At 36.3% G+C, this 72089-nt stretch overlaps 1 protein-coding gene and 1 non-coding gene across 2 annotated transcripts; both read right to left on the reverse strand.

Annotated features, from left to right (window-relative positions):
• Positions 1–24180: 24180 nt before the first annotated feature.
• Positions 24181–48731, reverse strand: LOC140145337 (GLIPR1-like protein 1). Its single transcript, XM_072167090.1, has 11 exons — positions 48450–48731; positions 46347–46395; positions 45885–46021; positions 44206–44418; positions 34364–34485; positions 31233–31321; positions 30001–30030; positions 28878–28970; positions 26590–26700; positions 25108–25144; positions 24181–24726 (listed from the first exon to the last, which is right to left on the reverse strand). Coding segments are annotated over exons 1-11 (963 nt in total). The 5' UTR covers positions 48531–48731; the 3' UTR covers positions 24181–24725.
• Positions 48732–51433: 2702 nt separating this feature from the next.
• Positions 51434–51508, reverse strand: Trnaa-cgc (transfer RNA alanine (anticodon CGC)). Its single transcript has one exon. It is a non-coding gene; the product is annotated as a tRNA-Ala (tRNA).
• Between the last annotated feature and the right edge of the window lie 20581 nt (positions 51509–72089).

Below are 72089 nucleotides of genomic sequence, written 5' to 3' on the forward strand. Positions count from 1 at the left end.
TAGATAAAAGTAAAAAAAAAATATAGACATATTCCATTTTGATTAATTTTCTTTAAGTGAAAGAGGTCCGAAACCAAAAGTGATGCATAAAAAGTCTATAGAAAAGTTTATAATTTTATAAATGGCTGTATTTCTCAGTGAAGATAATAAAAAGATACAACAAAACCCCGTTCACTTGTCAACTTGAGAATTGATCAAGTCGTTTTTGGATTATACCAAAATGTATTAGGGGGGCTTACTTTTTGGAACCGTTTATTATAGATACATAGTAACAGTAACAATATTCCAGTATGCCCAGAATGTCCATAAAGTAATTTTACCCATACTTTTGGTTATGACGCTAGTAAATATTTTTGGATTTCATAAATTTTCTGAGCTATGTAGATTAAATTTTATTACGTGGTACAACATTTTTTATTGAACATTGAATACAAGGTGCCCCAACAAAACGCAACACAACTTTTACCCCTTTTTCATGAGTTTATTTATAATCAATGGTCACATTTTGTACAATTCTTCAAAGGTATTGTCTCTGAGAATGTTTGCCTCAAAAATGGTGTAGTTGGCATTTTGCGTCTTTGGGATGTGACAATTTAAGTAAAATGAGTCAAAATCAAACTTGCCCACAACATTGACATCCTGCCCTCGAGTATGCATGCAATACATTGTTTTAATGATTGAATCATTTTGTTCTGCACACGAGAAGTCACCATAAGTCACCAAAAGTGTAGAAACAATCAGAAAGCTACAAGAAAAATTATCTTTCCGCAACACGGTATTTTCAAGAAACCAGTATTATTGGGTTTGTTTTTACTGTGCTAGTCAACAAAATTGACCAAATTATGCCCGCGTAAAATTAACAAAAGACGGCGTCAGTCACGCTATACGCCAAGTGCAGTTCGCATCCAGCTATATGTATGCTATTTCTTGTGGGACCTGAGGACACATCAGATACACCAAATTTTACATACGAGGCCGGGATAGGAGGAATGTCCTTCAGGGCTGCGTTTCATAAAACTTTAGATTTAAACTTAAGTTAATTCTTTATGAAACGCCGCCCTGATATCAAATAATTTTGATTTCTTGAAATTTACGATATAATACAAATTTATTTTAACATTGTTGACATTTAACGGTCCTCGAAGTAAATTCTATAAACGTAATGATATATACTGAAAGTGTACGTAGCAGGGATGACAAGTGAAATGAAAATGAAAATTTTGACATTTCGTATTTAAGATATACATGTATAATCTTCAATATGAAAGGTCAAATTTTCAATTTTTAAAAATTTGCCATAACATTTCGCAAATTAAAAAAAAAGCAACCAGGAGGACATTCCTCGTATTCAGAATGCAATTTCATGTGTCAGATGTGCTCCCAGGTGCCGAAAATTCTGTGCAAAGTAAATAAACAGAATATTTAGTTTGTGCAGATAAACAAATATAATAGAAATAATTTGACACCCAATATCAAGACCTGAGTGCAAGAAGACCGTAAGTCACTTTGCCCCTCAACATGTATACACTAAGTTCCGTATAGTTTCTTAGGGCGAATTTCTCGATAGGAGTCTTAGTAAGCCTTAGGCTTAAGGATGCCTTGAGGTTACTAAGCCTAGCCCGCTCTCGAAGCCCGAGTCTTAACTGTAGCCGGATTTTATGATGTTTAATACATGTCCAGGGTGAAACATCATGAAAGGTTGTGAAAGATTTGTTTTGGCCCCTGAACATGTATATAACATTACCAAACTATACGAAACTATACGCAACTTTAGTGTATACGTGTTGAGGGGCTAAGTAGACTTACGGTCTTCTTGCGCTTAGGTCTTCATATGTAATAATTTGCCACAACGAAGTGAAATTAGTGAGACTACTAATCTGCTATTCAGCAACATGCATAAAGAACAAAATATTAAATATTTGTGTAAAAAAAAAAAAGGGAAGCATATTGCAAACAACAGATTCGCCAGATTTTCCTAACATTTTGTATTCAATAAATTAAACATAATTCAGCTTTAAAGTAATGAATACAATTGAATAATCCATCACTTTTTACGCGAATTATGACAAATGAAACGGGTAAATAACTTTTTAGACACTCTCTCTATCTTTGTTTTCTCTCTTTTTTTTAATTTGCAGGAGTTTGAACAGAAGTGGGATGTCAAAAGTATAGTACCAGATGTATTAGGTATGTTACTAGTAATTCTAATATATAAACAATAGAGGCATAATAAAGGAGCAACTTAGCTAATAAAACCACTGAAACATCTCCCCTCTCTCTCTCTCTCTCTCTCCTCTCTCTCTCTCTCGCCCCTCTAACGAGCGCGATAAACATTTCATGACATTCGCCGAGCTAAAAAGTGAGTCGGCATTTTCCCCATAGCGTTACGGTCTTTTCTGAGAAGAGCGTTTTTGCGACAAAATATGACAAAGGCATATTTTGCACACTTTTGAATGAAAAATTGAAAAGAGAGTGACAGAATGGCCTTAGAGAGTATCATTTTGTTTAAAAACATAATTCGAAAATTTGTATCACTCCTGTGGTTTGCTCTCGCTGAAAATATAATGGGGTGTACCTTCTTAGGAACTATGCACGTATATTCAACGTATTCAACCCTAAAAAATGTCCGAATTTGATTGTACTGATAATCAAAGAAAAACTCATTTCAAAGCTTCTTTTTTATTCTATCTGATAGAAAATCTTATTCTAAGGTTATCTACCGACTTTTAGTAAAATTTATTGCAAAATATTGAATTTAGAGCGATTTTCTGGAAGATTTGATTTTGCTTCAATTTGGCCGTGGGAACGACATTATATGACGTTTCCGGGGTTTCAAATTCAATATTTTTACATTCAAACTTCTCTAACCATGCCCTTATTTTTTTTACAGGATATTAGGCACTTTATTGAGATAATAATGAAACTTTCGCCGAAATTTTTAATTTGGAAGGGGTCCAATTAATTTTTTTATGTGTTGAATTTACTCAAATTGCGTCTTGTAATGTCAAAAAGCGCTCTCAGCCAATCTTTGAACAACGTTTCAAGTACTTTTCTATTGTCAACAAAGGTTCGGAAAGGCATATTTGACATCTTTTAAGACTGCAGAATCTGATTATGGAAGTTTTTATTGAAAATAATGAATAAATCATAGTTTCGCTGAGAATGAAAAAGATGGAAGAGCATATGTGAAGCGCCCTCAGTCGATCCTCGAACTCCGTAACGAAAATAACAAGTTGAAAATTGAATATCTTTCCTTATGCGGCATAACATGATCTGTTAGATGGGATTTATATTTATAAAATTTTTGTACATTTTATCAACTGCATTTGAAACTATTTATTTGATTTCAAGAATCTGGTTTTCTTTCGCTGAGCTGAGGAGAGCACGATTTGACATTTTAAGACGCGCATGTCAGCGGTTTGTAGCCATATTTTTCAAACTTTAAAAGCTAAAAAACAAAACATTGGAGTAGTTCTGTCACTTTTCCTTCTGAGAATATACTCGTTACGTCACTCTCAGAAATAATTTAAAATTGCAATAGTTAAAAACTCTAACATAATGATTAGATTTGCATTTAAAAAACACGATATTTGATGATTTTCTTCCACTTTTGAATGCGACATTGGTTTGGAAAATGTTTTTTTTTTTCATTCACTGATTTTGGATTGCAAACAAAATGCTCCTATATCTTTAAAACTAGGGATGGGCACACAAGGACTTTTTTCTGCAAAATTACACAGGAACCAGTTTTTCTATGGCCAAATTGCATCAGGAAAAAGAATCTGTCAAAAAAAAATTTCACCAGATGAAGTCTTATATCGGGTTTTGATGAAAATTCAAAATGGCCGCCAAAATAGGTGTTTTTTAGGGATTTTACCACTATTAGTATAGTTTTAGGCCAAAAGCACCAAGTAATATGTCTTTCTATATGTTTTTGAGGCTGCTGATTCCATATCTGCCATTAATATAATGGCCATATGAATATCTAGATGGCTAAAATTCAAAATGGCCTCCAAAATAGGTGTTTTTTCAAGATTATGCCACTTTCTGTATAGTTTTAGGTCAAATGCACCAAGTAATGTGTCTTTATATATGTTTTTGAGGCCGCTGATTCCAAATCTGCCATTAATATAATGGCAATATGTATATATATCTAGATGGCTAAAATTCAAAATGGCCCCCAAAATAGGTGTTGTTTTTCAAGTTTATGCTACTTTTTGTATAGTTTTAGGCCAAAAGCACCAAGTAATATGTCTTTCCATATGTTTTTGACGCCGCTGATTCCATATAATTTATATAATGGTCATATGAATATCTAGATCAAATATGGCACAAATTTTAAATGGCCGCCAAAAAGATCACCTTTTTTAAGAATTTGCTGACAGGGACCCATTTATATTGAGTGATAAAAATATGTCTTTTTGGGTGTTTTCATGTCGCAGACTATGAATCTCTACTTGATAATAATCACATTTGATTAATGATTGTGGCAATATCTGATAATATATTCATAATGGTACAAGAGGCACCATTATGGCAAATGTACTGCACCAAGGTTTTTAGTACGCACAACTGTATGTCAATTGTGTAATTTCAGGTTCACCATAGCAGCTCAAAAACAAACATGAAGCCACAATATCGCTATTTAAGTCTTGCTGGGTTAGCGGGTAGATCAGCCCTACAATGAGGAATGCAAGTTCAAGTGTATCGCTAATTTAAGAAATGGATGCTTGAATTGTGATCGGTAGAGTGATATTTCAGTGTCAAAGAGACAGTAGCCAATATTCGCAAATAATCAATGTCAGCCAAATTGTGACAAGTGAACTAACAGAGGACTGATTCAAGAACAAAGTGTTGCTAAGAGCCTGCAGATGCAGGATGCCTTGAATCCAATAAACAAGTTGGTATACCCTGACTTCAATATTTTGTCAGAGTTGAGCACTTTGAATGCCTATACACTAGCAATTAGACTACAAGAAGCATGCCATTAAGTACTCCGAGCTCTGTTAAGCTTTGGTCAATCAAATCCAGATAGATGGTCATGCCTACCAGACTATGAAGTCAGTCTGGATGATCTAGCACTAGCATCATATTTCACACATAATTGTCTTTGGTAAGGAGGAACAAGAAAATGTTGATTTTCCAAGTGACACTTTATTGACAGTGATGATGCAGAGCCTGAGCCAAACAGAGCTGATATTGCTTCCACTTGCAAACAATGGAGGTCAAATGGAGACCTAACACATATGTATTTTCAAGTCGCTGAGCCATGAACCGCTACTTGGATGACATTATCTCAATCTCCAACACTCGCTCGATAGAGCAGACAATGTTGTCACCGCAGAACTTAACGATACACAAAAGCTGCTGGTCACAAGCTCAATGCCATGATAGGTAAGTGACCACATGGTCGATGGGTCTAGGCGTAGCGTAGCAAGAAATACAATGACCACTGGCTAATGGCTATGTCGAAAATTCAAGGCTTACATCTGCAGTCTCTTAGCAACACCTTCCTCTCTCTCTCGCTCTCTTTCTGATTCTCGCATTTTTCTCTAGCCCTTCAGCCGATTCGGTTTTGGATGCTCCTTGTTTATTCTTTCGGATCCATGAGTTAGAAACAGTAGCATTGAAAGTAGCTTTGTAAAAAGTGTTCCCCGATGCAATTGTCCATGTAAATTTCGTCCTTTATAGTAATTTTTGAGTCTTCTGTTTCTTTTAGAATGTATCTGTTTTTGCACGTATGTCAGTGTATGTCCTAAATATTTTCGTTCATATCCCAATTGAATTGCCCGACTTTATCAAACCAATCTTCAGATTTTTGAGTAGAGATTTGAATTGGTCATAGTCAGCGAGGATTCTTTTGCCCAGAGATTATGCTGTCATCAGACACTCTTCTTGATCCAGTCCTCTGTCATTTCACTTGCCTCAATTTGGCTGGCACCATATTGTTCCCCTTAGCCCTTGGACACTGAAATATTATTCTACCGATCCCAAAGGATCCATTTCTTAGATTAGCGAAAGCCTTAACCATGCATTCCTCGCTGTAGAGCTGAACTACCCGGTGATCCAGCAACACTTTAGCGATATTATGGCTTCATATTTGCTTTTCCGCTGTTATATGGTGAGCTGTTATGAAGCTGAAATGACACAATTGACACCATATACAGTCGTGCCTACCAATAATATAAAAAAAAATGCCTTGGTGCGGTACATTTAACATAATGGTGCCTCATGTACCATTATAAAATGTATTATCTGAGGTGATTATTGCCACTATTAATCATATCGCTTAATAAAGTAGAGATTCATAGGCTGCGAAATGAAAACACCTAAAAAGACACATTAGTCAATATATCAATATAAATGGCTAACTGTCCGCAGAAAGTCTTTTTTTTAAAGGTGATTTTGGCGGCCATTTTGAATTTGTACTATTATCTAACCTAAATATTCATTTGGCCATTATAGAAATGGTAGATTTGGAATTAGCAGCCTTGAAAACATATAGGAATACATATTACTTGGTGCTTCTGGCCTAAACCTATACAAAAGTGGCAAAATCTTGAAAAAACACCTATTTTGGCGGCCATTTTGAATTTTAGCCATCTAGATATTCATATGGCCATTATATTAATGGCAGATATGGAATCAGCAGCCTCAAAACATATAGAAAGACATATTACTTGGTGCTTTTGGCCTAAAACTATACTAATAGTGGTAAAATCCCTAAAAAACACCTATTTTGGCGGCCATTTTGAATTTTCGTCAAAACCCGATATAAGACTTCATCTGGTGAATTTTTTTTTGACAGATTCTTTTTCCTGATGAAATTTGGCCATAGAAAAACTGCTTCCTGAAAAATTTTTGGGTCAGTGCCCACCCCTAATAATATTTATATAAGGTATTTTAATGCTGTGTAATGTTTATGTAAGCTCAATTTCTTATGGTTTTTAATAATGTATATTATACGTGTATTTAATGCTTTTACATGTATATGTTTGTCTCAGGGCCCTATTGAAAATCAACATTGTAATATTTGTTGAGTACCGTAGGTTACCCTGCTTAAATATGGTTAATAAATAAATAAATAAATAAACAATAGGAGGATATAATTCGATTATCAATAATATATATTGTTTGGTTCATATCTACTGATATAAGAGCTTTTAACTATAGAGTATCATGATTTGAAGTGGTCGGAAACCAGGAAATTTGATCAAGTTGACCAAGGTAATCAGCTCATATGCAAATGCCGCACTCTATGCATAAACAATAGCAACAATAGCGGGGGTATAATTCTATTATCAATAATATTCAATAATATTGTTTGGTTCATATCTACTGAAATAAAAACTTATGACTAAATAATAGAGGATAATTATTTGAAGTGGTCGGAATCCAGGAAGTATGATCAACTTGACCAATGTGATCGGCTCATATGCAAATATCCTATTGCCCTATTGTACACGCAAACAATGGGAACAATTGGGGGATATAATTCGATGAAGATAATTAGGCCTATATGATATGATAATATGCAAAATATAGGATAGGATTTTACGACATCTAATTATTAAAATATGCACTGCATACATTAATAGAAAATAATGATTTACAATATCTTGGTGTAGATTATTCATCTAGCAGTTCAAAACATTATTTTATAATTATATTCAATCTAGGCCTAGGCCTATATAGTAGTAATACTGGAACTAAAATTTGCAACTCGCTTTGCTACGTTGCTTCCGATCAGATGCCTGATGAAATCCGAAGTTTTCGGACGCAACACGAGCAAAGTGAGTTGCAAATTTTATAGTTCCAGTATGGCAGTATTAGATTGAATTGATGAAATAATGATTTACAATCTTATAAAGATTATAAGATGTGTATCTTTAATGAACGAAGGAGTGAATGAATGAATTGTTGAATGAATGAATCTGAGACGAATATATAAATGAATGTATTGTTGAACGAGCGGATGGATGAATGAATGAATGAACTTATATATGAATGATAGACTATCACCACACCACCACCCCAAAAACCCAAACACCTCCCCCCACACACACCACCACCAAACACTAACAACATTATAAACAGCAATGATAAAATATAATGTATAATTATCGTCGCACAAAACAGTAGTTTCGAGGATTCGAATAGTGCAACCAGCATTACGATTTTCAACAAGCGTTTCAAAGCGACTGGATTGATAGACTACCGTGGCTACTTTTACAAAAATAGGGAAGTCACCATGTCTACTTTTACCAAAATGACAAAGTCGCCATGGGTGTAAAATAATGTAAAGTGAGCTCAAACTCTATTTTTCTGAATTCTGCGCTCAAAATCAAAAGCTATAAATTAGGCCCTATACATTGAAGATATAGTTGATGAACGTGGGGTCTGCAGGTATACATGTGTGGGGTGTGTGGGTTTTGTTGTTAGTGTGAATATACGCTTTACATGCTTACTCCAAAAAGTTGAGACCATTGTATACCGTACCACCAGAAACCCTCATCAGTGTATCTACTGTAGATAGCAAACTACACAATCTTACATGTGCTATCTCAGTAGAGATGGTATTAATTATGTATCATGCTGTGTTCCATATATATAGAAAATTATAATATATACGAGTGTGTATAATTATGCCCTTATAGTCCCAGTATCTACAGCATGCAGTTCAATTGCGGTACCTCTTCAGGTTCGTATATAATTTATAGGTCTTTTGGTGCCAAGTTGATCGCTAATCTTAAGGGCACTTCGTATAATCAACATCATCATCCCCATCATCATCTTGCTCCAAGGCCATAAGATGGTATATAGCCAGTTTTAATTATGTATGACATGGTATGTACTATCATGCTTTTTAATATAGAAAATTAGGCTATAATATGCGAGTGTATAGGCCCTAGACCCAGCAGTGTTCACGTCACAGCATGCATTTTAAGTGTTCAATTGCGGTATAGGCCTACCACTCTAGTCTAAGTTCACTAAATGATTTATAGGTCTTTTGGTGTCAAGTTAATAGCCAATCTTAAAGGGGCACTTCGTAATCACTGGCATCATCCCCACCCGTCTTGCTCCACAAAACTATAATATTATACCATCAGAAATCTAGGAGTCATAGTTTTGTGCATGGGCTCGTTTAGCATAGTCATGACAGTACTTTGAGTACAACTTTGTAAACAAGCGATCTGCTAGACACTAGGCATACAGTCATGATAATACGGTGCTATCAACTGCATGCGGTATGATAATATTAATCATTAGGCCTACAAAGCGGTTTAATAGCCATATTTGGCGTTCTCAGCCGGGCGCGATTACCTGGCTGATGGTGACTGTAATTTGACCTCAGAGACCCCTGGTGACCCCAAAATGACCTTCCAGAAATTTGGCTCTAAATGTTGACTGTAGCCTATAGGGCCTACCCACCAAGTTCCATGCCCATACAACAGTTTTTATTAATTTGACCTCAGATGACCCTGGGTGACCTTCCAAAAAATGGGCTTTAAATGTTGACTGTACCTACCAAGTTTCATATCCACACGACACTTTTAGTAATTTGACCTGAGATGACCACTGGGAGGTGGCCCGGGGTCAGATGACTTAGTGAACATAAACTTCTTCTTGCCAGTACAGAACTACGACTTAACGAACATAAACTTCTTCTTGCCAGGACAGAACTACACCCACCCAAAAAATCTAAATGATTTGATCATAAGGATATTCTTCGTATGCAGAATGCAATTTGGTGTGTCTGATGGCCCCACAAAAACACCATACAAACGTTCCAATTAGCTCCAATTCCTTAAGCCTATTTCAATATTATATAGGCCATATGGCCCTACTTTATACTGAGTCGGTTTATACTTTTTTTATATATAGTCTTGTCATGCTATATATCACGCATCTTAGGTAGGCCTATAATATTAGGCGTATTATAGCACTAACCAATTCGTCACGAAGACAAATCATGAGGATAATTATAATTAAGTATAGGCCTATCATTTATATTGTGTGCAATGTAAACGACAGGAGGATAAAATTCGATTGTAAATATAATATATATTGTTCGCTTCATATCTACTCAAATAAGAGTAGGCCTATATCCCCCGCTATATCCCTTTCAAGTTGAAAAATGTTGCCAATATTAACACAAGTCCCTTCAGTTTATACATGAATTAACTTAACAATTTTTGTCAATTATGTGTTACTATTTATCTTCAGGCCCGGCTTATCTACGGCCTTGCTTCAGACAATTTTTTTAATAACACATTATTTATTTGAATGTTGAAGACTATAATGAGCAACCAGTATTAATACGATTTTAATACGTTTTAAGCGACTGGGTCAATAGACTACCGTGTCTACTTTTACAAAAATGACAAAGTCACCACGGCGTAAAATAAAATGGACTTGTTATACCGCCCTCATACACGTGATCACTCTCGTGGCGACTTAGCTATTTCTGTAGGAGTTTCCATGGCGTCTTTGCCATTTCTGTTCTATATTCCGTGGAAGCTTTTATGGAGACTATGTCATTTTAGTTAAATTTACTACCTGCAACATTGGTTGAGGGGGAATGGGGATGGAAGGGAAAGGGAAGGTTTGTACTTCTCATCAAACAGAGTTATACTAATTTCACTGAAATGATTATTTACTACCATTTTACATTGACTTTCCAGAATATTTTATGTATAAACCAATGGAGTAAAATATTGGAACAAGTGAAAATCAATGTCTTATGTCAAAATGCACAACTTTTAATAAATATCAAGGATTATTTAACGTCGCTTTCATGCCCGTGGGAATTTCTGTTTTGTCAAGTCGTTTTCTACATTGGTTTCTGTTGGGGGAGTCTGAGGGCCCCGTGGCTCGGTGGTTACGGCCTTGGACTCATAATCTGAGAGCTTGCTTTACGTGCGTAGGTTAGAGTCCCCGTCCTGCCACCGTGTTGCGCCCTTGGGCAAGGCGCTTTGTCTCGCTTGCTTCACCCCACCCAGGTGTAATGGGAAGCTGTTAGGGGTAGTCACAGTCGTTGTACTGATGAACTCTGCGCCATTTGTAGGCAGCAAACGTGGTTCCGACATATTCTAATAACGGCGGAATAAATGTAAAGCGCTTTGAGGCTGTTTACGGCATAAAGCGCTATATAAATATCTACATTTATTTTTTTACTTATTTTATTTTACCACAGGCCCAAAACTTGCGAATCCTGGGCACGTATCTATTTTAACCACTACCAAGCTTTTGTTTAAAATTATATTACGTATATTGTCAGTGCCAAGACTTATCCTGGGCATAGGCTACATTTACATGCAAACGGTGGACATGGTGGGCTCGAGAGATACATATGACATGTAGCTCTCTAGTTGCGTGAAAGATATATTCATCTAGATCATGTAGATCTACACCGAAATAGAACTTCACTATATTTGAACAGGTTTTGAGAGATAACACAATGGGCACCGTCATAAAAATTCTAGTAATTTTACACAAAAATGTGTAAAGATGAGATCGAATTTGCGAACACTAATAAAGATGATTAACTCTGTCACGCAAGGACACATGTGCATATGGCGTGGACACTGGTGCATGTCGCTAGATATTAAAGTATAAATAGAATAGTCGCGTTTGTTAATGATATTTTGTGCCCGTTTGTTTCATTGCAGTCCCAGCTGGTGGCGATGGTAAGTTAACGTGATATCACGAATGTGGACAATTTTTATTTGCGGAGGGGGCTAAGGCAATAACCTGCAATTGTGCATGCTTTCATACAATCGAAGTAAAAAAGGCAAACTATCTAAATATTCATAATCATGAGCACTGTGATTTTGAGTCCTACATTATGCTTCGACTATATTTATAAATACGTATTTATAAAATACGCACGTGACCCATGGGCAAAATGCGGAAACTAGTGTTCTTTTTTGACTTATTTTCATTCATAATTTACTAATAGAGAGCTTGCGAAATGGAGTTACTTTAACTTTAACTTTAACGTCTAGAGGATTATAGAGGATTATGTATTCAAAACCACTCTGCCATTAAAGCCGCTTGAAGTTAAAGTTAACGCCAGAATCTATAGTGTGCCGTAAATTATGATGAAAATACGTCATAATTGAAACAATGGTTTGCATATTTCCTCATAGACTACATAATTACCACTTATGTATTGTCTAGTTAATAGACCAATTATTGGAAATCTAATTTGGTTTGGGTAAAAAACATGCCACATGATGCTAAAATTACTGATTGAATTAGATCAAAATAAATTTTGTTCCAAACGTCACACTTGATATATACATTTGTGTGTGCTCATGACGTACACCAAATCAGCTTGCGGAACCAAGTTTTTGGCTTGACTTCAACGCCAAGGGGATTAAGTTCCAGTAAAATGGACTGATTTTACGGGACCCAGCAGTGTAGTGAACTTCTGCGAATTGCAGCTACTGTGAACATTTTTTTACAACGTTGCGTGTCTTATAATTACACCTCTATATAACCAAATATGTTTGTACTGTTCAGGTATTTTATTTTATTATTATTTTATTCATTTAGGCCTACATTATGTACCCCAATTCAGCAGAAAGCTGGTCTAACATGTGCCACGCTATTATACGCATATTATAGGCCTATGGGTATTGTATGTCAACCAAATTATTCATTATTAAAAGAGGAGGCATATTTGTTACAAAAATAAGAATGTCAGAAAAGGAGCATCCAGAAATATGTTGGTTGAAATTCAAAATTCTGGGAGTTTTAAAGAACAAAATGAGGATCATTCGGGGAGATATATTTAATTCGATCAGAATGCAAAGAGGAGTCCTTGCCCTCCTAAAAGAAAACTCCTGGCAACGCCACTGGGGAGTGGGAAAGTGAGGATAGATGAATAGATGGAGGGAGGGGATGATATGGAGAGGTGGTGATGGTGGTGGGGGGGCTAGGGAGAGCAAACAGATAAAATGGGCTTGTGTCCTGATGGAAATATAAAATTGACAAAGCTGACGTTTACTGGAATAATAATTGAGCTTTTATTATAATAATCCGGGACAATAATATAGGCATATCACAAGAATATTTAATTGAAACATGCTTAGAAGTATAATACTAGCGTATAGCTCATAACATAGGCCTAATTCCCATTGCATTGGTCATCGCCAAGAGATGTAATCCATGTTTATTCAAACTAAGCGCCTATTGTAATAAGTGTTACCAACAAACCACTTCAGCAAACAAAAGGAGAAATTTGATGCAGTCGCTTTTACATACCCTTCTTTTGATCACCCATTGATACACTTCCCTAGTTTAAACAACAAGACGCTGTTGGTACAGAAACCAATCTGACGTTCGCGTTGAAGTGAAGTTGAGCAAGAAATCGAATCGATATTTTTGAAGTTGCCGTTAAAGTTCCAGTAACTTCATTCCGCAAGCTCTCTAATATCTATATCAGTACATTGTACTTCCAATCATATGCAATAGAAAATTGGTCCAAACTTAACAATCAATAAGATATGTCTGTCACAATAATAAGTGCTTGCAATTTGTTTCAAATGTTTGTTTTAAAGAATAATAAGAATCGGGTTTTTTTTGCAGGGGAATGCACGGATGAAATCGGCTATCCATATTGTGACCCAATTTTCAAAGAGATCTGCGATTTAATTGCTAAATATTGTCCAGCTATGTGTGGTGATTGCGGTAAGAAAATGTATTACTTCCATCTGTTTTTTGTAATGTAGGTTTATATAATGATATGGTCTGTCATCTCAGTACCCGTATATTAACCATGAAAGCCAAAATCAAACGTATAGAAGTTGTAAGCATGTTAACACAATCTTAAGGATTGTTTTTTTTTTCCTAAATACCGTGAGTTGCACAGCAGAGCCAATTGATATCCTTTTCGACTTAGCTCTCGTATAGAGCCTCTGCCACTACCCATAATACACGAGCAAATATTACAAGGTGTACACATCATATCCACAATCGCAATAATGCATTGATGATCACAATCACTATGATGAACGTATCACTGACTAGACCCCCGAGGCGGGTTCTCCCTGGTTGAAGGTATACGGGGCTGTGCCATGGTTTTTGTGGGTACCTTTTCAGCAATTTTTGGTATATCAATAGGTGGGCTTTCAGTTGAGACCGATGCGCCTACTTGGGAGCATTTGGGCAAAGTGCCTCTAAAAGCGACAAATTAGGGTAGGGCAAATTTGGGTGCTTTTTGGGTGTTTTTGGTAGAAAATTGGTATACTGATGGGTGGCAAAATTAGCCAAAAGTAGGTATAGAGAAAGTCAGCATCCGAAAGTCTGCGTGGCACATCTCCGTAATTGTTGTCGAAGAACCCCTCCCCCCGGGGACTAGACTAAACGCTAAATTGCACAACGTTTCTAAACAAGTTCAATACCTAAATACCAGGTTCAAATTCCATAGCTTGATGTGTTTAATTCCTTAACGCAGGTCATCGAATTCCTGAAATGGTTTATCATTTAAACATATTTAAAACATCTTGTGTATAGGCTAATTTTCTTATTATTTTATGTTAATGTTATTAACCAGTTATCGAATAGAATATAAAATGGGTTTTGCTAAAAAATAGAGTGTATAGACTAGCTGAAATTAGACTTTATCCAGTCTTCAGATTTGATTGTGGTATGTTTTTCATTTCTTATACAGAATGACATTATGATCTATACCAAGGCCACGAAGACTACCAGATACCAAGTTTATGATTAAATATAGTGTAATATTAAGGTTATATATAGTACAATCATTATGTTACATGTCCCGTTATATTCAAACTAATTCTATTTTGACAGCTGTAGTTCTCAAATGAAATATTTATTAGTTCCTGGGATGACCAATTTACTACAATACTTGTTAAAACCTGTTGGGACACAATATGTCAAAATTATACTGTGCTTTGTTTTCGCTAGTTAACCACTTATTTAAGCCTAAATCGTTCCCTTAGCTCCCTAACCTCCCCTTCCCGGCCAATCAATGTTGGGTGTTGCTAGGCGCGCATGAGCAACATTACATGATTCAACGTTGTGGTAGTGGGGAAAAGATTATTCTATTCAAAGTGCCCCAACACTTTTGACAAGCATTGTAGTTTATCACACTAGTCCACTTAAAACAATATTTCATTTTGAATAACTGCAATATAATTTATTTTACCACAATGCATTTCGATGAGGTCCCCATAACATCATACTAAAATCCATTAAAAACAAGAACTAAATTATGCCCATATCACAGACCCAACAAACTTTAATTACATTTTTAATAACTGATTAATTTACAAATAATAGTAGATCACCCGTGTTTCGCGGTGTGTACATGAATCTTTTTGACCATTGGAAGATTAAGTTGCTGAAGGCATCAGTGGAGTATGCCCGCTCCCGTAGAGAATAAAAGTACCGTATAACAGTGACTAAAAATACTACTATTAACTCCATCTGCTCCCCGTATACAGCAAAATAATTCACGATAGGATTATACTGACTGTAGGACTACTTTTACCCACCCCACTCTTGTAGAACTACACAATGAAAAAGAAGCCACTCATGAGATGTCAATATCATTTTCATCATTATGTAAAAATAACGAAGGTCAACCTATTTTTCCCAGCCAGTGGGATCAGGCAAAGGCTGATTTCAACCATCATAGCTGTCGCTAAGAACTAAGTCGCTCCTGTGAAGAATATGAAGGCAAATTTACTACATATCTCTGTGGGGCTTTAATTTGGTGGTGTGAGATCTGGAATTACAACCAACTTTGTTATAATAATGATGTTGATGTTACACTGAAATACACCTTATTCATGAGGATATACATTTACTAAATTTAATTACAAACTTTGGAGAATATATATCACATTTGAAGCGTTCTAATGGATTTCTGCTTTTGCGGAGTAGTGTATGATGGTTGAATGAATTATTACTCCTCTTTCAGCTAAAAACATTGGTAAAATAAGTCAAATTGTGTAAGGGATTTGTAACGTAATGCTTTGTTTTATTTTGATGATCGCGATCTTCAAAGGTGATGGTGTATATTAATAAAATCAGCAAGATAAATAACTGGTGCATATTGTTCTAATCGGTTTTGTGTGTGATTTTCATTTGTTAATATTATGATGTCATCAAGCAACATAAATCTGTGGTCACTAAAGCGCGCTTCAGACTCCGTATTGTACGTACAATATTGTATGTACAATACTTTTCGTGACGTCAAAAAGTATTACACGTGCAATAAATAGTATGTACCGGGAAAATATATATTTTGCTACAATCATTGGTTGCTTAATTGATACGGAGTTGCCAAATTTCTAAGAGTTCTAAATTTAGTGAGTGCACGGAATGATGAACATCTTGTATTCAACCATGGTAGGTATCATAATACCTACCATGATTCAACTGTACTTGAATTATTATATAATCAATGGGCACCTTTTTAAAGTTAATAATACGTCGTATTAATACTAATATTAATAATATTAAAATTGTAATAATAATATAAATGGCACATTCAGATCTTATTTATTTATTTATTTATAGATTTATCTATTTAGGCCTATTTATTTATTTATTGATTGATTGATTGATTGATTGATTGATTGATTGATTGATTGATTGATAACTGATTGATTAATTGATTTAGAGATTCATTTATACTGATATTTAGTCATATATTGATTTAGAAAGTTTAAAAGTATTATTTTTAGGCCTTTGTACTTATTCTGGTTCTGATTTTATTGATACTGATATTTTTGTTAATTTTTAAAGTTTTGGCATAGCATTCGTTACATTATAACACGCTGTGTTATGAATTTGCAACACCTTTTTACATATTGATATCGTTGAGGCATGTTATGATAGGCCTACTTATGATCATCACAATACATCCATAAACGTGTTAATGCAGTAACCGTAGCGTTAGGGGCACGAAAGCCCCCCCCCCCCATTGATCTGAAATATTAGAAAACCCCATAGGAAACTGCCGAAAACGGCTTGTGCCCCCCCCCCCCTCATCAGAACCGGATGCAACGCCTTCTATACTTTTTCAGTCATTAATTATAGGCGTATTAATAGTAATGCGTTGAGTTTTTAAAAAGTAATATCCGCCTTTTTTTCTTTCTTTTTTGAAATGACATACGGTACTTGTTACAAAAACAAATCAGCATGGAAAAAAAAAATTTTCGTCAGAGGCAGATATTTGGCCTATTCAGTGTCATAAAGCTACAAAATAGACGATCTTTTAAAATCATTTTTAAATGGCTATTTCTTTTTCAACCTTATTGTTTGTATTTGTAATGTTCACACAATCTGAACATGTGCTTGTAGGACAACGATTTTGAATTAAACATGGTAATTGTGATATTTTAATTCCCCTATAACACCACAGTTAAGCGTCCAAAATTGTAAGTGGGTTTTCTTTTATTTAACCTCATTATTTCGCTAAAATTACTCGAAAACCCTCCTAAGAGTTGTTGTTACTAATAAACATTTCATAATTTTGGGCAAAGGATAGCCAAATAGTTGACCGAAATCGTATTTTTGCACCAATAATTTGACTGAAATCGTATATTAACATTACCGCCCCTTCGTGGCTTTATTGCAAGCCAAAGTGTGAAACGAGATTACTTGAAATATATATTTCAGAGTTGAAAGAGTTTCAACCCTACGAATATATTTCTGAAATATGTCTCTCTGATTGGTTGATGGTCAAGAGGATTACGGCATCCTCAAAGCCTCTTTCTGTAATTCTCTAATCGATATTAATTATAGGACCGATCTTCTGAAATCCATACAACCGTGTCAAATGAAATAGTCTGGAATCATAATTTGTGCACGATACAACGTTGATACGTCAGATTTCGGAATTTTATTAAAAATAGGCATAAATCACATTGAACAGGTTGAATGCTGGCAAAAGTAGATAAAATAACTATGGGTCGAATTTACATTAATCAGTGTCCTGGGGCCAGGATAACATTTAGGACTCCTTCGAATTCTAAAACAATACTTCGCCAAATGTCCTTGCTTTCATTTTCTCATTTAATTTGTTTTAATTTTAATTAATTTATTTATCCACTGGCTCTCTTGTAAATCCGGTATTGCCAAATATTTCTTGTCCATTACCCGTGTTAATCTATTTATTTATTAAAATGAACCATCTATTAAATTCATATAATACAATGTATAGGCCTAGTGTATTTGATAACAAATTTGTTTTTATTTTTGATTGGAATTTGGGTTCCATTACACGATTTCATAATAAGATATGTTTGGGCATGGCGGAATTAGTATATGATTAAAAATAGACATACTCTTAGGCCCCCTTTTTTAATGTTTGTAGGCCTACATTATTGATATCAATATTTATGTACAAAATGCAAAAGAATGTATATATATTTGATTGTTTTGTAAACATTAAATTTGATGTTTACTCATAATTATGTCTGGAAAGTCAGGGAAAAACTAAGGAGTATCGGTATTTAGTTTCCTGGGAAAGTGGATCAGATGAGCAGTGAGTAAAAACATTTGCCCTAAATCTTTATTTGATTTTTATTGTTTTATGAATTTATTAGGGCTACTGGTAAAGTGCAGAAAAAACCTCCAAACGCACTCTAGGATTTTTCATCAGCAGCAGTAGACATTTCTCTTGCATAGATTTTCTGGTGACCTAGCTTGGATTCAGCAAACAATGAACCGTAAGGGTAGCGCGTTATTTAATCTGATTCAACTCGTCGTGGCACGTATATTTATTGCACGTGTAATACTTTTTGACGTCACGAAAAGTATTGTACATACAATATTGTACGTACAATACGGAGTCTGAAGCTCGCTTTACATTGATTCTATAATACATCCAACTGATGGGTAATCATAGGGGCGTAACCAGCGATGAGTGACAGGCACTTACTGCCCCTCCTGTTTCCCTTCACAACTGAGACAAGTAAGAATACCAAAAGAGATCGGAAGCACCGGCGAAATATATTGTGAACAACTGAACCGTGTCAACTCACGTCTGATTAGCGTGGGCTAGAGACAAAATATATGTAGTAAAGATTTTTACAAAATTTGAGGTCTGATCTGTTTCATATCATTAAGCTTAAGTTTTTCATATTTTGATGTTAAAATACACAATTTGTAGCTAAAATGTAGAAAAATGACTATAATATCGAAATTTGACAAAAATGTAACAAACTTGTGCTTCAAACTACATATTATTGAGACCTACATCATGATTTTTAACCATGCATTAATGAAATAATTTTTGCATTAATTTGTATTTTTTTTACCAAAAATGTCACTTTTGTATGCCTAACCGGATCATGTTGCACACAGCTATGAATGGGCTCAGGCTATATATGCTTCCGATAGCTCGTACCTTATTTATCTTCAGTGATCGTCCTTCGGTCTGTACGAGGCAACAATACCAAACGAAATGAAACATAAAGATACGAACATTTATTAAATAAGGTTTTGTTTTTGCCACCTGTTTATATGGCTTGAGTGACAAGACAACGTCATATATGATGTTGCACCGACCATTAGGCGGCGCAAACATGATTTATGTAGAGAATGTTACACGCAGAAGGTATATCCAAGCACTATGTTTTTAACTGACATTATTGAAGAAAATATAGTGCTTATAATTTATTACTCGTTGATGGTCGATAGACCGCCCAATAAAGCGGACTTCGTCACCGGTCAGTTCTACAGAATAGATCCATGGCTAACTATGGAAACATGTTAAAGGACATCAAGAAAATGTTCTAAGTTATTTATTTTGCGCTCTATCGAGTATCGACGAGTAATGGATATATTTAGGTTTTGTCTGTGACTGCTAATGTGAGGCCGTCGTAGGTCCTACGGGGCTCAAACTCGGTGGGTGGGTGTAGTTCTGTCCTGGCAAGAAGACGTTTATGTTCGTTAAGTCATCCGACTCCAGGGCCCCCTCCCAGGGGTCATTTGAGGGCAAATGACTAAAAACTGTCATATGAGCATGAAAGTAGGTCCTACGGTGCTCAAACTCGGTGGGTGGGTGTAGTTCTGTCCTGGCAAGAAGAAGTTTATGTTCGTTAAGTCATCCGACCCCGGGGCCCCCTCCCAGGGGTCATTTGAGGTCAAATGACTAAAAACTGTCATATGGGCATGAAACTAGGTCGTACGGGGCTCAAACTCGGTGGGTGGGTGTAGCTCTGTCCTGGCAAGAAGATGTTTATGTTCGTTAAGTCATCTGACCCCTCCCAGGGGTCATCTGAGGTCAAATTACTTAAAAGTGTCGTATGGGCATGAAACTTTGTAGGAACAGTCAACATTTAAAGCAACATTTTTTGAAGGTCATTTTGGGGTTATCCAAGGTCACCACGGGTCATCTGAGGTCAAATTATTAAAAACTCATATATGGTCATGAAGTTTATAAGTTATAAGTTTAAGTCATTTTGGGGTCATCTAAGGTCACTCAGGGGTCATCTGAGGTCAAATTACTAAGAACTGTCTTATGGGCATGACAGTCGCCATTTAGAGTCAAATCTTTGGAAGGTCATTTTGGGGTCGCCAGGGGTCATCTGAGGTCAAATTAGTAAAAAAACTGTCATATGGGCATGCCGAGAACCGCCAAATATGGGTAACCGCCTAGTCTATTTTAAAACTGATGCATCAATGACTATGTTCATCATGTCATATTGTATCATTCTCACATAGATATGGAAGTACTAGATTATAAACCGTTCAAACCCATGGGAACGTCCTTTATTATTATAATACTAGTTCTTTGTTATTATATACCTAATCCTCTTACGCCGTCTCGGTAATGGATGTCTGGATGTTTATCTCTGGAGTGATGGGTTCTGATCATCAGTCCCAGAACAACGCCAAATATGGATTAAAAGACCTTTGACCTTGGATGTACAACAGCATGTTATGATCTAATGGGAAACTGTGCACATCAACAAACACCATTTCTATCAAAAAGGCAACGTCTGATATAATTTGAAACCACATAAATTACTAGAGTTGGTTCTTCTCTTGGATTTGGACCAAGCTGTAGAATATCGAATGTTGCGTTTTGAAATAAAACAAACCAGAAATTTATCACCCATTGTAAAAGATATGGTACATGTACCGAATACATGTACATACATTGGCTGACCTTGTGGATTTCCTGGCCCAGCCATGCTAACCACATAAGGAGATTATACCATTAACCTAGTGCAGCTATAATTGTCATAGCAGGGTATTATTATGTAATACTCCTGATCCATATTTGGCGTTCTCTTGGACTGATCATGGAGGTAGTAGGGGACGCACCATTAGATATCATCGGGGGGGCTAGGGAGTTTGGGTCAGGCAAAATGTGGTTTTTTTTTCGCCGCCAAATTTTTCTTTGGGTCTTATGGGTACCTGGATTTTATTTGAATGAAGGTGACTCTGTCATGCTCGACGTCATATTGCATAATTGCTATACAGTATATGCAATAAACCAACCAGAACAGTATAACAATTGAAATATTAGGGACGTTGGAGGGCAGTTCTAAGATAGGTTAACGTCACAATTCTGTATTATCAGTCCAAGAGAACGCCAAATATGGATCAGGAGTATTACATAATAATACCCTGCTATGACAATAGCTGCACTAGGTTAATGGTATAATCTCCTTATGTGGTTAGCATCATGGAGCTATTAAGAATGGAGAGGCAATAGATTATGTAACGCATTGAAAACTTGTGCCGATTTGAAATCTGACAAGCTATTCATCGAAAGGTACCTTTTGTTTGGGACAAAGGGCTTCCACCATTAAATCGGTAAGCTGACCCGACAGTGTATTAACGCTTTACCTAGCAGACTACTGTCAATAAGTGATCAAACGAAAGTCGCGTGTAAGCGCTTACTATAACGAAAAGTACCTTTTGTTGTCATACCACTCAAGGGTGTAATTGAGTAGCCGTAAGCTCAAAAGGCACACATTAGCCGCTGATGCAGTTCGTTGTGACCCCACTGACTGTAGGTGCTTCATTTAAATAAATTGAATGCACTTGCTGAATGATTCAGATCAAGGCTGCCATGTCTATTACTGTATAATGGTAATAGCTATACGTATACATGTAACATATAATAAGTATACCGGTATAGGCCTATATAAAAGTTGTTTTACAAATTGACATTTTATTTTATTTTAAGAAGGAGAATGTCATAAACAGTGGCGTACTGAAGGGGGGGGGGGCAGCTCTTTTGTGAGAGGTCTTGGGAGGGGAGGAGGGAGGAAGAGATGAGAGGGGCTGGAGGAAGAGAGAAAGAGGGACAAAAAGTATGAGGGGATGGAGAAGGGAGATAAGAAGAGGGAGTGATACTTTAGCAAGGAAAGAATAAGTACAGAGAAAGGAAAAGAAAGGAATAACAAATAAATGTAGGCCTTATAATAATTATTATAGCAACTAAACACAGCCCCCCCACACACATAGGCCTAACACTAACAGCACTATAGGCAGCCATTCGATGATGTCAATGCCTTTATGCGTTACGTATTTAAAACGCCCATTCAGATGTATTTTACACCTGCCAAGCACAAGTCACCCAATTTCGAAAATTGGACGTTGAATGTACACTCTCATGAATATTGATTGGCAACATTTTCCAATATGTCAGCGCTCAAATCGGACACAATAGAACAATAGACCATTCAGTGCGCTGGTTAGCATGGCTGGGCCAGGAAATCCACAAGGTCAGCCAATGTATGTACATGTATTCGGTACATGTACCATATCTTTTACAATGGGTGATAAATTTATGGTTTGTTTTATTTCAAAACGCAACATTCGATATTCTAAAGCTTAGTCCAAATCCAAGAGAAGAACCAACTCTAGTAATTTATGTGGTTTCAAATTATATCAGACGTTGCCTTTTTGATAGAAATGGTGTTTGTTGATGTGCACAGTTTCCCATTAGATCATAACATGCTTTGTACATCCAAGGTCAAAGGTCTTTTAATCCATATTTGGCGTTGTTCTGGGACTGATTATTATTCAAGGTTGTAACGTGTGTCTATGCTATGACAACAGACACGCCCCGGTACAAACAGATATAATTGGTAAAAGAGCGTGATTATGACAAAAAAACATTAAAAAATTATACTTTAAGGCATTGTGTTTTAAATTTTTGTATGGCACATCATACATACACATGTAATGAGGTCAAAAAGGGAACAATTTTGTTTTTGACCCCTGACTCACCTGCCATTCCAAACAACCCCTTAATTTACTATGCGTGCAATACACTATGGTTACATCTCCACCATGTCCACGACAGAAAATGTACATTGTACAAGAATATTTAACCAGATTGCTGTTTTCTGTTAAAATGGCGTTGAATAGGGGGCTGGATATAGGGATTTGGAAATGTGCTCAAAAATGGCCTGCTTTAGACGGAGCTGTTGAAACTTTGAGCTATACATGCTCATGATCATGCTGAAGAACATGTACATATAATTATTAATCAAGAACATTCTTCTTGCACAAGATATAAAACACCTATAAACAGACAAAATTGGGGTTTTGTCGGCCTATTATGCAGTTTCAGTAACTGGTCTGATCTCATTTTTTCATGAGTTTTGACCATCATGGTATCACGGGATGAAGTAAAAGAAGACAATATATCTGAAATATGCTCCGATTATAACCAAAATGGTCTCAACAATTCAAATTAAGAATAGTTACACTACCTAGGATGTATCGTCACAAAGATAAATTCGCCAAATAGGTCACGATCAATACGGTTCAATGTTTATTTTTGTCAAATTTTGTTCAATCCACAAAAAAAGGATTTCTCTGGTTATAACGATTGAGAAAAAGTATAGTTTGGCCTATCTGCGGCGTAGGATTCAACATTGATCGGGGAGTGGTGTTTTGTTTACATTACCCTATCAAGAGTGCATGTCCTAACAATATTATTGTGTAGTTTATTTTCTATTGTATCCTGTTGGAAGGGAAACAGGAGGGGCAGTAAGTAACCGCCACCCATCACTGGTTACGCCACTGATGAGTACCAATCATATTGTTGAATCAATCTCAGCGACAAATGATTCATGTCGACATCATAATATTAACAAATGAAAATCACACACAGTGCCGATAAGAATAACAACATATACTAGGTTTTTATCTTGCTGATTTTATTAATATGTACCATCACCTTTGAAGATCGCGATCATCAAAATAAATCAAAAAAGGGATTTTCTTGGGACTTTAAGTATGGTGTTATGGAAATCTCTTAGAAATACATTGTGAGAAATGTTGCAATTAGTTACCAAGTGAAATCTTGCTTTACTTGGACTAGTGTGTCAAACTAATGTCAACATTTTTGGGACACTTTCAATAGGGTAATGTAAATAAGCACCCCCCCCCCCCCCACCTTCCCTCCGAACATGTTGAATCATATAATGTTGCTCCTATGTGGTGGGGAAGGAGGAGGCTAAGGAAGGGTTTAGCGACAAAAAGCGGCATTTAACTCGGATTATAGTAAACTGATCAGCTCAGGGATTTCCTCTGGGAACTAAATATGTCAAAAAAGAATGTATTATCATTTACTATAATGAATAATAAGGGACTTGTAACGTAAGCTGATTTACTATAATTACATTGTATTTAATATTTAATCTTTAAGCGTGGTATCCGGAAGTCGTCTTCATCTAGGTAGACCATAGACGGGTCAGATCTCATCTGTATAAAAAGGGAAACATACGACACGTTATTCTAAAAGCTTTAGATGAACAACATTTACGTGAAAAGAAGAAGAAGAAGAAGTCCTCATAAAAGAAGGTCAATATGGAAGGAAAAAATGCCAGGCATGTTTAGTGTTAAAGGTGACACTGTACTCTTTATTTTGATATAGGATTTTCCTATTACTTCCAAAATTTCAATGACACTATTATCTTTGTGACTGCGATTGTATGAAAGTATGCACAATCACAGGTTTTTGCCTCTTTCCCAAAAAATTGCCATAAGTTCTGCCCTGAACGTATTGTTTGCATCTCTTTTAATCCAAGTCCCCATTTATCTCAGTTGTCATTATTTTACATGATTGATATCACGTAAATTTACCATTCATTACACGGCGGTTCGCTTCCAGTTGCGGCTTCTGCAATGAAACGAAACGGTCACAAATTATTATGAACAAACATGACTATTCATTGGTGTCAAGATTCTCATCTTTATAAGTTTAAACGACAAGTTATCTTTCAAACAGGGGCGTAGCAAGCTTTCTTGGAGGGGGAAGGATAATATTGCACGTGCAATGTCGCGGGGAAAGACGAAAAATTATCGGTGAGATATACATGTATACATACAGACAGCAAAGAATGTGATGTTCTTTCCTGTATATCGAACATAAACACCACAATAACAACAACAAACAAACAAACAAAGACAGACAAATTTGTCAAAATCAGAACAGTCAATAACCTGGCCCTTTGGCTCTATAATTTAATAGATAAAGAACCGTGACATTATCATTTTTAAGAGCAGTCTGCAATGGTTAAAAATAGATAAGTACTCCGGATTCGCACGTTTGGGACTGACACGAATAGATAATGACCTAACAAAACAGAAATTACAATCGACATGGATCCGAAGAGTGATCTTTGTCAGTACTAACGGACAAAAGTAGAGACTGCCCCGTGTTTCAAAAGACTGAAGAAGTGACCCTTAACAAGGAATTTGCACTGTAAATCACACGCTTAACAGGGATTACCCAAAAAAAATGTAACAATCATATAACCAATTTTACTAATATCCGCGAAGCCAATTATAGCCAATCAAGGTATACACTGTAAATCCGTACCTGTAACACCTTTTGAACACATTTAAGGCGTTTTGCCAAATAGTTATTATTTATTATCTAGATCACAGAGAGTCTACATGTACCTTCTGAGAAAAAAAAAGTGGTTTCACCTATTATAATAAGTTATCACACTTTGAATTTGTATCTAAACGCATCCTAAATACTCAGTGACGGTGTTGATTTTATTTTGGACTTGTGATGTGTAGGAAAATAGGTTTCAAAATATGAAACCTTTTTTTCTTGAAAGCTACATGAAGATAATAATAACAAAAAACACCTAACGTGTTTAAAAAGTGTGCAGCTAGGGATTTATAGTGTATCTAAACATTTTGCCTTTGGAACTCGGAATATCTCGCGGGATTGCGCCCCTCGGGATATTCCTCGGTTCCAAAGGCAAAATGTTTAGATTTTTCACAATGCCCTCTAAATAACCGATGCGCAGTTATTAACCTCTAACTATATTTTGTAAAACAGATGGAAATAATACATGTGACACGATCTGGTCCATGGGGGCCAAAGGCGGCAAATTTGAAACTGAGATAAAGGTCAAAATATGGAGTAAAAAAACAATAAAATACATAAGAAAATAGACATCAAAAAACTTCATAACTTTTGAACCAAGTATGCTAGACCTTTGGTGTTTTCAGTGAATGATAGCCTATTGTATGTACAATGTAATAATTACAGTAACTCAATTTTCAAAAATGCCTCCTTTGGCCCCCATGGACCAAATCGTTTCTTACCGCATTTTCCACACATAACTGGACATTTTCTTCTTATAATGGCATAATACGGACATTCTTCTTGAAAATATTCTTCTTCACAATATAAATGCTCTTCATCTATGCATTGATCTGCAAAAGAAGTGATTCTTATCAATTATTGACAAACATTTGAAATTATATACCTCATATATAGATTTCTGTCATCTGATTGGTTGAAAGTGCAGTCATTGAATTAACTATGCCCGCAAAATGAACTATGGACCGGTCCATGGAAATGAACTATGGACCGGTCACGTGCGTCACGATCAAACTGCGCGTTTTTCCCAGCGTAAAATGATATTACGCACGCGTTAATGTTTTCACGCGCTATAATTACGCAGAAATCGCAGATTGTAATCTGTGTGCCGTTCGCATTGAAACTATTAATTTCTCTGGCCAAAATCGATGCTTTTAACAAAACAGATGACAAGAATCTTACGATTTGGTATATAAAACAAATATTGACTGCTTTTTATTCGGGGCATGTACGCCTCGGGGCATAGTCATGGTTTTGAGATCACCTTGGGCCTATAATTTTAACCATGCCCCTCATAGTATTCAATTCACCAATTCACCAGCTATGGGACTGCAACTTCCTGGAGCTGATTCCACATGGCCTGAGTGGCGGTGTCTCAACAGACTAAGATCAGGGGTCGGAAGGTGCAAGGTCGCTTTGCAGAAATGGGGCTACCTACCAGAAGGGCAAAACACTACCTGTGAGTGTGGAACGGTTCCACAGACTATGGAACACCTGTTGATGTGTCCACAGATGGGGCAACACTGTACACATGAGGACCTAGCTGAATTCAACGATTCTGCTCGTCACTGCGTCAGCTATTGGCTCGGGCGCATTTGACCCTGCGCTTGGACACGCTAAGAAGAAGATAGTAGTCAATATTTGTATACTATGACATTCTTTATATAATGCTCTTAGTTTGAGTTTACTAGAAAGCTCCCAGCTAACACAAAAAACGTTTTTAAAAAACTTTTTAAACAGGTTATATTTTAGATTGTTGGTTTTGGTAAAAACGTATTAATAATTTTTAAAATGTCGGGTCATAAAAACGTTTTAAAACGTTATGTATGAAAACACACTACAAAACTATTTTTAAAATGTTTTAAAAATGTTATTGTAAATTATATTTTGTGCAAACACTTTTTGCCAATATTTTGTCAACACTTAAATAACATTCTATTAGAATATTTGCAGGAGGTTATCAAAAATGTTTTTGAATGTTATGAAAACGTTTTATACCCTTCATATGCCCTTTATATAACCCAACATTTAAACTTGTTTTATTTCTTTGACAACCTTTTCTAACCTTTGGCGAATGATATCGAAAACGTTTTGTGTTTGCTGGGCCTATCCTGTTTTATCTTTCGTCATAAATATGAATCATGAATATTGCAAGAAATATTGTTGGGCCTAAATCATAATGTGGCAAAATTGAGGTACTGTCAACACATACTTCTGGAGCACTAAAATATAGTGCTCTGAAACTCGGATCTTTCGTACAATGTCCCTGCAGTACAAACTATTTTGCACACGCCGTGAGACTTTCATAATATGTGAAATGTTTTTAACACCATAGAATGTATCTTCTAGAAAAAAAATATTTTTAAATTGGCGTAGCTGTTCGGCCTTCTCTTTGCACCACGAAAGCAGAAAAGTCATGCCCTGGTACCGATGGGTTTGAACAGGTTGTGCGACGTCAACTAGTGTGATCTCACCTGATCTGGTTAGTCTCTAGCCGTTTCCAAGAAAACGTCAGAGCTAGCTATATATATCGGCGACGAGGAAGTTCCTCGAAACCTCTCCCGGTAAGCGAAATAAACAAGTAGTGTTGCAGTTACTTTCGCTAAACTTAGCACCAATTCATACGAGCCCGGGAGCCCAATCTATATCCATGACATCCCGAGTATACTCCAATTAGCAATTTCAATCTTTATGATATAAAAACTTGATTAAGGTTGGTCTTAACCATGGAATTATGGAAACTTACGGGCCTCATAACTGCTAAATTGTTGGTCTAAAGTATATAAAAAGTATATATATTTAGAACGGCAAAGACTTATGAATTTAAGATGAATTTATCAAGTCTTTGCCATTCTAAATATGTATACTTTTATATACTTTAGACCAACAATTAAGCTGTTATGAGGCCCAAAAGTTTCCATAAATTCAGGGTTAAGACCAACCTTAAATTGAACCATTTAAGTTCTCTATAAGCATGATAAGCATGATTAAGCATAATAAGCCTACTTACCCTCACAAAATGTCCCAAACCATCCTTTCTGACAAGAACATGTGCAGTCATTCTCAGTCGGTGTGCCACAATGGTGACACTTAATGGAACAATCTGAGAAGAAGCAGTATCAGGAAACGTGTGTTTGACTGGTTGTATAAAAGTTCTTTTAACCAAAGAATATTTTAATTCACCAAATCATTTCAAGTTCTAACAGATAGAGTTTGACTAAAAAGTTTTAAATCCCGTAAAAAAAAAACCAAATTGACATAGATTTAGAGTCCGTCGCAGGGCCGTCGCTAGACCATTTTCTCAAGGGGCAGTTGTGTCCTAAAATCGTGTCAAATGAAGATGCATAGGCCTTTTACAACTTTTGGTTAATTTAGTCCCGGTATTTTGATTCAGCTTACGAGGTTTGATGATGCTTTTCCAGGCATCAGAGAAACTGTTTTAGCACTCATATTTGTGATTTACATATAAAAAGGGTGGAATTATAACTCTCATTTTTGAGATTTTTGTTCAAGTTTGAGGTGAAAAAGGGAAACTCAAAGGTGACGTCTCGCAAATCTACTCACAGAATGGCTTTAAAGAGAAATGCGCAAGCCGGCAATTTGGCATTTTAATACTCACTGTGAGGAAAACATGTGCACTCAAGCAGCCAAATTTTGATTTAGGGGGGGCAAATAGGGAGCATACTATCAGATTGACATTGGTGTAGACGAGCAAATTCCTCCCTCTCTCTTTCCTTTTCTCCATCTCTCTCTTCCTTTCTCTTACTTTTTCCTTTAGGGGTCACCAGGAGGTGTCGCACCCCTCACACCCACCTACCCCCCATGGCGACGACCTTCGTCGGACAAGTATAAAACTGTCACGCTTTCGTCAGTATTATTGTGGGCTGTCCCTTGACCAATAATATTAGCGGATCGCCTTTTTTACTTAAGAAATGGCTGCTCACAAAAGAGCCGTCGTATTTCAAAATGCTATAGTTGTCCGACGCCGAACCCGTTGAAACCCTTAATAGTATATAAAAAAGGCGACCAAAAACTCCAAAAAACTATTAAAGCGAGTACATTTCAATACATTTTTTTTGGAATCATATAAAAGGAGTTAATTTATTTAAAATACAAATTTAATACATTCTTACCGCATGTGATGCCGTCTTGTTTACAATTTCCTGAAATGTTCACAAAGTAAAATAAATGTCTTTATTTGCTATACACCGTTCAATATCAGAAAAAACATTGGTGCTATCTGACAATGTTAGGAAGAAAGTTTTCCTTCGGTTGGCTCTATTACAGAATTACGATTGTAATGTACTATAATTAACTCAAAGACCCTACGAAATTAAAAAAGGGCACAATGTCTGAGAGTGATTACTAAATTTATTATCAAGCAATATTATAGCATTTTCTAAAAAGGAAGTCCTTGATTTTATTTAATAATTGAATACATGAATACAAAAGCCACCTAAGTCCATGGGAAGTGATTTTGAGAGAAAAACCTGTGTATCATTTTAATTCCTTCAGTTAGATTTACCTGGTCAATATGGTAAGTTTTACGTGCAAATGAGTGGATTAACCTGTATTAGGTATGACGATTAGCATTTCAGGGACTTCGTGGGGTTCATTTTAAATTTTGGACTTAGGTGGTTTTTTGAATCATATACAAAGACAACAATGTTAGAATGAGATTACCACTAGTAAGATAATACAAAATAAAGCGCACAGGTATGTATAATGTTGATAAGCATTCTGCCATGTAATATAAACCACACACTTTCCTTTATTAAACCCTTTTTTTTCAAAAGTCACTCTCTAGCAATGAATGTGTTACAAGTGGACTTTTATACATACTGGATTTTAATCAATGTGTTACAAGACTCAAATCATGGAATTGGGTGATTCTTTCATACATGCTATTTTTCACATGCTCAATAGACACAGAGGATGAATTTGAGTTGTTCTTTCATACATATGACAGGCCTATGTAAAGGAACACTTTCCCATGCTTAATTCAATTTGGTTTAAGTATGGACTTAGGTGGCTTTTGAATTCATATATTCAATTCATCTTTCTACACCAATGCTTTAATGGACTGATAACTTGCAATAACTATAAACTTTAGGTACTGTATTTTATGAAATAATCTATGATTTTTAATAAAATCTCGGGATCAGAATCCGATTGGAATTTTAGTCGAATTTGCGTATGGTTGAAATTTCTCGTAGGGCATGCGCAAGTATCTACGGGTAATCGACGGACTAATATATAAATAACTTTTGCTGCGACGACAAAACGTTATAAATACATGTATAAACCCAAATGATATCGAGAGTGACCGATTTATGTCAACTGAATTTTATTGAAATATACTTACTGCATTTGTTTTCAAAGCACCAATACGCTTCAGGCCCACATCCTTCACAGCTTGGTCCCTTCGTGTATGGTCTTCCCCCGTAATTGCCCCTAAATGTTGGAACCAATTTGACGTCATTCACTTTCAATGAAAACTAAATTACATTATTATTTATGATATTTCAGTTCCCCTTATTATTTATTTATTTATTTACTTCTCTGTGGTAGTACACACCATACTCACACATCCCTCCTTACACAAAAACGCACACCCCCATCCCCTTGCGGGAATTCCAACAATTATGTTGGTCATATCACACTTATACATTGTGGTGAATATGAGTTTTGAACATATCAATAACCTCGCCCTCGGCGATATCGGGCTTCTACTAAAAGGGTCATTTCTGCATGTTCCATGTCTTCCCCACATGCCAGGAATGGCGACACCGGGGTGACAGGGGTTGCACCAACCACCCAAAAAATTAGCCCGACCGATCCTACTTGAAAGGCCCCTCCACCCGCAGAACAACCTTTTTTCTTCGTGAATTATCAGTACGACGCATTCTTCACACAACGCAAATAATCGCACAATTTAAGTGTAACGGGCGCATAGCGGAATAATCTGGAGGTACACTATTTTGCCCCCTATAAGCGACTCTATGTGATGTGTCTTTGGCTCTAATCTCTTTGAGCCATATACAGTGCACAAAATAATTAAGGTACCAGTTATGTTCACCCCTTTATATTCTAACAAACACAAATATTTCAAATTTAATACATGTATACTCGTTAGCTCTGATTTAATAATAATAATAATAATATTTATTTCTTACATACAAAATCTCAATGCCCTTTAGAATATGTTAAAAACACCAAAACTGTACCTCAAATTGAACATTGTTTAATCATGTTTGTTGGATCTTTTTAATTATTTTTATGCATTTCTTGTATGTAATTGTTTGTTTTTGCTTCGTTTTTCCTGCATTGGTCCATGCTGTTGTTTTGCACTGGCATGTTGGCCATGTCCTGGGTTTTGTGTGTGCTTTTTAACCTTGTTTGTTAATAAAGTAATATGATGATTAATTACACAAATAAATTTCAACTACATGTATATCAAATAATATACAACCGATACCGAGATAAGAGATGAGAATAGGTTAAAAGGTAAGGTAAAAATTTTAAAGTTTAAGATATCACTAAATGCATCTTTTAAATGGTGTGTTTTTAAAATACCGTAATACCTTGACTACATGCCTCTTTTCGATAAAAGAGACGAGAGGCAGACATTCTCCACAAAAATATTAGTTGGAGTTTGAACAACTATATTACTGATATAGGCGGTTGTACAAACACGTATTATTGTAAGACCAATCCATTGTAATATGTTTGTGGAGGGTATTTGCCTTTCGTCTCCTTCGTCAAAAAAATACCTCGTTTAGAGGCATATGTGACCCGTTACAGCAAAAGGTACCTTAAGTCGGGAGCTACATATGCCTTATTTTGCTAGTAACAAATGCATTCTAAACCAATCATTAATCCTATTGTTGTAGAGGATAATAAGCTTGTACCTGTCTATAGAACTGTTTGTTATACAGCTCTAGTCCTTATTTGATATGGCTAATCCCTGTTCTCAAGTGGCGTGAGTGGTGGGTTACAAAAGCATTGTATTGTATTTGTATAGGTATGTAGCCACCCACTAACAATGAGAGGACATTCCTGAACCTCGTTGACTTGTAGATGATTTGAAATGACCGCCACTTCAGATTGTCATTATTGTTTGATATTTTCTGCCAACATTGGGGAAAAAGAGACACTTGTAGCAGCCGACATAAGGTACCTTTCGCTGTAACGGGTCACATATATGCTTCCGGGATATGCTTGAAGAAGGCAGAAGAAATTCTACGTTACTCTTAAAATGATTGATGGAATCTGAAAATCTATTTGTATAGGTAAGTTATTCCACAGGACTGGAGCTGCATTACAAAAAGCTCTCTCACCATAAAACTTTGTATTGCACTTTGGGACACCCACCAAATTCAGAAAGTAGCAGAAAGTAGTGAACGGGTGGATTGATATGTATTAACCGATTATTTTAAATACAGCGGGGCAAGATCATGCAAGGCCTTTAAAGTAATCAGGAGCAAATTGTACACAATACGCTGCTCAGTTGGAAGCCAGTAGAGATCGTATAAAACTGGCTTCATGTAGTCACGATATTTTACACGAAAGACCAGGCGCGCAGCAGAATTCTGAATGCGCTGCAATTTGGCGATCTCATGTTTTGGAAGGCCAAAGAGAAGACTGTTGCAGCAGTCTAATCACGAAGTGACAAACGTGTGCACTATCAAGATACTTGCAGATCCTACCAATCTTGTAGATAGCAAAAGAGGCATATCTTGTTAAAGCTTTCACATGATCTTTCATTTTAAGTGCACTATCAATCGCAACACCAATATATCAATGGATCTATAGCTACATTACCAATGGTAAGTAGTGGTAGTGGCAGGATGATCTTAACAAATTGAGATGACAGATGAATAACCTAAGTTTTTTAATCATTCAGCATTAGCTTATTGGTAACTGCCCTTGCCTTAATATCAGCATAAATCATGTAACTCAACCCATAGGATGAAATGATGTCACCTAGTGGGGCAGTATACATGGTCAATATGAGTGGACCCAGTACGGAGCCGTGAGGTACACCCTCATGAAGTAAGAATTCATCAGAGGTGACATCGTAAACATCTATGCACTGAGTACGGCCCTTGAGATAGGATGACATAATTTAAACGCAGTGCCTTTAATACCATAGCGCTAACGCAGTCGCTGCAGCATGATGTCATGATCAATCAAATCTAACGCAGCCGAAAAATCAAGTAAAGTGAGAGCGGCTTCATTTATGACCTCATTTGTTGAAATTGTTTGAGGAAAAAAAAATGGTGATCTGACACCTGCAAAAGAAACGAAATCAGAAGTAGCACGTTTGTGTTCTAATCATTTCAACGCACGAGGTCTTAAATTTGAGCTAAAAGATGCTCTTATTGGCTGCTGGTTTCAATTATGAAATATTTGTCTTTGTTTGTTTATGATATACAGGGGTGAAATAGCTGGTACCTTAATCCTTTAAGTGTACAACGCATTGTACATACTTACCCTGGTGAATAATTACAAATCACGTTCCACAAATTGCTATGCGTCCTACCCGTATAACTGTCTACAAATTTGGGGCAAAACGCTGCACCACATCCAACCTTGGTTGTCGTCGACCACACAATCTTTATAAAGGAATCCGAATACTTTTTATTAAGATTGTAATAGCTCAACATGGTCAATGTATTTCTTATTTGCATAATAATTGTTTGTTATCGAGTATATAACCAGGCGGCTGACACTGGAAAATTTGCATGGAAAAATGACCCGTCTCCTCCGCAGCCAATTTGGTTCCGCTCCATCGAAATCAAGCTGGTCACGGAGGAGACTACCCTCCTTTGTGTTTGTTCATTTGTGTATGGAGAGCCCTTTTTGGAGTCCGGAATGACTTAGGCTAGTATATGGGGAATTGTGTTTTTTCAAAACTTTCATACACAATCTTGCAAATTAGGTTTTTCTGAATCAAAATTTTGTGAGGATTCCATAAATCATGGGTGTTATTTTCTTAAAGCTGTTCTTGGGTGTTTTTTGGGTGGATTTTGGGCGAATTCTGATTTTCAGTATTTGGCATATATTATGGCATAAAAATCAACTTATTTAAGTCATGTATTGCATTTAAAGGCTTTTATATTATCATTCCAAACTTTAAATACACTTTAATATGAACTACCTCAAATATTGAAGAAATGTGTTCAAATGTTTAAATTTTTGGGTGTTTTTTGGGCGGATTTTATTTTTTTGCATTTTTGATGGGTGTTTGGGGGCGGAAAGTTGCCTTGGCAAACTAAATCCTGTGGCCTTTTTTTGATGACAATGTGCCACCTATCATAATATGTTGTTTAGGTCTGAAGTAACATATTTATATGGGCCTACATGTCTACAAAATTCCAGATGCAGCAGTTGGTGGCCATCTTATTTTTCAAAACAGCACCAATTTTGGCAATACATTCCCAATATTGTTCAAACTGACCGTTCCTATTGTGAATTTATTGGTACAGTAGCATTTGTTTTATAAGCTTAGGATATTATTTATGACGTATGCACTAACATCAACGACTTTGATATTCAAAATGGTCTCCAAAAATTCAAAATGGCGCCAAATTCAACTTATTTCCTCCAAACATTATAATGAGCATTGTAAAATATAAGTTTAAGCAAGTAACGTGTTAATTAATATACCAACACATACACAAACCCCATAATACACTGCAAATACACACCACTCCACCCCACACCCACATTCAAATGCTCACCTATAATTATGAATTCACTTTCTACAATGACATTTTGTTATAAAATAGTTCCCGAATTTAAGATCTGTAACCTTATTCCACCTTACATGTCTTCATCCATCTCCTCAGGATATGATAATGATAATTATGTTTCCGCCAAGTTTGATGTACTCTGGGCCAGCGCATACCCATAGGCCTACCCTAACCCGTAATCCTAATCTGTACCCAATACCCTTAACTCGGTACCTCATAACCATGTACCCTGCTAAATGTACATCGTACTCTGATACCTGTTCATGTAGGCCTACCCCATAACATGTATCCCCGTACTAGTACCCGAATGCTTCTACCCATATCCTCTTTGGTTCTCATAACCGTGTATTTTTGGTACATCTATCCCCATCCCTGGCCAATACCCCTACCCATCCCTGGGACTCCTAGACCCATCCATGGACCCCGAGGCCATAACCTGATATATACCCGGGGCCAGCTAGCCCATAAACCCATCCTTGGCACCCCCCCTGCCGCTATGACCCTACGCCACTGCTAACCACATCCTTAGTACCCTACGTCTCTTACTCCAGTACCCTTGCACAGTCGTTATTACTCCTAATGTCATCCCTGGGACTCCTAATGCCAAACCTGGAACCCCCAAACTCCATCCCCAGTACCCCTAACCCTATCCTAACCTTAAACCTACTACGGGACCTTGAACTCCATTCCTAAAACCTAAAAAGTCTGTCCCCGAGACTATACAAACCCCTAATCCCATCTTCGACACCTGTAACCCCACATACGGTTCCCCTTACCCAGTGCCCGGTACCCCTTACCCCGTTCCTGCATGGTACCCAGTATCCCAACCCTGGGAGCCCTAACTCAATCCCCAGTACCTCGTCCTATCCCTGGGACCTCAAACATGACCATGTGACCTCTAACCCCATTCCTGGAACCCATGACTGGTCATCCCTGAAACCCTAACCCCTTCACCGGGACCCATAACCTGTTGTACCCTTTTCCCTGCACAGTCCTCAGTACCACTAGTCCCATCCTCTGTCCCTGGTACCCATTATCCAAACCCTGAGGCACTTAACTCTATCCCCAGTCCCCTTACCATATCCCTAGATCCCCTAACACTGACCATGGAGCTCTCCCCATTCCTGGAACCCCTAACCCTCGTCTCCGGAATCCCTAACCCTGTTCCTTGATACCCCAAGCCCCATTGTCGATACCCCTAATCACATCCCTGGAACCACTAATCCCTTCACCTGGACCCATAAACTGTTGTCCCTGGGACCTTTAGGGAACCCTGTCATTGGTACACCTAACCTTCTTTCATGGTCACTCCTAAACATGTCCTTGGTATTTCTAACCCCATCCTTGATATACCTAATGTTGTCTCCGGTACTTCCATCCCTAGAAACCCTATATAAGTCCATCCCCCAGGACCCATAACCCATTTGTGGGATCACTCGGTACCCTTTACCCTGCAGTTCTCAATACCCCTAATGTTTTCCTGTTCGAAGGTGTACAGGAAGTTGCCATGGTTTGGGGGTATATTTTTTTAGCAATATTGATATATCGATGGGTGGGTTTTCAGTGGAGACCAGTGCAACCAAATGGGCACATCGTGACAAAAAGTGCCCTTAAATTTGGGTGCAATTTGTGAAAAATTGGTATAGGCCTACTGATGGGTTGCAGACACAGCAAAAAGAAGGTATAGAAAAGTCAGCATCCGAAAATCTGTGTGGCACATCTCCGTTCAAAATATTTGAAGAACCCCCTCCCCTGCTGCCATGGGCTTATGGATTTATTGATATAGCCTGCAGCCCAAACTAGCACCACCAACTGCTCTTGTTCTTGTTTAAAGGATACACGTATGGGCCAAGAAACATTTTCTATGGCATTTTAAAATGTTATAATATGCAAAATGGAGTCATCATTTAAATGTGATAAACAGATATAGGTCAACTTGCACAAGGGGTGGGGTGGGGGGGGGTGTGCATTTAATATCGGATTTGTGTGTGTTATTATTTTAATATTCATGGCACATGTCCAATCTCCTATTTTACCAGCTTGATATACATGATATAGGCTCATTGTATGATTGAAGGAAATAAATTGATTTTGGTGGCCATTTTGAATTCTTGGTGGCCATTTTGAATTTGAAAATCATCAATATTGGTGCTACTGCATGCCAACATGATAAAACTAATACAACAAGCCTAAAACAAATGCTACTGTGCCAATAAAACCATTGCTACTGTGCCAATAAACCACATTGGGAAGGGGCAGTTTGAAAAATATTGGAAATATTTTGCAAAATGGGCGCCAGTTTGAAAAACAAGATGGCCGCCTTCTGCTGCATCTGGATTTTTGTAAACATGTATAAATATGTTACTTGTGACCCAAACAACATGCCAGGATAGGTGGCACATTGTCATTATCAAAAGGCCACAGGACTTATAAACTGGGTAGTAGGGCCTACGGTCGAGTTTTTGTATCAAAAAGTACATGCATTCGCTATAAGTGACGTAAGGCTACCATAGCAACAGATGAATACAATTGTTGACTATATCGCTCTGCACTGTACAAAGTTTACGTGGTACCTATGCATTGAACCATAGATGTCAAAGAACAGGGAAAGACCTGGACCGTAACTCTATAGAATATTCATGATCACTCGCACCTGTAAGATTAGTATTTTTGGAAAAGAGCGGTATTATATTCAATCTGTGATTGCAGACATACACAGGTGATGAGTGCAACCTGCTTGTAGTGCAGGGCGATAGAGTCAAAAATGGTATATATCTATTGCTATGGTAGTTAATCCAATTATGACGTCACTTCTACGGCGAATAGTGACAAACTTGTTATCTTTTCACATTTGAAAACACTCTATATATATACATTATAAATTGCACCCAAAAGCACCCAAAAAACACCCAAAAACCCCTACAATCACCCAATTTGATAAAAGTGTCTGTCCAAATTTCTTCTGGGGTAACATTTGACCATTAATTTTTATTAAAAAAATATTCAGCACACATTAGTTCATATTATACAGCAAATAAAATGGAAATTGGGCTGAAAACATAGGAATTATTGAAAAATATGATAGTTGCCAAAAACCGCCAAAAAAAACACCCAAGAACAGTTTTTAAAAAATGACACCCATGATATTTTGATTCTACATAAAATTCTGCTTAAGAAAAACCTTGGTGGCAAGATTGTGTATGAAAAAAATGAAAGCAAAAAATAAATGACATTTCCCCATATACTATACGCTCTCAGCTAGAGTCCGACGCTGCATTGCACTAGAAATACCTTTTCTGTGAAATCGCTATCTGTCTTTAAGAGAGTTTTTCCGATAGACTCAGATGGTAGGTGGAAGATGGGGGTCAGCAAATTTTGTTCATATTTTGTCAATCAAACATGTGTCCATGAGTATTTACAGTGGAGGTATTAAAAAATTTTGAGGACCCCCCGCTGGGAGATACTGGAACCCCCTCAAAATGAACCCCTATGATTGTCTTCTCAGACACAAAAACTGCGAAATATGCGCTAACTTTCGACTAGAGCCACGTAATAACACCAATTTGCAGACAATTTATTTATACTTCACAGTAATTATGCACATTTTGTCTCGACAGAGCAATTACAAATTCTTTAGAAAAAGTTTGGATTGTTCCATTTTCAGAGAGGGGTGTAAATGGCCTTTTCAGCAATTTTATAAATGTTAAAAATCTCAATTTTGAAGCCAAGTTTACAAGATGATTGTGAGAGTTCCCCAATATTTTTGTAACGGTTATTGATATGTTGGATAAAGTAAATATAGCCCAAACAATTGAGCAAATAAAAATCATGGAGACTTTTTCTGTTTTAAAATGAGCACATCTTATTTCATGCCCTTTTTCAGAAAATGCAACCGCGACATTTCTAAGCTATAAACTCATGTTCGGTGATTTTCCATGTTTGAAAAGAAATTGGATAAAAAGTGAGCATATTAGAAGTAAACAACATCAACAATACTGTTGCATAATAAGTTTGGGGCCTAAATTTTGCTGTAGAAATGCTTAGAAAAGGACTATTCCATTATTTGTTGGGTGTCAATACCCCGTGTCAGTACTAAAATTCCCTCTGTTTTGATTTTAAAATTGCATCATGCTTATATGCATCCTCAAATGAATATTATCTCTTTCTTCCAAGGTAGATATAGCCTACAATTATTTTCTATCACATGTAGTGAACAACAAAGACAATAGTAATATTGGAATGATACATTCATCAAGTAGGGGTGTTATTATGATAAACATAAAAATGCTTATCTGCCTATGATTCCTAATTTTTGAAATACCAATCATGCTGCTGACATTCAAATCAATTGATTTTGGGATTTGTATTGAGGTTCCTATGAGTGCTCTCTCTCTCTCTCTTCCTCCTCTTTCTCTCCATGCTCCATCATATTGCAAAGCATGTAAAAATCAACATTTTTAAGTGGCATTTTCTACCATGCGTGGCAATATTTTTCAATTGTTACATCCTTTCTAGTTGTATTAAATAAAGAATACATTTTCATTTAAGGGCTCGGATTTTTCCCCAAAAGACCTAACCTGCTGTTGTGTTTTGGGAAAAAAAATCTATATCAGATTAAGGTCAAAATTTTCAATTGATCGTCGGCTTTAAGGTGGTACTACACCCCTGGCCAATTGTGTGCCTATTTTTGCATTTTTCTCACAGATTATAGCGCATTGGTGACAAGTAAGATAATATAATTATAGGGGCAAGGAGTACAACTACTGCACTGAAAATTTTATTTCAGTACAGACAACAGTTGTGGAGTTACAGTCAAAAATGAGGGAAAACCGATATTTGATCAATAAATCAATAACTACTTATCTTGAGTCACTGAAATTCCAGTGTAGTAACTGGATTCTTTGCCCCTATAATATACATAACTTTTATTACCAGTGTTTTATTAGTTTATGAGAAAAATGCAAAAATAGTCACAAATTTATCAAGAGGTGTAGTACCACCTTAAGTACATATCATCATATTTATATAATTTACTTTGAGGACTGTTAAATTTAAAAAATATATAAATTTTTAATAATTTGCCATAAAATGTGTATTATATTGCGAATTTAAAATTAGCTCTAATTTCATGGCTATCTTTACAGAATCAGATTTTTTATTGAAACTGTTGAAAAGTGACGCTACTATTTCTATACCAAAACTATTATCAAAACTGGCTCCATTCGCAGTAATTTGGAGGTCTACCTTTCTTTAAAAATTAAATAATTTCATATTCATATCCAATCCATTTGAGTGGTTAATAAAATAGCATGTTTTATTTACCAGGACATTTGCTCAATTCACTGGGGAATTAAAAATTAGTATAAATGGCTGTTGCCATGGAAACTGTCTTCTCCCGGGTGTCTTCTCTTTGAATTCTCCTAATATTATGTAGCCTAAAAATAAAGAATCCATGTATATCAATAACATACAGTGTAATACAAACTTTTGTAATGCAAGTAATATGAAAATGGGTCAATTTTGGGCCAAAATTCCCCAAATTACTAAAAACATGCATTTTATGCCTAAAGAGTACTTATGAATTTCAAGAGGTCATAGCCCGGGGTCATAGGCCACAGAAAAATATTGTTGCTGTCATCTGGAATAAGGGAGGCAACAAAAGATGGCATAGTGGGTTTTATCTTGATGATAACGTGGATGGAACCTTCCGAGTGGACCACCTGATGCGCGCTGGTACCGGAGATGGAATTTGGCAGGCACCACCATGACTATGGCTGCGCCTGTGGCAGTTTCCAGTTTCCGTGGCAACAGCCATTTATACCAAAGGGCATTTTTTTGGAAAATTTTACAAGAAAATTTACCAAATGTTACGGGGGAAATTCGCTTAAAAATGACTGAATGAGTATAAATGGCTGTTGCCATGGAAACTGCCTTCACTTTGAATTATCCGAATAGCTTACACTGTATATCAAAAATATAGAATAAACCAAAATATAAAATGTAAAACAAAGAGCAAACAATTTATCTACATGTTTCATTTTTAACAGTATGTTATTTTTCTATTTCATCATTAATATCAATATTGTTATGTAATTTTTAAACTGTTGTCTAGCTTTTTTCTATAATATGAGATTTACGGGCATTGTTCAAAGTCTAGAGTAAAAAAAAGGGTACATTTGGTCAAAATGGATTTTTGCCCGGTAGGCCCACCCTTTTTGTGGACCTCAGACCATTTTTTTTAAATTTCATGTTGAGATAGGCCTAAGTCAAATAAAAGACATACACGCACACCCCCACACACCCACACCCCGTCCTAAGAAAAACAAAACATAACCAATTAAGGGGGTACTACACCCCTGTGGTAAATTTGTGACTATTTTTTTTTTTTTTCTCAAAAACTAATAACACACAACAAAAGTTATGTATAATATTGGGGCAAGGAATCCAAATACTACACTGAAATTTCAGTGACTCGAGACAAGCGGTTCGTTATTTATGATAAGAAATGAGGTACATCCTATCGGTACCTTATTTCTTATCATAAATAACGAACCGCTTGTCTTGGGTCACTGAAATTCCAGTTTAGTAATTGGATTCCTTGCCCCAATAATATACATAAATTTTGTTACCACTGTGTTATTAGTTTTTGAGAAATATGCAAAAATAGACACAAATTTATCGAGGGGTGTAGTACCCCCTTAAAGCCCACTACTAGTATTATGATTTACCCCCCTCACTCCCAAGGTTAATAGGATTTTGTACTTAACTTGTGTTGCATGAGCCCTTTATGTAAAATGATTAAAAGTCAGAATAGGAGCTTGTGATCATCATAATAATCGTGATAACGCTAACGTATATATAAGCCTATATGTTCATGGAGCATTATTTACTGGTGATTTTACCAATATGCTGTAACAAAGAAGCACCCATCACAGATATTGGAACCATGTAGGCCTACTTGGTTTGTATTCTTAAATGTGGTGCTCAACTCATCAAAGCAATAACTGACTCAAGATAAGGGACTGATCAACAGTGAAAAGATCATACGTTTGATGTTGGTGTAATATACAGCATCATTATACCAATGCCATACCGGTTTATGGGGAAAATATATGTTTGTGTTTTCTGAAAAGTAAAGAAGTCTCCATAATTTTCATTGCATGATATAAATTACCTATGTACAGAGCTTCTCTCCTGTAATGAACAATATGAAAACAATTGGGGAACTCTTACAATGACGTCACAAAGTAGAGGGATATTTCACTTCTTTTTTCAAAAGTTGTAAAATGTGAAATATGGCCCCCCCCTGTAAATAAATGGAACATCCTGATATTAATATTTGTTGTTTTATATTTTTCAAGAAGACGAAGGATGAAAGATTTTGTGTACAAAAATTTACTTTCATAAATGCTCGTCTTAGGTGCAAAAATATTGTTCAAAAATGGTATAAAACCACATTTTACAAGTCAGGGAAATACGCGTTTGGGAGTTCATGGAGCATTATTTACTGGCGATTTTACCAATGTGCTGTAAAAGAGACGCACCCATATACTTGGTTTGTATTCTTAAATGTGGTGATCACCTCTTCAAAGCAATAACTGACTATTGACTCAAGATAAGGGACTGATACAGTAGAAAGATCATACGTTTGATGTTGGTGTAATATACAGCATCATTATACCAATGCCATATATTGGGGAAATACATGTTTGTGTTTTCTGAAAAGTAAAGAAGTCTCCATGATTTTTATTGCATTATATGAATAACCTATGTACAGAGCTTCTCTCCTGTAATGAACAATTTGAAAAAGATTGGGGAACTCTTACAATGACGTCACAAAGTAGAGGGATATTTCAGTTTTTTTTTTAAGTTGTAAAATGTGAAATATGGGCCCCCTCCCCTGTAAATAAATGGAAGATCCCAATATAAATATTTGTTGTTTTATATTTTTCAAGAAGACGAAGGATGAAAGATTTTGTGTACAAAAATTTATTTTCATTAATGGTCATCTTAGGCGGTAAAATATTGCTCAAAAATGGTATAAAACGGTATTTTACAAGTCAGGGAAATATGTGTTAGGGGCATATTTTAGGGGGTCCCATATTTCCTAGGAGGGGGCATACCAGATTTTGTAAACCTGATTACTGTGAACACTTATCCAAACTTACTAAATGGCCAAAATATGGTTGAAATTTGCTGACCCCCATCTTCCGCCTTTTTCCCATTTCATCGGTATTTCTCAGAAAATCTCTCTTAATATGTAGAAACAACCATTATTGTGCATTTTCTACGTTGTTCGTACGTGCAGGATCTTCATTATTAATGCCTAATTATTGTGATTTTGAATAGAGAGACCGGCGTACAATTACGGCGTTTGGAAATCGCATCTTAATGTTCCCGCTTACCTTTATTAGGGTATGGTAGAATAAGTTATACTCTTTGCAAAAATGCGAATTTTTTTCTAATTTAGCGTATCACTGAGAGTGTCTTTAATCTTAAGTTGGAAGGGTAAAACCCTTATACTTTTCAAATTAAAATACCGTTTTATAGTACCAGAACTATATAGTATCATTGACTTACTTGAGTGTAGTGAACACATATCGCCGAGCAACTATTTGCGTCATAATTATACCAATTGTATTCAAAGTGCCAACCATTAGTTGCACGAACGCCACCCGGAGGTGAGCCCAAGCTTCCACTATTGTACCACATATTTTGGCCGCCTCGATTGTGTCCAGCTGTACAAGCTGCCGCCCATTGTTCAGCCTCATTAGCCTCGTTGTCATCCCAATACTAGATAATTTGAAACGAAGACAAATGAAAATAGATTCATACAACGGTGAATTCATTCGGGCAGGTAGTGAAGTCATATGGTACACTATTATCTTAAAGCTAGGGTGCAATTTTTATATTCCTTTGCCCACAGACTGTGGGCCACAGTCACCGATTAAATAGGGTACATCCACTTCAGGGTAAGAGATCACACCATTAAATCGGGTCCAACCCTATCTGAGTGGAGAAATAAGAACCAGTGTTTCCATTCGCTGTCAATACCGGGTACATTAAATTGGAAAGAAAAGTTTGAAATGAAGGCTGATATGCCAATTTTTTGGTAATAGTTGTGCTCTGGGGATGTTTTTCTCATCATCTGAGCATAAAAAGATGAAAATACTACAATTCTGAAATTTCATGAAGGTTTTTTTGGTTCCATGGACCAACTGATGTCACAACATAAAGTCGCTGAGCTGTAGAGTTTGGTATGGTTTACATCATGTCCGATGCACCACTGCGAAAAATCGAGCCGCTCAACTACCAAAACAATGCTGGTTCTAGGGTACAATACCGTAAAACCCCGTCTACAAGCATATATAGTGTTTTTTATGAAAGCTAAATTAATTCGAAGCAAGCGTAAATATACCAATGCAATAGATTGGTCTTAAAATAATACTTGTTTGTATATGCTTGGATCCGTAATTTATTTGCTCAAACTCCATAATGGCGCCTGGATTAATGTAGCTTTCATTAGAAGCACTCTATATGCTTGTAGACGGGGTTTTACGGTATATCATAAACTTTTGGAAAATGACGCTATAACCATGAGAAAATGACGATTTATTGGGTACCTTTTGACACACAAAAGAATAGGAACTTGATTTAGTGGTGTGATCCCGTAACGCCCGTGGCACCATACAACTTTCAATAAAGTAATATGGCAGAATCGGGGCCTTTTAAGGCCCCTTAAAAGGCAAGTGGGATGGCAGGAATCAACGAGTGTGATTGTGGTTATGCTAAATCAAAATAGGGAATTGAGACAACGTACATGCATAAAAATAATTACAACTTTTATGGCAACAATTTCAACATTTCCACTATCATGACTATGTCTCTTGCTCAAACTGGCTGTTCGGTATAGGTATACATGTAGTAGACTCGGCTCAAAACACACAGACTGAACCAAGTGAAAAACGACATGGTATATTAAATTTGGTGCACAGTAATATCTCCCAATCACACCGAATAAAATTCCTTGTACAGCCGACGCATCACTTATTTTACGCCAAGATGTATTTAGTTGTAAAAAAATCCGAATGTATAATAATTTTGGTGACACAGTCTGCATAAGGCCCTATTCATAATAGTATGTGTATTGTTCGCTTACAGCATCAGCGATGTTAGTTAGAGAGTTGAACGATTCGAGGTAAACAAGTGAATAAACAAACAAGACAAGTTGAACTAAACAAAGTAAAGTAAATATTTACCATGTACTCCATATCTTGTGCTGATGGTGACACCTGGCCCCTTAACTCATTATGTCTGTTTAATATAGCATCCTTCTCAGCCTGGGTGAAAGGCACTATCGTACCAGTTGTCTGTCTTTTCACGTCTTCGCCGTCACCTATCATTCACACACATTCAAAATACACAACACATTAAGAAAGTCCTCACTTATTTAAACTATTATTTATCTAAACCTGTGCATGTTATTACAATTTGATTGATATGGTGAGAAGAGAGAGAGGAGAGAGAGGAGAGAGGGGAGAGATAGAGGAGGGGGAGATGGAAAGAGGAGGGAGGGATGGGCGAAGTAGTGATAGAGGAGGAGAGCGATAACGAGGGAGCGAGATATTAGAATGTTTTTGTTAGTTGAGTTGCCCTTACTTTAGTATGCCTATATTGTTTTTTTTTTTATTACGGTGTATCATTTACTCTAGTAAACATACCTAATACATCAGGTACTACATTTTTGACACCCCATTTCTGTTCAAACTCCTGAAAATGAAAAATAAAGTGAGAAAAACAAAGATAGAGTGTGTCTCGGAAGTCATTTATTTATTTTATTTGTCATAACTCAGGGGAAAGAAGAACGCGTCGCACATTACTGCAATTCAACATGAAATTACAATGGAACCATAATATGCATTGGCAGATAAACCAGAGAAAAAAAAACCGGTCATACCTGCCTGAGTACGGGGACTTGAACACCAAACATTCCGATTGCCGTTGTAAAATTGAATTATAATTTATTTAATACTAAATGTAATTAAAATCTGGTAAATCTGATGTTTGATTACACATTGGGTGTCAAATCGACCCTATTATATTTGTTTATCTGCACAAACAAAATATTTCAAGTTTCCAGTTATTTGAAAAAATTTGATCATTTGCCAAAACACAACATTTTCCAAATTTGGTCCATCAAAATACCTCTTTCAACTTATTACGGCATACTTGCAGTTGGACGCAACACGTACGATAAGTTTGCGTGATGCGAGCAACACCTGGTACACCATATTATTGACCGTCCTCGCAGTAACAAATAAGATGTTGAACATGAAGTATAAAGGTTGCAACAAAAACAATTATACAATATAGACAATAGTATTAAGCAAACATGTCACTTATTGATTGTATTGAATTTTAATTGGTCGTCAGTAAGCTATTGTAATTTTGTAAGCTACATCATAAGCTTTATTTCAATAAAAATCGGTGGTCTACAAGAGAAGATATGCATTAGGAAATGAATTTGGAGAAAACCTTCTGTTAATAAAATACTATGCTGAGCCACCAGCCTAGGTGGCTCACGCTCCAGTAATTTCAGATGATTGAGCCCAGTAATACATCAAAGAATGTCTTCCAATTCATGAAAACAAATAGATAATCAGCTTATCGGATTAAAAGCTTAGAGGGAAGGTCTTACTGCTCAGCGAGTGTTTGTAATTATCAGAAGGTTTTCTCCAAATTCATTCTCCCTAATGGGTCAATTGTATAAAGTAGTTTTAGAACAGAACAAAGGGATTCAGTCATCTGATCAATAACACAACTCATTTTACCGAAATCTCTACGACGCAAGATGCCAAATAAACCACTTTTGCGTCAAACCAATTCAAAGACAATGCAGTTTAAGTTGGATTGCGTTTTATTGGGACACCCTCCCAGCCAACACAACGCAAATGGTTGTCAGAAAACGTTTAAATGTCGGGTTATATAAAGGGTACATTAATGGTATAAAACGTTTTCATGACATTAATTAACATTTGTTGGTAATTTACTGCACAGCAAACACAAATGTTTTACAGAAAACATTTAAATGTCGGGTAATATAAAGGGTATAAAAACGTTTTAATAACATTCCAAAAACATTTTTGAAAACTTGGTACAAATCATTCTAAACAAAATGTTATTTTGGAGTAGAAAAAATATTTTACAAAAACATTTTGCCCAAAATATTTACAATAACGTTTTTAAAATGTTTTCACGACCTTTATTTAACCCGACATTTAAATTTCATTAAAATGTTTTGTAAAAAACATTTTAAGAACATTTCTGTTTGCTGCATGGGTGCAAATATTTTAACATTATTTAAGTGTTGACAAAATAATTGGAAACAAATGTTTGCAAAAATAGTTTACATGACATTCCGCTAAACATTTTTAAAATATTGTTGTAGTGTGTTTTCATTAAAAAAACGTTTTAAAACGTTTTCATGACCTCAAAACGTTTTTACCTAAACCAAAACCCAAAATATAACTTGTTTAAAACGTTTTAAAAACGTTTGTGTGTTTGTTGGGCTGTCTGTCATGTTTTGTGTTCAATAAACATTACTTTACATAGCTGTAAGATGTTTTAAAATCTAAAAAGGTTTACTGGAGTTAACCAAGTAAGTAAAAGTATGTGGAACACTCTGGAATGTTACTGGCTTACCATCTCCTTACTATGGTAGTAACTAACTAATTGACGACCCTGATGACTGGGGACAAACATGTCCACCTTTAAAACAACAAAAAACAAAAAACAAACGAGCAAACAAAAAACAAAATAATTACCTCATTTTCTATGGAGTTAGACTGTGAGAACAGAACGGCTGCGGAAGTCAAAGCCAAGAGAACGAAACCGATTGCTGTCATGATTTGGGTCCCCGGTGAAAGCGGTTGTAACGATGTCAACGTGGTTCCAATAGAGAATGATGAAGCTTATAGACGGTGGAGTGGATATATAGATAACATGTAGCGTGTGTCTCTCTTTTCTTCGAATTATTGTGCAGGTGGTGGTTTATAATTCAAAAGTTAATGGAATTATAATCCACCCCAGGCTTTTTGATCTTGTAGCGCACATGAAATGGATATCATAGACTGGGTCTATTTGGGAAATATAATACTCATTTAGTTTGCGTAAAATATTATTTGTGTTAATTCGGGTACGCTTAAATCGATGTCTGCCATTTCATCGGGGGTTTAAAAAAACCCTACTCTCAAAAAGGCCCGGGGGGGGGGCACTCACATAAATTCTTTGTACGCATGCGTGACCAAAAAACAAGTAAAAGGGGTGTTTTTTAAGGCAAGGCAAGTTACGCGAGTGACGCATTTAGGGTCTAAAAACACTGATTTTCAAGAATAAGGGTAGTTTTCTGAAACTGAACAACTTGTTTAGGGTACCTTTTCAAATTTTTGGTAAATTACGGGTACAAAAATGTTGCATTTTTACGAGCCAAAAACTCATTAGGGGGTAAATTCTATATTACATGAACTTATTAAGGGGCTTCATTTGCTGGTAGGGTAAAACTCGTTTAGGGGGTGTTTGAAAATAATTTGGTCATGCATGCGTACACTGTCATATTTGAGTGGTCCCCCCGGGCAAAAAGGACTTCAAAGTGCCTATATAACATTGATCGAACAGGGGGTTAGATTTAAAATACCATAAAATATACTTTTGTGCGCGTATGACTTGTAACTACCAAGTTATTGGGGCTCAGCAATTCGAGGTCAATGAGCATGTTGCGTGTACGTTCATGTGGGAAAGTCCATACATCATCAAAGTATGCTCTTCCTGAATTTTGAGGTGGTGGGTCTTTGAGAGCCGACAGCGTACCGGAAAAATTTGGTAATTCGGAGCTGTAAACGGTCAAAATCAGTGGTATTGCTTGGCTTTTTGTTGAAAATCGCTTGGGAAAACCCAGAAATGTGAGTGGCGTAGCTATTGGGGATCAGGGGCCGGTGCCCCCCATCCGTCGTTTCATGTAAGGCCGTCGGTAGAAGGAAGGATTGGGTGAACAAAATTTGGTGAACAATATACTATTTTGTTACACTGCTTAAGAGAAAAATTGTTAATTGATTTTAGGTTGCTAGCACATAACTTTTTTGTTTGTTTGTTTGGTTTGAGTTTTTGTTTGTTTGTGTCTTTGTTTTCGTTTGTTTGTTTGTTTGTTTGTTTGTTTTGGGTTTTTTTTGCTTCAATCCATCAAAAAATGTGCGTCAACAATTCTCAACTTCAGATGGAAACATAATATAAAACAAGATCATCAAGTTATGATCATGGAATGATACTATTTGCAGAAGTTTATGAGTAATGTGTTTAATCTTTTGTAATAAAACGTTTATGCAACGTTGCGGAATGTTTCAATTTGCAGATATCTTATGTGTACACCTTTGCGTCACTAACGTTGCGAAAGATACATAAATCTTATCCCATTTTGAGTCTTTTACATTATACTGAACGAATTGTATGAAATTTTAGGCATCTATGTGTATTCTATACAACTTTGCACAGATTGTATGTGTAGTACTTTCGTCGAGCTGCAAGTAGGTTAAAAAATGATGATTCAATTAAAACATACCCTTTGAAATAAATCCAATCAACATTTTCTTTTCTGTTTAATATTTTACAGAGATTATAATCTTATGAATTTATAGGCGCATGTGTGCATTTTATGCAGCGTTGCACAGTTTTCATGCATATTTGCATTTTGATTAACATTATAATTCCGTTAAACTTGACATCATCGAGCTGTAACTAGGTTAGAAACTAGGTTAAAAAATAGCAACAAAGTTATTATGCACTTTCAAAGTTTATATATTTTATGTATCTATTTAGTTAGGTTAGAAAAAGTCACATTACAAAATAGAGAAAATGGTGATCTAGTTAAGATGTTTATTATTATGCAATATTCTTTGACAAATTGTTTAAATTATTCTTAGAACAAGTTGTGCTTAAGTTACATTATATACTAGTATTAATGTGTTCTGCATAATGTTCTACAGTGTTCTACAATTGTTGGGTTAGAACTCACCGGTGTTCACTCTTTCTGGATATGTTAAGAAAGTGTTCCCAAAATAGCCATTATATGTCAACGTGTTCTGGGTGTGTTCTAGTGTCCTGATAATAACCCGGACTTGGAACACATCTAGAACACATTCTAAACACTGTCAGGCGCATCATGTATTCTGCAGTTTTTGCAGTGCACAACAAATCTTAGGGGCTGTGCAATAATTATAAGCCTCCCCCACCCGGGGGTAAAATTTCCAAACCGCTCACCAAAAATTGCAAGCCTGCCAAAAATAGTTTACCCCCCTCTCGGCCCGCCAAAAAATATTTTCCCCCGCCCCTGTGTCATATGTTTGTAATGTATTTTACAGATGACATTCTAACTTTAGTCAACTTTAGAAACAAAATAATAAGTTTCTGGTAAAACATAGGCCTACCAGTAAAAGTTATAGTCATCTATATGTAAATGCCATTCTAACTGAATTAGTAAAATATAAAAACAAGGCACTTTCTGGTAAAACCAGGGATCGTGTATGGTCCCTGGTAAAACATACCAGTACAAAAAGTTTTACTTGAGTTTTACTTTCTGGTAAAACCAGGGACCGTGTATGGTCCCTGGTAAAACATACCAGTACAAAAAGTTTTACCAATAAGTTTTTATTCAATATCAGAGGATGCTTACATACATTCCCATAACACAAGGGTTCTGGCCTTGGTATGTCTGCCTTTTGTACACATGTGGCACAGTTGACCTGCATCCAAACGTACCTGCCTGTGCGGGGGGACTTGAACCCCGAACCTCTCGCTTGCGGGGCGAGCGCTCTAACCACTGAGCTACACAGACTGTCCCTGATAAACATGATTTAAGTCTAGTACTTATGAATATTAGCAGTCAGGGTAAACAGTACAAACAACACAAATTACATACCAGTGTACGAGATCAATTAATGATGTTTACCCACCAGCCTAATATAATCATATAAACAAGGAAAATGGCTTACGCATCATGCACTGGAACATAGAAACATTCAAACATTTCAAACTAGCGCACGAGATTAACTTAATAATGCTTAATCGTTATTCTTAATATAATCAATATACAGGGGAAAGAAGAATTACGTTAAGATAGTTAATCCCTGTCTTTAGTTCTTCTTCTGTTCCGTGGTACCGAAAGAAAAAAAAAAAAGTTACATGTAGATTTTTGAAAATTATCTAAATTAATGTTAACAAATATAAATATCCTTTTCATGACATAATCTATGTACCCTCTACTAGTACCCCTGTGAATGTCAAGTTCACAACTTACGTACTTAGCCCGCATTCCAGGCATTCCTGACCAAGCTCTACGTGACATAATGCAACACGAAGTTCATTATCGCCACCGTGCATTTTGGCGGGGTACTTGAGTAGGCCGAGCCATAGCATGGCAGATTTAGTAGGCTATTTTGATAAACAAAGAATAAAACTTGTTCAGTTCTATTTCAGTCAAAAATGTAAAAACAAACAGCAGCGATTTCAAGTCAACAAAATCCAAGCAAGGTGTAAATGCAAAAGATTGAGATACAGCGTGCAGAACTGCTTTCACCAAAAACGTGTTCTTCTTTAATGACCATCTTCCTTAATTTTTACCAACAAGAGTCAAGAAGCAAAACTGATTTATTTTCAGTGTACAATATTTAATTTTGCAATATGTTCCTTTTGTGCAATAAGTTCAATAAAAAAAAATAAGAGAAACATAAAAGATAATAAAGAAAAGATCTCAAACAAAGGTGTGCTTATGTTTAACTTTTGTTGTGCGATATTTTGATGGTTAGCCACTCGGGGCACCCCTGTTTTGTTCTACCATCACAAAATGCGGTTCATTTTCTACATGTAACTTTTTTATGGGACACCTTGTATATGATGAGACAGCCACCAAAATATCTCCAATAGTGGAAAATGTTATTAGTTGCATTAAGGGTAGACGAGCTTTTGTGTTTGTTTTTTTGCCCCCCCCCCCCTCCCCACCAAGAAACCTGGCTACGCCCCTGTTATAGGGGCACCACTTTGGGGTTAGTTGCCAGCTTATACGCAAAACTAAAAGCATTACATTTTTCATTTATAGATCATGTCTGTGATATCCAGTTCATGTGCAACTAGGTCAGGTCGAAATGGATTTTAAAAACATGGAATGGATTATAATTCCATTAACTTTCTGAATTATAAACCACCACCTAGTGCACAATTACAACGGAGAAGAGAGATATGTACAATTTGTTGTCTATAAATCCATCACCCATTTATTAGCTTCATCATTCTCTATTGGAACCATTTTGGCATCGTTTCGTGAGCTGTGCAACGAGGACCCAAATCATGGCAGCAATCGGTTTGTTTCTCTTGGCTTTGACTTCTTTGACTTCCGCAGCCGTTCCACAGTCTGAGGTAATTACTTTGTTTTTTGTTTGTTCGACTTGTTTTCTGTTATTAATTCAAATCTGAATTTAAATAGGCAAGTTTGTTTCCCAGTCATCCGGACCATCAACTCAAGTTACTAAACGGTTCCATAAAAGCAAGTCCAGCGGGGAAAGTCCCCCTAAGACATTTTGGTATAATTCAAAAACAGCTTGATCAATTATCTTGTTGTAAGGTTTGAAACATAGACTGATTAGTTATGCATCAAATGAGCGGGTTTTTTTTTTTTTTTTTTGTTATCTTATTAAATTTCCGGCCAAAATAGAGTTGCATTTTTCTACATAGGCTTTTTATGCTTCAACATGTGTTTGACAGTTTTAAGTGAGTAATTTAATCAAAAAGAAGCATCTTTAATTTAATTTAATTTAAGGTTTTTTCTGATTTAGGTGTCACACATCAAAAACAGTTTTTATAGTTCAGTGAATAATTAAAATGAATGCCGCAGTTTATTAATGCCTTTCAATAATGTATAGGTCTTCCTTCATGTGAGATGTCTTCCAAGCATTGTTTTTCTCTGCTGTTGATCAAGCTGGTTCCCCACATGCTGCAGGATTTGCTGCAAAATCCTTTAAGGTGGTGTTGTCCCTCACTTGTCCGCTTGTAACAAGTTGAGTCTTGATAACGGCCACCCATATAAATGAACCGTTCAAGAAGTGACCAATAGAATAAGTGTATTGGGATCAAGCATAAAAGATTTAACCAAAAACATATTAGTCCATTGGTTAAATTAATCAATGAACAAAAGATTTATCAATATCATTGAAGTTACAGTTGTTCTTCCTAATAAATTTAATTACAATGAAAAATATTGTTAAATTTACGCTTATTAATGCATACAAAAAGCCAATGTAGAAAATTCAACTTTTTTTTGTTTATGTGTAAAATTTCACAAATGGCTATATGATGTCTCAGTGAACCATAACACATGTTTGAAATGTATAAAAATCAATCAATCAAAACTTATTTAGATAATAATAGGGACATATTAATTGCTGAATATATTTTGATTCATTTGCTTTAAGTGAAAGAGGTCTGAAACCATAAGTGATGCATAAAAAGCCTATAGAAAAGTTTATAATTTTATAAATGGCTGTATTTTTCTCAGTGAATATAATAAAAAGATACAACAAAACCCCGTTCACTTGTTAACTTGAGAATTGATCAAGTCGTTTTTGGATTATACCAAAATGTATTTAGGACCTTACTTTTTTGGATCCGTTTATTATAGATACATAATAACCAAGTAATATTTCAATATACCCAGAATGTCCATAAATTAATTTTACCAATACTTTTGGTTATGATACTAGTAAATATTTTTGGATTTCATAAATTTTCTGAGCTATGTAGATTAAATTTTATTACGTGGTACAACCTTTTTTATTGGACACCAAAACAGGAATACATGGTGTCCCAACAAAACGCAACCCGACTTATACCCCTTTTTTATGAGTTTTTATATAATCAAGGGTCACAATTTCTTCAAAGGCATTGTCTTTGAGTATGTTTGCCTCAAAGATGGTGTTGTTGGCATTTTGCGTCTTTGAGATGTGACAATTTAGGTAAAATGAGTCTAAATCAAACTTGTTCACAACATTGACATCCTGCCCTCGATAATGCATGGAAAACATTGTTTTAATGGTTGAATCACTTTGTTCTGCACCCGAGAAATCACCAAAAGTGTAGAAACAGACAGAGAGCTACAAGAAAAATGATCAATCCGCAACACAAAAAGTATTCACAAATATCCAGAATTATTGGAGTTGTTTTACTGCTCGAGTCAATGAAATTGACCAAATTATGCCCGCGTAAATTGACAAAAGCGCGCATCAGTTACGCTATACGCAAAGTGCGGTTCGCGTAGTTGACTCGTCCAGCTGTGTGTATGCTATTTATTGTGGGACCTGAGAACACATCAGATACACATCAGTTTATTCATTGATATGGTAACATTTGGTTGATACTACTGAATTTGATATGAATAAATTTATTATACTTAATTGTATAATGTGTATACCTTTTATTACTTGCCTATGACATTTTTGTGGTGGGGTGTGCGGGTGTGAGTGTGAGGTATTTGTTTTTCATTTTGTGTATCTGTGTTTATATATTTAGGCCCTTCTTTTAAGGGGCACAACATTTTACATGCTTCTCCTTCTAGTTGTGTCTCCTCCATCGTTTTTATCATGTTTTGTTATTTGTATGTTTTAATTTTGATGGAAATAATTGATTGATTGATTGATTGAATACAATCGAATAATCCATCACTTTTTACGCGGGTTATTATGGGTAAATGACTTTCGAGACACTCTCTCTATCTTTGTTTTCTCTTTTTTTTTTCATTTTCAGGAGTTTGAACAGAAATTGGGTGTCAAAACTGGAGTACCAGATTTATTAGGTATGTTACTAGTAATACTATATATGTATACTAAAAGTAAGGAGCAACTTAGCTAATAAAACCACTCAAACATCTCTTTCTCTCTCTCTCTCTCTCTGGTGGGAGGGTAAAACTGGGGGGGGGGGCATTTTTGGCGATCTGGGGGGGGCAGGCAATTTTTGGCACGCATTCATGGGGCGCCTTTTAAATAAAACGCTCTAAAAACAATACGGAAACGCTTAAATGTGCAAAGTTTGTAAATTGGGATCTCAAAATTTGGCATGTGCAAAGGAGGGGGAGGGGCAAGGAATATTTTGCAGGCCGAGAGGAGGGCGACGATTTTTGGCGGGCCGAGAGGGGTGGGCAAGCGATTTTTGGCGAGCCATTTTACCCCCAGGGGGCTCATAATTATTGCACAGTCTCTAAATATATAACAAAAACTGTCGTGCTATTTCATGCACTGCTGTGAGAAGCCCTCCAGCATTTTCACCTACCGTAAAACCTCGTCTACAAGCATATAGAGTGCTTCTGATGAAAGCTACATTAATTCAAGCGCCATTATGGAGTTTGAGCAAATAAATTACGGATCCAAGCATATACAAACAAGTATTACTTTAAGACCAATCTATTGTATTGGTATATTTACGCTTGGTTCGAATTAATTTAGCTTTCATAAAAAACACTATATGCTTGTAGACGAGATTTACGACATTTTAATATACAATTCGCTAGATAAAGTTCTAAAATATCAAATACTTATCAAATACTTCCGGATGATCAAGGTCTCCTGCACTAGTGTGCACGAGAGAGTAGCACGAGATCACCCTAAAATACTCCTTTACCCCTACCGAATTTGCATCGTAACTGTGTCTGGTATTTACAGGAGGATAGCACTAACTTTACGGTTTTTGTATTATTTTGTTGGTTTTTTTACTTTAATCCCGTCAGGCAGCAGTGATTGTCAGTATTTGAAGTCACAAAACATGTGACACCTCACGTGATCTTGCACTATGGCGCCGTATTTTGTCTGTGTGTTTGCATTCATGTCCTCGTTTGAAAAGGATATCAATCTTCAAATCAGATATAATGGTATCTGGTTCCCGACATGAATTGTTGATTTTATAAGTAGTTAAAGAAAATCACACAATATTGACTTCGGTGTTAGAGTAAAGTACCAATGAATCGATAAGCAACTCCATTCAATGTATTTGAATGATGCGATACAATTTAGGAAACCGGTAACAACGTTTGCACAGTATCTTTTGTGGGACCTGAGAACACATCAGACATATCGAATTGCATTCTGAATATCCAGAATGTCCTTATGATATCAACAATTCACGATATGATATAAATTGTATGGCAAATTATTAAACTTTGATATTTTTATATTTTTGATACTTAACAGTCCTCAAAGTAAACTTAGTAAATAATACATTTTGATGGGATAATCTATATCTTTAATAATGGAAGGTCAAAATTTTCTTATGATGGACGGCTTTTTATCCCAGCTACATACACTTTAAGTACATATCATTAGATTTACACAATTTACTTAGAGGACTGATAAATTTCATGACAAATTTAAAGACGATATAATTCAAGACGTTACATCATCACTTCTGCGGCGAATACATGCTACTTGGGCACAACACACCTTTCTAAATGAATGGAGTGGCAAGTAACTTCATTTAATGTGCTTTTCGTGATTGAATTAGATTAAGATTACATAGCACGTTTGTGCAACCTCTGTTTTATTACTTCTATGATCAAACAAACAAAAGTTAACAATGCGAGTTATTATGTCGTAATTTATTGTCTACTATTATTTTAATGTTTATGTCACTATAGTCGTGTTCACACGGTCGGAATAATTACCGGTAATAAGAGACGTAAAAGTCACTTATCACCGGTAATAAGTCACTATTACCGGTTATAAGTCGCTTATTACCGGTAATAACTCACTTTTACGTCTCTTATGTCCGACCGTGTGAACACGACTTATAATAAATTATAGTATAAAGATTATAACATTATGTACCCATGTGTTTTCTGTACCTATTTTGATTGTGTGTGAATGATAGATATTACTAATGGTGACGCCGAAGTCGTGAAAAGACAGACTACTGGTAAGATAGTGACTTTAAGCAAGGCTGAGAAGGATGCCATATTAAACAGACATAATGAGTTAAGGGGTCAGGTGTCACCATCAGCAGAAGATATGGAGTACATGGTAAATCTTTTGTACTTTGTTTAGTCTATCCTTTCTAGTGTGTTTATTCGTTGGTCTACCTCGAAACGAATATATTAAACTAAATAACATCCTTGATGTTGTGAGCGAACAAAGAAAATAATAATCTATACTGACCCATACATTTCATAGATAATAGTTCATAGTTATTTTATTTCCATCATTAAAAAATATACAAAATAGAAAATAACAAAATACAATAAGATGGGGAGGTAAAATGAAAGACAATAAGCTTAACCTAGCCTAAGCAAAACCTCAAATGTTGACCTCCTATACAAAATGCAAAAATACTACCAGAAACAAAGCCAAAACATATTTACTAAAATCAGTACAAACATGTAGCAAGCAAGCTTACAATACAATAGCAATTTGAATCAACAAGATTATAGATTATAAGTTTGTCATATTTAGTGACCACAAGTATCTTGCATCTTGATCTTAACTGATGGTTTTCTTGGATAAAGTCGTTAGTGTTCTGTTGTGGCCACAAGGAATTGGCTGAAGTTAAGAGGCTGGATACTGACAATGACATCCAACCTCTTAATGGTGGTCTTAATCCTGGAATATTATGGAGCATCATTCATAATTGCTAAACTGTTGGTCTAAAGTATATGAAAGTATATATAATTATGATTACAATCACAGAGACTTGGAAAAATTCACCAGTGATGTCACATTTGGGCAAAAAAAATGAGAAAAACACAATACCAGGGTTTTTTTTTTACCAAATTGTTTTTGGCAAAACATAACAAAAAAATTCTTGAGTAAAGAAAAATATTAATTTTTAAGAACTAGATAAAAATATCTAGGACCCGATTTTAATTTTGATCAACTTCAAATACCCGCAAATAAGTTCATCAGGATTGTCAATAAATCAGATTATTCAAACATTATTGTAAACAAATCAAAAAAACCGGAAGCAGCCTTCGAGGTGCAGGAATTGGTCAGTTAATTAACATTAACCCAATTTTGGATTTGTTTACAAGAATCTTTGAATTATCTTCACCCAAAATATTTGAAATGTGCGCGAAAATCAGATATTTTATATAATATTTTCGCTAAATTTAGCATTTCTAAACCATTTCTTGGTGAGTGTTGGTCAAAATTTAAAAGAAAAAAAATGGGTCTTAGATATTTTATCTAGTTTTTAAATTTAATATTGTTTTTTACTCAAGAATATTTTTGCTACGTTTCAGAAAAAAAAAATGGGTAAAAAACCGTTTTTGGAATTTTCTCCAAAGCTGAGCATTCTTACCAAAATTTGACCTCACAGATGGGTATGACAAATCATTGCCATTCTATCTATCTATATTTTGATATACTTTAGCCCAACAACTTAGCAGTCATGAGGCTCAAAATGCCAAGATTAAAGTCATAATTCAACCAATCTCTGATGGCCATTTCTCCTTTGACTTGGACGCCTTTTCCAAGAGAACCGTTGCTCTAGATCTTCATTACGTTTTGTTACCTGGAGAGATTTGATCATGTCTCACCTCCTTTTTCAACCAAATCGACGGTAATAGTGAGGGATCAACATTTAACCACAAATTGCTTCAGGCAAAAGTCACATCCTGGGAACTACCACACAAGGTTATTTTTATGTAACTCTTTGACCCATGTGTGCCATATACTGCCTCTAGCTATAATGAGGGCCTGGTGATGTGGTCAACTCATTGACAGATACCAACCTCAGGAGGGAATTCATTTTTTGCAACTGTTTCAGTCTACCACTGAAGGGAATGTTACATCTCTTCTTGCCAATGACAGAACTAATCATCACACTTTTACTTTTTACTTTTACAAACCTTCAATCCTACCTACTCTTCACTCTTACCATTTTTAAAACATCGGCTCAATACAAACTTCAAAGAGAACCCCATTTGTGTCAATATTTTATGTCAATGAATCATATTTTGATACTGAAAGATGATTGCATGGATGACTGAGTTATCGGACACATAAAATTAAACAAATGAAAAACACAATTAAATTAATCAAAACATTGATTATGTTGATATAAAGACGAAAGTTAAAGGAAGATGACCTGATATCCGGGCCTGATATATTTGAAAAATTGAATTTGTTAAAACTTACGTATAACATCAAATGTTATCCCTTTCAAACATTCATGCAAAAAGAACACGTAAATGTTCCTTTTAAATGTGACTAATTCTTAATGTAATTACTGACATTTACACAGCGTGATTCTGGTAGTCTACAGTGATTTTATTAATGATAATCATCATGATCATTTAATAAATTGATATCAAATGAGAGATCTCATTAACATATTGAAATTAGGAGTTCCAAATCATTGTATTTCCGAAGATATCATCAAACAACTATTGAATTAGTATACCACAGTCGAGGCTAATTCGACAGTTTTTTGATGATTTCTCCGAAATATACCGATTTGGAATGTCTAATTCAACATGTTAATAAGAAAATATGAGCTTTCACCTGATACCAAAATCTGCATTGTAAATGGGAAAAGTAGGGGGATGAGGCTGGCAATCAAGTTACCCACCATTCAATGGCTAAATGTATATTAACCATGTTAACACGACCGGCTGTCTCTGCAAAAAAAAACCTTTGTATTAAAAACACTGCACTTTGCTGGACTGCTTACAGATCAAAGTTATTTATAATCTGAAAATACATGCTGTTACAATATTAAATCAAATGTTACACTTAGAACACTGGGAAAGTGTCAAATGAACACCAAACAGAGGCAAATTAGCAGTTAACACCAAAGAGTGTAAACCTTAAAAATATTAAGCAGAAGACACTATAAATCAACATCCGTGGGTGTGGTCCTCCTGGAACACTTTGTCGGTGTTTGACACCACGGCGTTTTTAGAATGTAGCTGCCCCAATGAAGTTCCCCATGGATAAAAAAAAATCGTTTATCTTCGTTTTAAATTATCTAGTATTGGGATGACAATGAGGCTAATGCGGCTGAACAATGGGCTGCAGCTTGTAGAAGGGGACACGATCGATCCAACCAAAACCAATATGCTGCCGGTGGCACTTTAAAGTTACCTCAGGGTGGCGTTGATGCGACCAATAAGTGGTATAATGAATATCAGAACTATACTTACGACTCAAATAGTTGCAAGGGCATGTGTTTTCAATACTTCCACGTAAGTCAATAATACTATAGTTCTGGTACGTTTTATAAATGATATTTTATTATTATTTATTATTATTCATGGATTATTCAAACACACTCGCACCTAAAAGCTGAACTGCTGTGCAGCTCACAGATATATATATATATAAAAACATCATGATATAAAGGATATTAAAGAACATAAAAAGAGAACAATACCCTCCTTACAACCAAATCCCAAGGTGAAAAGGTCCTGTTTTAAAAGAGAGGACCCAGGGAAAAGTTAAAAAGAGAGGGTTTCAATTAATTTTGGAAAATACAAGGGCTTTACACCTTCCGCTTAAAGCCATAATAAATGATTTGCTCTAGAGCGACGCCCTAAATTTTCTCAAATTTCTACCGTTTGTAATGCCAAATAGTGTACTAAAACACCACAAGACTAAGCCTTAAGTGCTTCAATTACAGTTTAGAGGGAGTGTCCCCCTCTATCTTAAACGTTAAATAAGAAGAAACGTAGTCCGCTAAGTCGTTAAAATTTAGGTGGGTAACGTAAAGGGGAAGCTATTATTTCTCCCTATAGACAATTTCCCCTCATAGCCTTGTTTTTAAAGGTCAAAGAGTCGAACCTTTTTTTTTACATGACGGAGTGCCCATCTCTCTTTCGTTAGCGATTAGGCCAAACTCCACCGTGAAATGTTATGGGGTATCTCCACACCTCCTCCACAGCGAGTATGTTACCTTCCGAGCATTTAAGAATGGCCGTACTCATGTGTGCAACTGAGTGGAGAGGAGTAGTCGAGATAAAGTGCCTTACTCATAGGCACATCACGATGACGTTGCCGGGGCTCGAACCTGCGACCATATGCAAAATAAAAATTGTTTCGACTCATGTCCCCTGCGCGCATTAGATTTATGCTGCACGTTTTCACGGATAAAATAATAGAGGGCTGTAATTTATATATTTTAAACCATCAGCGCTAACCTGAATATATTACACAAGTTTATGCATATTCTATTTAAATATATTTGAATAATGCAAATTTGTTTGTTTTTGTGTCCCTTAAAAGTAGGCCTACTTAATTGAATAATAAGGCACACTTGATTAAAACATAGGACGAAGGAGACACTCTACCTTTGTCCGCCCGAACCAAAAAACGCTCAACGGTCCATGCAAATTAGCTACTAGACAAGCACCCCCGGGATACTATCCGTCCAGGAGAGCTTTGCAGCCAATCCGCGGTACTCTTACAGGCTGGGAGTGCAAAGCATTACTGTGACCTACCCATAATGGGGAGTACCAATGGACAATGCGTTACTGGGTTCTTCAAATATCTGCTTATAGACCACTTGACATCATTGTTTGTCAACAAAGGCGAGGGACTGTTCTATTGATATGCTTGAACGAACCGCTACACTGTTCAATGGCTTTCTTGTACTTTTTGAAATGTGGCGGGCGATTTAAAATGGACGTTCCCTGAACAAAATACGATGCGCACGCACACTGCAGGGCCAAGAACAATGGAAATTGCCTTGATTCGCGCGCATAAATTTTAATAACAATAGTCACCGGGTAAATACACTCCATCGAGATTAACTATGCAAGCGAATTAACTTCCAAACCACTTCAAATACAGATTGAGATCAATTCCGTGTTGATTTGATTAAATTACTTGTATTTGTCACTAGACTCAAATACAGGACACTTGGGAAGAATATTACACTGTCTCGAGGTGGGTTTATTTTGGGAAAAACCCTCAACTTTTACCAGATTCTTACCAACTTTTCCGTTTTGTCTGTTGGAAAATGAATGAACCAATACAATAAATTCATTTATTTTGGCTCGCCATATATGAAAGAAAACGGTTCGAAACTAACAATTGCCATAGATAATCGGTAATCGCATATCAGTGTCTCGGAAGGCTCGACCACTACGGGGTCTCGCTTCCGAGCGACTAACATGCTCACCATACCTCAACAAGACACCGATTATCTATGTCAATAGTCTGTTTCTCACCCTTTATCTGCTAAGTAACCTGTTCAGCGATTCTTCCCGTAGTGATCGCTCCGGGGAATACTCAGATAGCGTGGGCCCACCGGAGAGTGGGCATCTCGCTAGTTGTCAATAATAATTCTGACATTATCCATTTTTTTTTTTTTTTGGGGGGTTAAAGATCAGTGAGGTGGATGGGTTATATACACTCCCGGTATACACTATAACAAACATTTATGCAAATAAGAAATACTATCGGGATATTACGTATTCTATATAAATAAAAAGTAATCTGATTCTTTTATAAAGGTTGTGTGGGCAAAGTCAACCCATGTTGGATGTGGTGTGGCGTTATGCCCTACATATGAGGGTGAAAACAATTGGTGGGTCTTGATTTGTAATTATTCACCAGAGTAAGTATACATGTATATGAATCAAGGAGATTAGGCCTACAGACTTCGCCATGTATTTTGTGTGTCGCTCATTAAGGGCAAAATACCGGGGCAAAACATAGCGCAGTTATAGGCCTACTACACTGCAAACATGATTCGACCTTTGCAGTACTTAAACCTGGTTTATACATGAAATTACTCAAGCAAAATCAATCGATTAAGTCTAGGCCAGCCCGCACCCAAATATGGCACTTGCCAATCAATAATCACCCACTTGAAATCCCCTGGCTCGCTCCACTGACCAAAGTTATGGACAGATATGGGAGTTGTTTTTGCTACTATTTGTCACTTGCATATCAGGGAGGTACGAACATTTGCAGATGCAATACATTATTCTTGATCATGTTGATTGACCGCAAGTACAAAAAATATCCGTCAAGTGGTTTAGCTTTAATGCCCTTCGGAAGAGAGAAGTGAGTAATAGTCACTAAAAGTTGCATTCGATTTACACAGGGAATTTTGCATGCGTGCCCTTCCTTACTAAAACACCAAAGTGCGAATATTTCCAAACATCTAAGTTAGCTACAAAATTAGGACATGTTACAAAACTATATTTTCTAGAATTTAAAAAAAGTACAAACAATATTAGCCGGTTATTTTGCACACAGTGACGTTAACTAGGCAATGCCCCATACCTATAACATACACTGTTTGTAGAGGTCACGCGTCAATGGTGAGAGCACGGTGTATTGTGTATAGGAAAATGAACAGTAACTGCATTATGATAGCGTACCTTCAGATTATTTCGCCATGTGGCCGGTACACTTCGATTTAAAGTGTGTGATTGCTTGTGTTGTGTGAATAATGAGTTGCGATGATAACTCCCAAAGACCTGTTCTATATACGGGTGGACGGGCCTTTCAAGTTGGGTGGCGTGCGCCGTCTCTGCCAACCCAGTTTCGCCATCCCATGACCTGAAACTTGCAGAAATGACTCTGTTAGAAGCGACCCCAGATCCGGACATCAGAGGGGTAATGTTATTGAAATGTGTAAAAATAGGCACACGCATATTCTACAAGGAATAAGGTGGGTGGAAATCATCAGTACCCCACAAAGACATGATCATTAGCCAATATTAATAAGAGTCCTTAGACCTGAAACTGCATGGCAGAAATGACCCGGAGGCCCCAGAGGACGAGGTTATAGAAATGTGCAACACTCATATTCCCCCATAAGGAAAAAGTATATAAGTGTGACATGAACTTCATACGGTATTGGTGGAATTCCCCCGGGGATTCTCACAAGGAGATGACCCGTAAGAGTTATAAGATGAGGAGCGGCCCCTCATTAAAGGACCTCACATTAATACTGGTATAAGACTGTGAATGATTGAGGGGGGATCACTCGGGGGATGTTTTTTGATGATGGCCGTCGGTGAGTAGATGTGTCTGTGTATGCCGTTGGCTTTTGTATGGAGGGCTAGGGGTGATATAGAAAGTGGGTTGGTTTGGAAAGTGTGTGTGGTGTAGGGGTGAGTATGGTGTGTCGGTTGTTTGATGACATGTAAAAGTGAGCAATCTTTTAGAAAAGTTGAACAATGGTAGCGCTATTTATCTAAAATCTTGTTTGCATGTTTACAAGAGGTAGACCCTTGTTTGATAAAGAAACAAACATCTATGTTAAAAAATTACTACAAATATATGTGTATACAGCGTGTCTCAAAAAAAATTGTGCAAGTGAAGAGCGCCCTCTATGGCAATTAGAGAATACTGTTGTGACATGATGTTTACATAAACGTCAAGGGCCTAGTCGTAGCTCTCAAATGCCGTTTGTTCTGTTCAATTTGCTTCTTTTAATCTCGAGATATGTTTAGTTAACAACGAAAGGTTAAAATCACAATTGTGCCACTTTTACTACGGAGGTGGACTGCACAATATTACAAGTAAATCAATGGTAGCTGCTGTTGATGCGTCTAATGCACTCCCCTTCGGGGCTCGTGCATAAGACGCATCAATATCATTGCGCATGCATTATTTTGTCTTATTTCTATTCCAAAAAATAATACGCGTTCATTAACCTATAAGTTTGCAATATTTGTTTGTCTCTTAACATGTCTTGAGTGACAAAGAAAAGAGTATCTACCATGATAAAATAATTAACATGCACATGTATTTAACTTTACAGCAGAATGTGAAATATTCCTGCAGTACATAGCGTATTTAAGTGAAAAAAAAGAGAATCATATAATACATGTATCATGATAAAACAGTGAAAACTATTTTTATTGTTGTATAATTGATAAACTTGATGCTATCATTGATTTACATGACTTGTACAGTCCTCTTGATCTTCCCTAGTAAATACATGTATGAGTAGAAGTGGCACAATATTGTGATTTTACCATTTCGTTGTTAACTAAACATATCTCGAGATTAAAACAAGCAAATTGAACAGAATAAACGGTATTTGAGAGCTAGGACTATGCCCTTGGCGTTGATGTTAGCATCATGTCACAACGGTGTTTTCTAATTGCCATAGAGGGCGCTTTTCGATTGCACAATTTTTTTTGAGACAGGCTGTATACAGTTTATTAGTGTGATAGCTGTTGGTTTTATTTTAGAATTGAACATTATAATAATGTTTTGTTTGAAAAATTAATAAATTATCACATCAAACAACCGTGTGTAAGTAAATAAAAAGGAATTTAAATTTCACAAATTATAATATAATTTAAATTCCAATCAAATTGTGTGACGTGGAATTGTTTGAAACATTTAGGGGCAATTTGAACATGGGCAGACCATACGCGGAAGGACCCAGCTGTGCAGGGTGTAGATCTGGAGCGGGTTGGTGCTATGAAAACAAATGCAGTAAGTAGATAAGTAAGGTGTTGTCAAAGAGAGGGGTGTTGTGGGGCAATTTGCTATGATGCTATGCGCTCAACTCTAACTTTGCTTGGACGAATTTTTGTACTCAGGTGTATCCGGGTGGAAATTGTGCATAATTGTGGTTATACGAGAATCGTTTTGAAGCCAAACCTTTCGACATGGCCCGCCCCTACCTGCAAATGGCGTTAAAATCCTGGCTACACCACTAGGACTGAATTAATCGATACGCAATACTTTCGCTGCTCTCGAATGTTGGCCATAAATCGGTCATTATCGATATTATTATATCATGAATTTAACAAATCTAACTATGGCTATTGTGTACACAGTATAATGAACGTATTTCAATTAAATAAAATTACATTGTATTTTCACTTACTTTGTGTACATTTCAGGAGATTGTAAAAAAGACGGCATCATATGCGGTAAGAATAATAGAAATTTTAAATATATTAACTACTTTTATATTGAGAAATGTACACGCCTATGCTTTCACATTAGGGAATTAGGGCTAGCATATACACCAATCCTCGAGAAGCATTTACTGTATTTGGCCCTCTGTTGACGGAACCACAAATGTGTAGTGTGTACAATTGAATATATGAATACAAAACCCACCCAAGTCCATACTTTAGCCAAATTGAGTTAAGCATGGGAAATTGTTGCTATACACAGGCCTGTCATATGTATGAAAGAACAACTCAAATTCATCCTCTGTGTCTATTGAGCATGTAAAAAATAGCATGTATGAAAGAACCACCCAATTCCATGATTTGAGTCTTGTAACACATTGATTGAAATCCAGTATGTACAAAAGTCCACTTGTAACACATTCATTGCTAGAGAGTGACTTTTGGAAAAAAATGGGTTTAATAAAGGAAAGTGTGTGGTTTATATTACATGGCAGAATGCTTACCAACATTATACATACCTGTGCTTTATTTTGTATTATCTTACTAGTGGTAATCTCATTCTAACATTGTCCAAAATTTAAAATGAACCCCACGAAGTCCCTGAAATGCTAATCGTCATACCTAATACAGGTTAATCCACTCATTTGCACGTAAAACTTACCATATTGACCAGGTAAATCTAACTGAAGGAATTAAAATGATACAAAGGTTTTTCTCTCAAAATCACTTCCCATGGACTTGGGTGGGTTTTGTATTCATGTATTCAATTATTGTGTATAGCACACTAATAAGTAATTGATGGATCCCCCGACTCTGGGACACCGCAGTTTTACGTCGGGTTGGTGTATATGAAAACAGGGTTATCGTGCACCCTCGAAACAACTTCTAGATCAGAAAAATGCGTAAAATTATAAGCTATGTTAACAAATTAAAAAAAGATGAACATAGAGGTCAACAGGGGTCAAATTTCATACAACAGGGGGGTGGTCATGTTTTTTGGCCACACAGTGGTCAAAAACCGAAAGTGCTCCGATTTCAATGAAAAGGGTCTTAAATTGTTTGTAAAATGAACTCAAATAAGGAATAGTTCTCACCATCTAGGCTGGTTCGTAACATCATAAAAAAGGTCATGGTCAACAGGCCCTGTAGGAAGCAATGTGGCTAATCTTAATTGATTTCAGCAATAACAAAACCTTTTAGATAGTGCAAACTATTCCTTATTTAACGTCTTCGGCAATGGAAGACGCAGTCGTAATGAAAAAAAAACTAAAAATAGTGTATAGACTAGCTGATATTAGACTTAATACAGTCTTCAGGTTTGATTGAGGTATGTTTTTCATTTCCTATACAGAATGACATTATGATCTATACCAAGGCCACGAAGACTACCATATACCAAGTTTATGATTAAATATGTGACCCGGCAGCACAAACGAGCCGTAAATTCCCTAAATTGTATTCTGAGTTATGGTGTAAAATGTGTACGAAGGTCGTATTCATCGGTCACTTAAGCTGGCGCGACATCTGTCTTATTTTGAAAGTCACAACACCAATCAATAATCCTATTATTGAAGTGGATAATCTACCTTAGATGGCTATAGAACTTTTAATAGCTCTGGTCTATGTTTGCTTTTGCTAAATCCTTTTCAAGTGGTGGGTTATTTGTATAGGTATGCATAACCAACAATTAACAATGAGAGAACCTTCTTAAACCTCGTTGACTTGGGGATGATTTGAAATGACCGCCAATTATGACTGTTTGATATTTATTGCCAGCAATGTGGAAAAAGAGACACATAGAAACGAAAAAAGCTATAATTTTGTTGAAGGAGCAAAGTTTAACTAACCATAACTCCGCTTCTGGATATCGTTTGAAGTCAAATGATATACCATTTTTAAGTTTATGTTTATTTTTTAAACACGAAATAAAACAAAATTGACCGGGGGAGGAATTTACGGCTCATTCGCCGTGGACGGTCACATATAGTCTAATATTAAGGTTATATATATATAGTACAATCATTATGTTACATGTCCCGTAATGTTCTACTAATTCTAGTTTGACAGCATTAGCATGTTTAGTTCTCAAATGAAATATTTATTAGTTCCTGGGATGACCAATTTACTACAATACTTGTCAAAATTTGTTGGGACACCTATGTCAAAATTATACTGTGCTTTGTTTCCGCTATTTTTAACGTGATGAAAAGCCAAAATCTTTCCCTAAGCTCTCTAACCTCACCCTTCCAGGCCAATCAATGTTGGGTGTTGCTAGGCGCGCATGAGCAACATTACATGATTCAACATTGTGGTGTTGGGGGAAAAGATTATTCTATTGAGAGTGTCCCAACACTTTTGAAAAGCATTGTAGTTTATCAGACTAGTCCACGTAAAACAATATTTCATTTTGAACTAACTGCAATATAATTTAGTTTACCACAATGCATTTCGATGAGATCCTCATAACATCATACTAAAAGCCATTAAAAACAAGAACTCAATTATGCCCATATCACAGACCCAACAATAATAGTAGATCACCCGTAGATGAATCTTTTAGACCATTGGAGGATTAAGTTGCTGAAGGCATCAGTGGAGTAAGCCCCCTCCCCGTGGAGAATAAAAGTACCGTATAACAGTGACTAAAACACTACTATTAACTGCATCTCCTCCTCGTATATAGGACACAGCAAAATAATTCACAGTAGGATTATACTGACTGTAGGAATATTATACTGACTGTAGAGAATGTTAAACGCAGAAGGTATATCCAAGCACTATGTTTTTAACTGACATTATTGAAGAAAATATAGTGCTTATAATTTATTACTCGTTGATGGTCGATAGACCGCCCAATAAAGCGACTTCGTCACCGGTCAGTTCTACAGAATAGATCCATGGCTAACTATGGAAACATGTTAAAGGACATCAAGAAAATTTTCTAAGTTATTTATTTTGCGCTCTATCGAGTATCGACGAGTAATGGATATATTTAGGTTTTGTCTGTGACTGCTAATGTGAGGCCGTCGTAGGTCCTACGGGGCTCAAACTCGGTGGGTGGGTGGGTGTAGTTCTGTCCTGGCAAGAAGAGGTTTATGTTCGTTAAGTCATCCGACTCCGGGGCCCCCTCCCAGGGGTCATTTGAGGGCAAATGACTAAAAACTGTCATATGAGCATGAAAGTAGGTCCTACGGTGCTCAAACTCGGTGGGTGGGTGTAGTTCTGTCCTGGCAAGAAGAAGTTTATGTTCGTTAAGTCATCCGACCCCGGGGCCCCCTCCCCCAGGGGTCATTTGAGGTCAAATGACTAAAACTGTCATATGGGCATGAAACTAGGTCGCACGGGGCTCAAACTCGGTGGGTGGGTGTAGTTCTGTCCTGGCAAGAAGATGTTTATGTTCGTTAAGTCATCTGACCCCTCCCAGGGGTCATCTGAGGTTAAATTACTAAAAAGTGTCGTATGGGCATGAAACTTTGAAGGTACAGTCAACATTTAAAGCAACATTTTTTGAAGGTCATTTTGGGGTTATCCAAGGTCACCACGGGTCATCTGAGGTCAAATTAGTAAAAACTCATATATGGGCATGAAACTTGGTGGGTACAGTCAACATTTAGAGTTATAAGTTTAAGTCATTTTGGGGTCACCCAAGGCCACTCAGGGGTCATCTGAGGTCAAATTACTAAGAACTGTCTTATGGGCATGACAGTCGACATTTAGAGTCAAATCTTTGGAAGGTCATTTTGGGGTCGCCAGGGGTCATCTGAGGTCAAATTAGTAAAAAACTGTCATATGGGCATGCCGAGAACCGCCAAATATGGGTAACCGCCTAGTCTATTTTAAAACTGATGCATCAATGACTATGTTCATCATGTCATATTGTACCATTCTCACATAGATATGGAAGTACTAGATTATAAACCGTTCAAACCCATGGGAACGTCCTTTATTATTATAATACTAGTTCTTTGTTATTATATACCTAATCCTCTTACGCCGTCTCGGTAATGGATGTCTGGATGTTTATCTCTGGAGTGATGGGTTCTGATCATGGAGGTAGTAGGGGACGCACCATTAGATATCATCGGGGGGGGGGGGCTAGGGAGTTTGGGTCAGGCAAAATTTTTTCGCCGCCAAATTTTTCTTTGGGTCTTATGGATACCTGGATTTTATTTGAATGAAGGTGACTCTGTCATGCTCGACGTCATATTGCATATTTACTATACAGTATATGCAATAAACCAACCAGAACAGTATAACAATTGAAATAATAGGCACGTTGTAGGGCTGTTCTAAGATAGGTTAACGTCACAATTCTGTATTATTATTCAAGGTTGTAACGTGTGTCTATGCTATGACAACAGACACGCCCCCGGTACAAACATATATAATTGGTAAAAGAGCGTGCTTATGACAAAAACATTAACAAATGATACTTTAAGGCATTGTTTTTTAAATTTTTGTATGGCACATCATACATACACATGTGCTGAGGTCAAAAAGGAACAATTTTGTTTTTGACCCTGACTCACCTGCCATTCCAAACAACCCCTTAATTTACTATGCGTGCAATACACTATGTTTACATCTCCACCATGTCCACGACAGAAAATTTACATTGTACAAGAATATTTAACCAGATTGCTGTTTTCTGTTCAAGTGGCATTGAATAGGGGGCTGGATATAGGGATTTGGAAATGTGCTAAAAAATGGCCTGCTTTAGACGGAGCTGTTGAAACTTTTTAAAGTTATTCATGTATAGCTTAAAAGCTATACATGAATAACTTCTATACTGGAACATTCTTCTTGCACAAGATATAAACACCTATAAACAGACAAAATTGGGGTTTTGTCGGCCTATTATGCAGTTTCAGTAACTTGTCTGATCTCATTTTTTTCATGAGTTTTGACCATCATGGTATCACGGAATGAAGTAAAAGAAGACAATATCTGAAAAATGCTCCGATTATAACCAAAATGGTCTCAACGATTCAAACGAAGAATAGTTACACTACCTAGGACGTATCGTCACAAAGATAAATTCGCCAAATAGGTCACGATCAATACGGTTCAAAGTTTATTTTTGTCAAATTTTGTTCAATCCACAAAAAAAAAAAGGATTTCTCTGGTTATAACGACTGAGAAAAAGTATAGTTTGGCCTATCTGCGGCGTAGGATTCAACATTGATCGGGGAGTGGTATTTGGTTTACATTACCCTATCAAGAGTGTCTTAACAATATTATTTTGTAGTTTATTTTTTATTGTATCCTGTTGGAAGGGAAACAAGAGGGTCAGTAGGTACCCGCCACTCATCACTGGTTACGCCACTGATGATTACCAATCATATTGTTGAATCCATCTCAGCGACAAGAGATTCATGTCGACATTATTAACTAATGAAAACCACACACAGTGCCAATAAGAATAACAATAATTATATACTAGGTTTTTATCTTGCTGATTTTATTAATATGTACCATCACCTTTGAAGATCGCGATCATCAAAATAAAACAAAGCATTACGTTACAAATCCCTCACACAATTTGACTTAT

Source organism: Amphiura filiformis, unplaced genomic scaffold, assembly GCF_039555335.1.
Source record: "Amphiura filiformis unplaced genomic scaffold, Afil_fr2py scaffold_226, whole genome shotgun sequence".
In the NCBI taxonomy this organism is placed as follows: domain Eukaryota; kingdom Metazoa; phylum Echinodermata; class Ophiuroidea; order Amphilepidida; family Amphiuridae; genus Amphiura; species Amphiura filiformis.

Coding starts and splice junctions, on each gene's coding strand:
- LOC140145337 (XM_072167090.1), bottom strand. CDS start 48,530: ATGACAGCAATCGGTTTCGTTCTCTTGGCTTTGACTTCCGCAGCCGTT. Junction 26,701..28,877: donor GTTTGGGACATTTTGTGAGG/GTAAGTAGGCTT, acceptor CTTCTTTTGCAG/ATCAATGCATAGATGAAGAG. Junction 25,145..26,589: donor AGTTATGTGTGGAAAATGCG/GTAAGAAACGAT, acceptor GTTTCATTGCAG/AAGCCGCAACTGGAAGCGAA.